At 36.2% G+C, this 72,089-nt stretch overlaps 4 protein-coding genes and 1 long non-coding RNA gene across 9 annotated transcripts; 2 read left to right on the forward strand and 3 right to left on the reverse strand.

The window, feature by feature from the left end:
• Window positions 1-12,918: 12,918 nt before the first annotated feature.
• Window positions 12,919-22,949, reverse strand: LOC107830396 (F-box/FBD/LRR-repeat protein At1g13570-like). 3 transcript variants are annotated; one of them, XM_016657943.2, is made up of 4 exons: window positions 22,805-22,949; window positions 13,857-14,668; window positions 13,592-13,759; window positions 12,919-13,464 (listed from the first exon to the last, which is right to left on the reverse strand). In XM_016657943.2, the coding sequence occupies exons 2-4, from the start codon at window positions 14,643-14,645 to the stop codon at window positions 13,162-13,164; spliced, it is 1,260 nt and encodes a 419-aa protein (XP_016513429.1). In that variant the 5' UTR covers window positions 14,646-14,668; window positions 22,805-22,949; the 3' UTR covers window positions 12,919-13,161. The 3 variants fall into 3 exon arrangements, with proteins under 3 accessions (XP_016513429.1, XP_075097508.1, XP_075097509.1); XM_075241407.1 differs by having other exon boundaries at window positions 22,831-22,945; XM_075241408.1 differs by lacking the exon at window positions 13,592-13,759 and having other exon boundaries at window positions 22,831-22,945.
• Window positions 22,950-38,810: 15,861 nt separating this feature from the next.
• Window positions 38,811-45,914, reverse strand: LOC142174945 (uncharacterized). Its single transcript, XR_012704096.1, has 2 exons — window positions 43,662-45,914; window positions 38,811-39,269 (listed from the first exon to the last, which is right to left on the reverse strand). It is a non-coding gene; the product is annotated as an uncharacterized LOC142174945 (long non-coding RNA).
• Window positions 45,915-46,884: 970 nt separating this feature from the next.
• On the forward strand, window positions 46,885-48,268 carry LOC107809285 (uncharacterized). Its single transcript, XM_075240023.1, has 4 exons — window positions 46,885-47,072; window positions 47,222-47,712; window positions 47,954-48,045; window positions 48,158-48,268. The coding sequence occupies exons 1-4, from the start codon at window positions 46,885-46,887 to the stop codon at window positions 48,266-48,268; spliced, it is 882 nt and encodes a 293-aa protein (XP_075096124.1).
• Window positions 48,269-48,798: 530 nt separating this feature from the next.
• Window positions 48,799-49,131, forward strand: LOC107809286 (uncharacterized). The gene has a single exon (XM_016633890.2). It carries the CDS (start codon window positions 48,799-48,801, stop codon window positions 49,129-49,131), a length of 333 nt encoding a protein of 110 aa, XP_016489376.2.
• An 11,370-nt stretch (window positions 49,132-60,501) lies between these two features.
• Window positions 60,502-63,968, reverse strand: LOC107763098 (F-box/FBD/LRR-repeat protein At1g13570). Of its 3 annotated transcripts, none has more exons than XM_016582468.2 (4): window positions 63,778-63,968; window positions 61,301-62,137; window positions 61,054-61,209; window positions 60,502-60,953 (listed from the first exon to the last, which is right to left on the reverse strand). In XM_016582468.2, exons 2-4 carry the CDS (start codon window positions 62,111-62,113, stop codon window positions 60,642-60,644), a joined length of 1,281 nt encoding a protein of 426 aa, XP_016437954.2. In that variant the 5' UTR covers window positions 62,114-62,137; window positions 63,778-63,968; the 3' UTR covers window positions 60,502-60,641. The 3 variants fall into 3 exon arrangements, with proteins under 3 accessions (XP_016437954.2, XP_075097339.1, XP_016437355.2); XM_075241238.1 differs by having other exon boundaries at window positions 61,301-62,146; window positions 63,672-63,968; XM_016581869.2 differs by having other exon boundaries at window positions 61,301-62,146; window positions 63,778-63,967.
• Window positions 63,969-72,089: the final 8,121 nt, after the last annotated feature.

Here is a 72,089-nt window from a genome sequence, read left to right on the forward strand (position 1 = left end):
ATTTTGGATTTTTCAACCTTTACTAGCGAAATGTTTTATTACAAGGCAAAACATTTTTGAAAGAAAATTGACAGACTTGATACAGACTACAGACTTTATGCCAAAAGAGGAAATACAAACTCCGACGGACAACAGACTCTGAAGACAAGGAAAATACAGACTCAAACTATGAATGTTTCAGAGTTTTGAATTTTGGAGCCCGCGGGGCGTCGTTCGGCCTCGCCGTGGGTTTAGGTGTAAGGTTCCTTTCCAGCTTCTCCAATTCATACATGATTTGCTTCACAAATATCGTCACCGCTGAGAAGAAGGTGGTACGGGTCATGTTTTCACACTTCCGACATTTCCTGGTAATAGCGCGAGCAATAGTTAGAATCTTGTTCCTGGTTCGGTCTTTCCTTAGGAGTAGGCGTCCTATCTGATCCCCTCTAGCCTTCAAAACCTGAGAATTATGCAGATGTTGTTTCCCTAACTGCTGTATTTCATCTTCCATCGAAGCCATTAGATTATAGCAGTGTTTACTCTCGGTTTCAAAAGCCTTGGCTTGTTTAGCCGCCTCTCTCTCTAGGGTGGTCACCTTCCTTTTTAGACTGACAATGGTCTTTTCATGGTCATTCCTTGCCTGCTGTAAGTACCGTGTGCGCTCTTTTGTTCTCTTTGCCCATTGTGCCTGGAGTTGTGCTATGGTATCCTCAGATTTCTTCAAATCATCCCGGCACTCACCGATTTCCCTTTTTAACCCTTTTATTAACCGCTCATCCGACCGACTCCTTTGTTGTTTGTCAGCATCTCTCCTCATCTGTCGGATTTGGGCTTCCAGCGACTCGTTTTCTTGGGCCAATTTGCTCTTTTCTCCCCGGTCGGTATCAACTTGCAGACTATTTTCAAATTCTAGATCTCTAATCTATTGCCTCAGCTTGCCTATTTCCGCCCTGTAACTCTCCTCTTTAGCCAACTAATCCCACTGTTCTTGCGATGCCTGGACGAACTCCTGGAGATGAGGCCTTTTGGCCGGTCTCCCAAACTCGATTTCTTTCCTAAACCAAGCAAGGTATCCCGACGAAACTTCACCCTTGGACCGATCGCGTACACATGTATTGGCTGTTAAGTATTGACACTCGCTCCAAATTTGTCGGACTGCTGCTTCAGGAAACTGTCTGTTGGGCCCAATCTCGACTACTTTGCCACTAAGATCTTCATCTTTCGGAACTATTTGGCATCTCCCCAACTGTCTCAAGACTCAATACGGGGCATAGGGCTGAATACTCCGGAGTCCCATCAAAAGGAAATGGGGTCCAGTGGTTGGCATATATATGATTTCATCCACAGGCAACCATCCTAGTGTCCACTGTATTTGGCTGGCGGTGAGGGTCCGAAAGAATGATGTCAACGCCGTAACTCCCTCGGGTAGACTGACCCTCTTGATTCTTGTGTAGAACTCTTCTATGCAAGTTTTCTTCGAGGAACCATAAGTCTAGAGCTGGGAACGGTGGCAGAGATGCTCCGTCATCCATATTTATAGCAACAAGTTACACCCCTCGAAAAAGTCCCCTCTGGCTTTGCAGGCTGTGAGAGCTCGGAAGATATCAGATACTATCATAGGCGCAAGAGTGCTTTTATCTTGAGTGAGCAAGGTATTGACGACCCCGACTATTTTCAGATCAATGTTTCCGTCTTTCCTTGGAAATACCAAAAGGCCCAAAAAGGTTATCATAAAAGCCACTCGTCTATGCTCGTCCCATTTCTAACGGTTACTTTTGTTGCATAACTTGTTACCCGGGTTGTTGAATCCTCCGACGTGACCGTATCTATCGTATATGAAGCGCGGATTACAAAACCTGCAGCCAAGTCTGGGTTATGGACCGTCCTGGGTATCTTTAACGAATCTAAAAACCGATGCACAGTGACAGCTCTTGGAGCAACCAGGTATTTTTGCCTCAACGGAACTTCAGCATTTCCGATGTACCCGGCTATTTCCTCCAAAGTCGGAGTGAGCTCAAAATCGGAGAAGTGGAAGACATTGTGTGTCGGGTCCCAGGAGGTGACCAAAGCTCTTATGACATCCCCCTGAGGCTGGATTTCCAGTAAACCCGTAAGACCTTTTAGATATTTCTTGACCTCATCTTGCCCTTCACCACCTAAATCATCCCACCATAGTCGCAACTTGAAAGGGATTTTAATCATTATTGAAAAAGGTTCATTTTGCATCGTGCTCATCCTGCACATTTATTAAGGTGATTTGAGCAAAAAATAAAATTTATTTGACTCAACCAATTGGCTATTTTTTTTAAAAAAAAAATTCACAGATTAAAAGAAAGATCCGGCTCCGCACACGGCTTTTCAGCACTTCGGGAACGAAGATTTTAAAGTTGGGTGAGTCAACCGGTCAAAAATCCAAAAATGACTAAAAGTGGCCGTTTATGCAAAGTCAGCCTTCTGGCGTCCCTTTCGGGAACATTCGGCTATTTTGACAAAAAACGGCGTCACCCGACTTATTTATGACGAAACTTAAAATTTTTGACATTTTCTGGGTATTTTGCAAAAAGGGGAAGTTGGACCCGATGAGGGTTGCCTACGTATCTCACATCCGGTGAGAATCAAACCGACGTAGTTCGGGTAGATAAAACAAACTTCTTTTGAAAACAAGACTCTTTTCAATGGCAAATAAAACCATTTTTCATAAACAAAACCCAATTTCTTTTTTTCGACATTATTTTCAAAACAAGTGATTAACCCTCGTGCATATATTTCTCTTTCCTCAAAATATTCACAAGTCAGTCAGCATGCCAGTCCGAAGCAAATAAATGCACAAGTAGAAGCAAGTAAGATGCATCAGGATGGTCATTTTCATTTTTGGTACATCTGTCCTAGACAGACCCAACCCCTGTGTTGAGCCTCCAAAGTCAAATGCACGTGATGCAAACAAACGTTCCTACTAGGGATCCGGCATGAAACTGAGTTATTCTAGGTTCATAACCTGCGTATTTGTTCTAGACTGTGTACCCGAGCGGACAACTCGAGTCGAGGAGGGGGCTACGTACCGGGAACCAAAAGGCCATCCGGCTTAGTAACTTGTCCGGCATCTTTCTTATTTTAGGTATTGACACTAACAGAGTAGGGAGTCTCGACCAGCGAGCTCATCCCTAGAGGTAAAAAGAGAAGGGTTTCGACACAGTTTATATACAGTTCAGATAATATCAAAGCGGTAAAAGCAGCATTTAGCACATTAGGCCCAAACATGTAACAACATCAGATAAAGCCAAATATAACAATTTATCTAAGCTCGAATTCTGAACCCTGAACCAGAGATTCTGGGTTCCCAGTCCCCAGCAGAGTCGCCAGAGCTGTCGCACCTCCTTTTTACCTACACCCCCGAGAAGGAGTGTATAGGAGAGTTTTTTCCATCTTAAAGTGACAATCGAAATGGTATTATTTATTAAAAGATTCAGAGTCGCCACTTGGTATAATTTACAGTGTCCCAAGTCACCGGTTCAAATCCCGAGTCGAGGAAAAGATTGACTCTGTATAAAAGTCCGCGAACCAGAAATCCGAGTAAGGAATTCTGTTAACCCGGGAGAAGGTATTAGGCATTCCCGAGTTCTGTGGTTCTAGCACGGTCGCTCAACTGTCATATTCGGCTTATTTATCTGATTTTAATACATGTTGAAACTGTGTGCAAATTTTAACTGTGTACCGCTTTTATTATTATCATTTTTACCGGGAATTGCAACATCGTGAAAATACATCTCGAGCCACGTCACATCAATGCACCCGTGGTTATTGACACATTTCAACTTTGTTGAGATTTGGATTTGGGTCACATAAATGTGCACCCGAGTTTAAGAAGATAACATTATTAAGTACGCGCCTAAAGTGACTAGCGTGTCATTATTTTGGGTAGGGCTGTAAAATTTTGCTAAACGGTCCATCCCGAAGTCTATGTAATTTTACCAACACGTATGGAGGGCCCCGCAGCTTGTGTATCTTTTGTTTGTCGAGGCTCGTCTCATTCATTATTATTTTTTTAAAGGAATTTGCAACGTCGTGGAAATGCATCTCGAACCACGTCACAATCAATGTACCCGTGGTTAGCGACGCATTTCGACTTCGTTGAGACTTGGATTTGGGTCACATAAATGTGCACCCGAGTTTAAGAGAGTAAATTATTTAAAGCGCGTCGGAAGTGACTTGCGCGTCATTATCTTTTGGGGAAAGCCGTGAAATTCGCTAAACGGCCCGTCCCTAAGTCTAAGTATTTTTAAAACAAATATTTATTGAGGGCCCCTTAATTTTGTATTTTTTTTATTCAGCGAGGCTCATCTCATTCTTATTTTAAAAGGGCAAACCTAAAGCAATCTATAATTTTCTACTTTATTTGTCTCTAAAAAGGGAAAAGTCCTAATTAATTAACATTATTTAGGAGCTATTACTTTGAACCTATGACTTCAAGCTAAGTCAAACTCTCAACGGTTTTGGGGCCTCAGGGCCTGCCCAAGAACGAAATGGCCAACCTGCCTTGACAAATTGTTACGGGTATGAAATCTTGGGTTGTCTGAGAAGGACACTGAAGCCCGAATTGTCCGCTTAGCAGACTGTTATGCCTTTAATTGTTAAATCAGACCCGATTTTAGCTCGAGTCAAATACACATATACTGAGATGCTACAAGTCATTTAACATGCACTCGATGATCATGAAGATTACCCCACTGGCTTATCTATTATGAGTTCCTAATTGTTACTACAAAGGGAAATCCGACGGGGAGCATGATTGGATTTGAGCAACAGTAATTACTAACTCAAATTAACAATATTAAACCAACACTCAATGCTTGAAGGGATCATGAATTTAGAGGTGGACTACTGAAAACTATTAGAATCGCTTATCGCCCTGGCGTCTGTTGATTATTAACTCAATGTCCAATTGCAAAACTACTCCTCATATAGATCCAAATTGCACTACATTGATAACAATAGCTAGACCAAAATAAACTGCTAACTCCGGATTCAGCACACTTTTCTAACTAGTTTAACAATACTTAAGCTAACAATCCTAGATTCACCATTCAAAATAGCCCTACTTTTATTACAATAGGCATTCAATCACTATACAGAGAACTACCTAACATAACAAAAATTATCAAAATAGAACTTTGACAGATATTCAACTTCAGTTTCATTTCATGTTTCCAACAGATGGATCTACATTCGACATAGGCTCGAAATATGTACCTGGGATTGACAATACAAGAGGAAGAAGAAGAGGATCAGCAACAGTGGCAATACAACACAGCAGAACAGCAAACAAACACTGCGAGTACCAAACAGCAGGTACCAACAGCTAGTGACATATGCAACAGACCCAAGTGATAAACCAGAAATCTAGAAGTGTTTAAAACCCAACAGAATTACCAGAACTGACTCAAAACCAGCCTGAATAAACCCAAAATCCCTAGAAAACTAACCAGACAACCTCTGAGATTCTCACGGTCAAAAATCAAGCTAGAAACATGCAACTCATCAACTGGAATTCTAATTTTGACTTCAGGAAACTAATGCAACAGTAGGTTTTCTCAAACTTTTCAAAGTCAGGCAGTGTGTGCTTATCTTTAGACTTTTCTATTTGTTTTTGACTCTCAACCCTTACTGCCCATTCAAAAGTAAGTCCTCTCAATGTCTCTCTTCGGATTTTTTTTAGAATTAATCCCCTGTCCCAAAAAAAACCCCTCAATCTATCCTAAGTGACTCTCTTTATAACCAAGCACTGACCCTGCCCCTCAACTTTCAGAAACACTTTGGGCAGAATTTTTCCACTAATTCTGCCCATCATCTCCTTTTAATTCCACTAGTATATGTTTTGTTCCCCACTACACTTGTCTTTTCTTTATTTAAATCAAAATAGGTATGAGCACCTATTTCTTAATCCATTTTCTTTAAACCTCTCCCTCACCATTATGTCTTGTTCCCCATTAGCACTAAACAATTATATTAGTTTAATGGTATTTTAGTACCCTATTGTCAGCTCACTTAAATTAGCCAATTTCTGAACTTTTCAATCCCCAAACTACCTCCTAAAGTCCCTGAAATTGCAGCTATAACCAATTCTCCTAAGTTCTGAATGCAACTTTATGACTCACTACTATCTAGTTGACATTATCACACCAACACTGAAATCAAACCAATTGTCAGATTCATTTCAGACCCTAAACAGTAGGATTTGATTCATTAATTGCTTAAGCTTGAATCAAATAGCAACAAAATAAAGGCCGAGGCTATTAATGACTCAGAACACCCTTACATGGCATGACACAACAGGTTCAAGTGACAACCAAAATAACAATTGTGACGAAGCAGTTCGACTGACCAAGCAATTCAGAACATTTCAAATGACCAAACAAATCAAAACAGTGTGATAAACTGAATATACCCACAGGCTCAGTTCTAAGTTCAACTATACCAGCAAGCACATTTCAACACAACATTTAGGACAGAAATGAAGCAGGAGGGGAAACAGACTAGAATGAACCGTGAAATCAAAACCAACAGTACACTACTATCATGTTAAACTAACACTCAAACCTACCGGACTAATCGACGACGCTTATACAAATTATAACATATAACAATTGACAACAAACAGAAACAATGATGAAATTGGACCAAATAAAATGTCTGATGAAGAAGGACAGAATCAATCGACAAAAACTAAAAAATCAATAAAGCTACACTTAAACAAAGTAAACTGAACAAACAAACACAAAAATGGAAACAAACAGGAAAAAGGAAAATACCTCAAAGAAACTGGACGACCCTGACTTGGACTCTGACTTGGACCTTTAATTGAGGTCGAACGGACCTTAATCGAGTGTTCTCAACTGAGAACTCTTCGACTAAGGTCCACTAGACACCCAACTTCCTTTAATTGGGACAGATTCCAACCTTTGGGTTTCTAGGGTTCTTGGGGGTTCAATTTGGGGTTCGAACGGTTCTGGTCAGATTCGAACCAAACCAAGTGTGTTTTGGGCATGAGAGAGGTCAGGGGGTACCAGGGTATGAGTTCAGGGCGGATTGGGGTAGGTCCAGGTTTTGCTCGAATCATCAAATGAAGATTCGAGAAGTTTGAGGATGATTCAAAACAAACGGGTACTGGATTTGCAACGAGGGTGGTTAGATGGCTTAGGGGTGTTAATTTGGTAGTCATCGGAGGAGGTGAGGTTTTAGGTTGATTCTTTGATTGAAGATTCGAGATGTAGGGTACTGATTCGAGGGAAACCGATACGGGATTCGGAATAGGGAGGTCGAGGGGAATCAGTGGTGAAAAGATAGGGTTGTTTGGACCACCGGAACTGCCGTGAGGCGATTTCCGGTGGGCGGAGCACGGTGGTTGAAGGCGGAGGGTTTGTTTGATCTCTGAAGCTCAGAGACGAAGAGGTGAGGGGGGGTATGGCTTTGGGGGCATGGGGTAAGGGATTGGACTTATATACGGAGGGGGTGTTTTAATCCTGGTTGTTGGATCAAGGGTGATGGAGGGTTCAGGTCAACTTGGGGAAGGGAAACGGGGTCATTTGGTTTAGTGCCAGGGTTGGATCGGTTATTGGGATAGACGGGTCAGGCTGTGAGGGAGTTGATCTGGACCGTTGATCAAGTGAGATCAACGACCCAGATTGAGAGTGACAAAAACGACGTCGTTTGGACGGTCGTATTGCCAGCCTGACTGGACCGGGTAAAAAGGGTATTTGGACTGGGCTGTAAGGGGTTATTTTGGTTTGGGCCTGGTCTATTTAATTCAAAACTGGCCCAGTCCGATTTTCTCTTTATTTCTTCCTTTTCTTCTATTTTCTTTTTACTCCTAATTACCAACTAAAAATCCTAATTATAAAATTGACAATTAGCTAACACATTAACCCTTAATAATAGCTATCACATGAAATTAAACATCAAATAAAGATAAAATCACACAATTCGGACATTAAATGCAAAGTACATATTTTTGGTGATTTTTTCATTTTTGTAAAAGGGACCTATTTAATTAAATCCTAAATTATAAAATTAAATCCTAATTTACAAAATTAAATCCTAAATGCACATGCAACACATATTTTTGTATTTTTCTTAATTAAAGTAGAAATAAACACGCGCAGACAAAAATATCAATAAATTACAAACAATACAAAACCATTTTATTTTGAATTATTGGGAGTAGTTCTCATAGAGCAAAAATCATGTGCTCACAGCTATGAACAAAGAAAGCGAGAAAAATAGAAGGGCGGAGAAAGAGAAGCACTATTTGTGAGGGGTCGTCCTCAAAATCAAATGAGGACAAAGAAGGGAAGATCCAAGTCAAGATCCAGACCCAACAAAGATGAATGTGCCTTTTGTCGAGAAAAGGGGCACTGGAAGAAAGACTATCCGAAGTTGAAGAATAAGGCCAAACATAACAATGGAAATGCCATTATGGATTCAAATGTAGCTGATTGTGATGATTCAGACTTCTCATTAGTTACAACAGAGTCATCAACATCATCAGACATATGGTTGAATGGACTCGGCTTGTAGCTATCATATGTGTCCCAACAGGGACTGGTTCATGGATTTTCAAGAAGGAAAATATGGAGTCATCCACACAGCGGACAACAACCCTCTTACCTCATATGGAATTGGTTCAATACGATTAAGGAACCATGATGGAATGATCAGAATATTAACAGATGTTCGATATGTACCGGATTTGAAGAAGAATCTCATCTCTGTGGAAGCCCTAGAATCAAAAGGATTCAAAATCATTGCAGAAAATGGAGTAATGAGAGTATGCTCTGGCGCACTAGTGGTAATGAAGGCTAATCGAAAGAACAATAATATGTACCACTATCGTGGCAGTACAGTTATTGGGACAGCGATAGTGACATCCAGTGACGACAAAGAGGCAGAAGCAACCAAGCTATGGCACATGCGCTTGGGACATGCTTGAGGAAAATCCTTGAAAACTCTATCAGATCAAGGATTGTTAAAAGGAGTAAAGGCTTGCAACTTGGAGTTTTGTGAGCATTGCGTCAAAAGAAAATAGACAAGGGTTAAATTTGGTACAGCGATCCATAATACTAAAGGCATTTTGGATTATGTACACTCTGATGTTTGGGGTCCTTCCAAAACACCTTCATTGGGTGGGAAGCACTATTTTGTAACCTTTGTTGATGATTTTTCCTGAAGAGTGTGGGTGTATACAATGAAGAGCAAAGATGAAGTGTTGGGAATTTTTCTCAAATGGAAGACGATGGTGGAAAATCAAACAGGCAAGAGGATCAAGTGTATTCGCACAGGCAATGGAGGTGAATACAAAAATAATCATTTCAATAAAGTCTGTGAAAATGATGGCATCGTCCGACATTTCACTGTCAGACATACACCACAACAGAATGGAGTGGCAGAACGTATGAGCCGGACCTTGCTGGAGAAGGTACGGTGTATGTTGTCCAATGCTGGCTTAGGCAAAGAATTTTGGGCTGAGGCAGTTACATATGCATGCCACCTCATTAATCGCTTACCATCTGCAGCTGTTGATGGCAAGACACCATTTGAAAAATGGTATGGAAAGCCTGTTGTAGATTATGTCTTTTTGCACGTGTTTGGCGCAATTGCATATTATCATGTGATAGAGTCAAAATTGGATCCATGGGCAAAGAAGGCTATTTTTATGGGAATTACTTCTGGAGTCAAAGGATATCGCTTATGGTGTCCTATGACAAAGAAAGTAATATTCAGGAGGGATGTTACCTTTGATGAATCTGCTATGGTAAATAAGGTAACAGAAGATACCAAACAAAATGAAGGTGCTTCTAAGCAGGTGGAGTTTATGGAAAAATTTATTTTTCCTACAGAAGAAGCAGAGGAGGAAACAAATGAAGATTATCCTCTGGAAGGAGAGCCAATAGAGGAGATTCCAACTCAGTAACCTTAACAATAACTTGAATCAATAGCAACCAGCAGGCCAAAAAGGACAATAACGAAACTTGTGCGTCTCATAGAGACGGTTGCTTGTGCAACCTCAATTGTAGCTGATGATGTTTCTACCACTTATAAAGACGCAGTCCAAAGTTCAGAAGAAGATAAGTGGAGGATTGCCATGAATGATGAAATACAGTCCCTTCATCAGAATCATACATGGAGATTGGCCAATCTCCCGAAGGGAAAGAAAGCAATTGGGTGCAAATGGGTATTTGCAAAGAAGGAAGGATTTCCTAACCAAGTAGATGTTCGCTACAAAGCAAGATTGGTGGCCAAAAGATATGCTCAAAAGGAGGGAATTGATTACAATGAAGTATTTTCTCCAGTTGTAAAACATTCCTCCATTAGAATTATGTTGGCTTTGGTAGCACAATTGGATTTGGAACTAGTTCAGATGGATGTAAAAACTGCATTTTTACATGGAAACTTGGAGGAGGAAATCTACATGACTCAGCCAGAAGGATTTAAAGTTGCTGGAAAAGAAAATATGGTGTGTAAACTTGAAAAATCGTTGTACGGATTGAAACAATCTTCTAGACAATGGTACAAGCGATTTGACGAGTTTATGTTGCGGCAAGGGTACAAGAGGAGCAAATACGATCATTGTGTGTATTTGCGCAAGCTTAAAGATGGTTCTTTTGTATATCTTCTCTAATATGTTGATGATATGTTGATAGCTTCCAAGAATTCGGAAGAAATTGATAAGTTGAAGATTCAACTGAAGAAGAAGTTTGAGATGAAGGATCTGGGTGAGGCAAAGAAAATTCTTGGCATGGAGATAATAAGAGATAGACGTTCAAAGAAACTCTGTTTATCTCAGAAAGAATATTTGAAAAGAGTACTACAACGTTTTGGCATAGATGAAAAGACTAAGCCAGTTAGTACTCCACTTGCTCCCCATTTTAAGCTAAGTACTACTATGTCGCCAAAGGATGAAGCTGAACGAGAGTATATGTCAAATGTACCATACGCAAATGATGTTGGTAGCTTGATGTATGCAATGGTCTGTACGAAACCTGACATTTCACAAGTTGTTGGAGTTATTAGCAGATATATGCATAATCTAAGAAAGGAGCATTGGCAAGCTGTGAAGTGGATTCTATGGTATATTCATAATACTGTAGATGTTGGGTTAGTTTTTGAGCAGGAATGCAATCAGTCTGTAGTTGGATATTGTGACTCAGATTTTGCCGGTGACCTGGGCAAACGAAGATCAACTACTGGTTATGTGTTTACTTTTGCAAAAGCACCAGTTAGTTGGAAGCCTACTTTGCAGTCAACAGTTGCTTTGTCTACAACAGAGGCAGAGTACATGGCTATTACAGAGGCTGTGAAAGAGGCAATTTGGCTTCAAGAGTTGCTAAAGGAGCTTGGTGTTGAACAAAAAAATATCACAATCTTTTGTGATAGTCAAAGTGCTATTCAATTGGCGAAGAACCAAGTTTATCATGCAAGGACGAAACACATTGATGTTCGGTATCATTTCGTACGAGAAATCATAGAAGAAGGTGGAATCACAATGAAGAAAATTCATACTACGGAGAATCCTGCTGATATGCTGACAAAAGTGGTGATTGCGGTCAAGTTTCAACATTGTTTGGATTTGATCAACATTGTTGAACACTGAAGATTGAAGATGAAGACACAATCAAAATTTGTTATTGAGAGAGAATTGAAGATGTGGAATTTTGCCAAGGTGGAGATTTGTTGAATATGATAATATCCCACATCGGTTGGGAAGTAAACTTGGTGGGAATTTTTTCCTATAAAAGGAGGCCTAATGTTTAGGATTTAGACACACCTCTCATTTGCCTTCTTATCTTATTAAGGCATTTGTATCTTCTCTCTTTAGTATTATTTCACTTGTATTTTTGGAGTGGAATAAAATATTGGTTGTGTCCGAGGAGTAGGCAAAATTGGCCGAACCTCGTAAATTCTGGTGTTCCTTTTTGTTGTTGCTTTATTGTTTTATTTATTATTTGGTGATTGTCATAATTTTTGGTATAGTAGTTGTGACTTATTCACACTATATACATTTGGCTTCCGCAACAATCCTAAATTGTAGGGTCCGAAAAGGATAATGTGTACACAGACCTTAACCCTACCTTATGAGGATAGAGAGACTACTCTAATTGAAATAACTCATACAAGAAAATGCATGCACACATATATATACCCAAGTAAACAACATTGAGATTTGGTTCATTGTTTGCTCTTGATTCCATCTCGAATTTTCGTTAAACTATTTAAAAGAATGAAAGAACCTTTTACTTTACTAGAAAAGAATGACCCTTGAGATATCCGATATCAATAAATGAAGCCTTAATTACTTTCTAATAGGGAAGCTGAAAAGGCATTTGAATTCTTAACATATTTTTCAACTCTTTTTAGGTTGTTATTTTTACTTTTTATCCACACTTACAATAATTTTTTCACTATATATGACTATTTTATAGCATAATAGATATTTTGAAGTGTGTGTTTTAGAACAATATACTTCATTTTGGCTTGAAAAACAGAAAAAACTCCAAAACACATGACATTAATTAAAAATAAAATACCATATTGAATTAAAGGGCAAGTAGCACACGGTTCAAAACTCAGTCGATAATACGTTGGCCTCTCTGCTCTTCTCTGCTTAATTACCAGGCTTATATCCGTGGTACAGTTTGATTGAGCTTGTGTATAGGATCATATGAGAGCTGCAAAAAGGAATGGGTTATGTTCTGACTATACAGGTATATATTTAAGAGCAACTAAACTTTAGGCTCAGTTTCTTTTTTCTTTTTCTTTTTCTTTTTCTTTTTTAACCTTTTTTTTTCTCTTCATCGTGTTTTGACCACCAAATCAGTCGTTTCATAAAGTGAAACTTTTCATCGTTACGTAACGACGAATTTAATGATACGATACAATAAATTTAAGTAACATTCAAACCAAACATTATATTTAAAGTAACAATACAATACAATACAACATGTCACAACCATCCAAACGATACAATACAACATGTCACAACCATCCAAACAAGTTGTAAGGCAAAGGCAAAACACAACTTCACTACTGTATCAACATTCATTTTACACATTAAACTTCCAAACATTTTAGCCAAACATCATGGTCTGATTAACTGACTAGTGAAGGTCAAGTAGGGATGGGATATGGATACTAATCTACGTTATATACAACTTCTGCTTTAGACGACGCCCGCTGAAATTTTGTTATCTCCGCCAGTACTTTGAGAGATTTTTTATCTTCTCCTACTTCGGGGTCGATTACCATTCTCAGCAGCGCCGGAGACTTGGCCAATAAAACCTTGATAAGCTGCATTTCAGGCCCTATTCCTGTTACATGTCTAAGCTTAACTGTCCTCAGGTAATTAAATGTCATATCTGAGAAGCTTGCAGGAATCTCATCAACAACACCACATGGCACAGGTTCATAATACTTGCCCCCCTCAGTATCACATGTCTAAGAAAGATCGAGAAAAATCCATCAGCCCGAACTTAAAATTGAAGATCTAATGAGCATGCAAAATAAGAAAATAATTACATACGAAAAGCACATAAAAAAGAGAAAAGGAAACATCATTAATAACCTCAATTTCAATCTCTTCTAAATATGGGGAGCTTCTTATCAAGCAAAGAGCAATTGAAAGCTCAAAGAATTCTCTTAGACAAATCCAAGATACATAAAGCCGTTTAAGACAGTTAAAAGCAGAGAGAAGCCTTGTTGGTATAAATTCAACGGGTCCAGCATTCCTGGCCTAGGAAGAAATTGTCAAAAATCAGGATGACTCAAAGCCCAAAAGATGGCACATCTATAAAAAATGCATTATATTCAAGTCATGAAGCAACATTTACCTTGACATACTGGAGATTCCAGCAGAGATGCTCAATAGCAGGAATAGACTCAAAAATCTTGGCGAGATCATGTTCTGCCTCTACAGAAAATGCTCTAGGCTCATATGAAACTTTGGAAAGAAGAGGGACATATTTTAGACGTATAAAATGTATATTACCAATGAAGACAAAAGACCTCAGCTTGGGAGCACTAATTTCCACGGGGTTTGATATATCTGAGTATTGCAGCACCAAGTTCTCAAGCAACGGGCTATGGGAGATTAAACTCCCAAGCAATTCAGAAGAAATTGTGACTCTATTTAGTTTTAAGCTAATTAACCTTTCAAATCCCTTAAAGACTGGTGGAGGACGTATTAGACAATTTTTGAGAGACAAATGCCTCATCTGCGAACATGTGAAAAATGAAGAAGGCAATGTGTATAGATTACCGCCTTGAAGTTCAAGAACAAGATGTTGAATGCCATTCCTAGAGAGGAAATATATTAAGTTGTCAAAATTAGGACAACCTTCCAAATGAGGAATTGAGAGGGTAAACTGGGTAATTGGTCCTTCATGAAGGGTCAAAACGTGGTAGATAATCTTTGTAAAGTTACTTGTAAAGCATGTTAAATCCTTTGTAGTTTTCCAAAGAGTTTGATCAAGTTTTAACTGTGGAAGTGTGCACCAGTTATATCTCCATTTTTTCGATAAGATGCTTGTCCTCACAGCATCTTGTAAAGACAACCGCATTAAAACTTCATCTATTACACTCTTGGGAAGATCGCTAAGTACATCCAGGGGAGGCATCATATTAAATGATTGCCAACAAGAATCTGCAGAAAATAAACAAGTACTACAATAGGTAAGAAAAACTATCAGGATAGAGTACATACTAAAAGACAGCACACAACTGCTATTGACATTGTTAAATCAACAATCTACACCTGTAAGATAAAAGAAAAAGGTGCATTACACTTAAATCACTCATCAATTTCCTCTTAATATCCATGAATTGCATTATTTACAGCAAGAATCCCATCAATACTTCATGCATCCAGAATATTATTAAGATCATTATTCAAAAGGGAAAACCAAACAAACAATAAACAAGGATCACACTGTTGCGGAAGCAAATTGTATATAGTGTGAATGAGTGACAACTACTATACCAAAAATTATGACAGTCACCAAATAATAAATAAGACAATAAAGCAACAATAAAAGGAACACCAGAATTTACTGAGGTTCGGCCAATTTTGCATGCTTCCTCGGACACAACCAATATTTTATTCCACTCCAAAAATACAAGTGAAATAATACTAAAGAGAGAAGATACAAATGCCTTAAGAAGATAAGAAGGCAAATGAGAGGTGTTTTAAATCCTAAACATTAGGCCTCCTTTTATAAGGTGAAGTACCAACCAAAATTGTTACTTCACCGATGTGGGACTTTGGCACAATACACATTATCTTTTGCTGCTATTAAGTTATAAGATTATTAATGTTAGGCTAGAAACCCATGTTTTAGCCGTAGTATTACATGCCAATGACTGTATTCAAATGATCGTGAATTGCACTTACTACGTGTTTTATGCCTTGCAGGAAGTGATCCTGAGCTCAAAAGTTAATTTGGAGCTAAATTGATCAATTTGGAGCTTTGAAGTCTGAGTAAAAGCCCAATACATTAAGTCGGGATCGTGTTCGGAGGTCGTGTACCAAGTCCGGATGTTAAAAGAGGACGAAATAAGTTCACTCTGAGAAAATTACACTGCCGGGCCACATGGGGCACCGCAAGGCGCGGCGCAGCAGTGTAAAATGCTGCCTGATGCGAAAAGTTGAGGCTGCTGATAAAATGCACTAACGCGCCGCATGGTGCGGCGACGCGGCTGTTCAATTTTTACAGAGCTAAGTCCTAGTTCGCACAGGAAAGGGTTTTTTCGTCTCGGCCCGACCCTACTTGGTATAAATACATGTAAAAACGCTATTTTGAGGAGGTTGGACATACTTTTGACACAGATTCGACCTAAGGAGGCAGAGACACAATAGGAGAAAGGCGGGGAATTCTTCTACGAGTTTTTCCTTCCTCTTCCTATTTTTCATTGTTGGTTATGACTTTTAGTATTGTAGTTTTACATACTATTATGAATATCTAATTTGTTATCTAGGGTTTTGATGGAACCTTTTGTAGGATAAATTCTTGTTATGTTTTTATATAATTGAGCCGCAGTATAATCTCTATTTGTTTAACTACGTTCTTGTTGTAGTTAATTGATAAGATCCTCAATTAGCTCTATTTGTTTAACTACGTTCTTGTTGTAATTAATTGATAGGATCCTCAATTAGTTGTGCCTATTTAGTATGCATAACTCGGGAGAGAGTGCATATTTACGTAGTTGTTGAACAACACCACTCCCAGAGTACATGAGGGATCAATAACCGAGGGTTTAAAGGCGGGATTAGGGATAACGAAGCCTTGGGTGCGATCTGAAGTGAGCTGTATTAAAAGTCAGCTAGCGTAGCTCGGGAGAGTGCGTCTAGTAAATTGTCGTGATTACTCGGGAGAGATTTACGGTAATAAGAGTGCTCATGATCGATAGAGAATACTTAGGCGAAATTATAGAAGACATAGCGGAAAGGATTCCGACAATTAAGGAAATCATAACTCTATACCTCCTTAATCTTTTCTCCAACCCGTAGTATCTTTAGTTGTTAATTTACTATTTCAATTTGTTAGTTAATTAGTTAAACACAAAAATCTAAATATTTATAAGTTAGGAACTGTTCAAGCTTGTCTTCTTGGTGATAGTGAACATCTGTAGCTAAACCTTAGTTCTCTTTGGGATTCGACTCCAGACTTGTAAACCGGATTATATTTGCAACGACCGCATTGTCCTTTTTATAAGGCATAGTTGGGCGCGATCAAATTTTGGCGCAGTTGCCGGGGAACTAACGGTGTAGCTATAGGTGTACATATTGCTAGGTTTCAAGTTTGAACTTTTATTTTTATTTTTTGTATTTGATTTTTATTTCTTTTTTTTTGTTTTACTTGTTGATTTAAAAAAAAATATGGCATCATGGAATTATGAAAATTTTGTTGTTGGTAATTCTACTTTTAATCCTTCTTACGCATATTGTGATGAAAACCACCCTTGGCAAAATTATCAAAATATTTCCGAGAGCGAGTTATGTGCACCAACTCAATCTTATGTGTGGAATGTGTGTGATATGTGTGGTGGTCAAGATGGTCACTTTCATGGTTGTGCTTATATTTCTTATCTTCCCCCCAACCCCTTATTATGATGATTCTACGTTTTTTTGTGAGGATAACAGAAACAAAGAACCTAGGGAAGCTGACCTAAAGAAGATCGAAGATATGTTAAAGTGCATTATAGAACAACAAAGTAAAATACAGCTGCAGAAAAAAAGGCAAGATGAAACTATTCGCAACTTAGAGGCTCAAGTGAGTCAACTAGTTGAAGTTTTTAATGCTCAATATGTCAATATTATGGATAGTAGCCAGGAGCAGTTTGCATTAGAGACGGAAATTGAGGTGCCAATGGAGGGGTCCAAAGTAGAACCCAACACTCTAACCATCTAGAATTTGAGGATGCCGATGTTGAAGAAGTAATACTAGAGTCAACCAGGGACATTGAAGATACAACTTTAGTTGACTCTAGTGTTTTGGGTGTTGAGGTCGAAAATCTTGAAGTTCATGTATTGGAGCGTGTTGGACCTCATTCCAAACACTTCTCCACATTATGTTCGGACAGTAAAATGGGAATGGATCTTTACGAGCATAAAAAGGAGTTCAAGGAAGAGGTAGATGGGCCTTATATTTTGAAATTCTCAAGGCCGTCTAGGCAAGGTGACACTCCTCGGTCGAGAGCCAAAAAGTGCATAAGACTCTATCTAATTTTTGGCTCGCAAGAATTTGTACCGCCCCAAGAGTATAATCATAAGCTTGAAGCAAAACTTGGGGTCCAATTCATAAGTTCAAAATGGAGGCAAAAAGTTATTTGCGTCGTGCCGCGACTTTAAATCAAGCGCTTGTTGGGAGGCAACCCAACTTTACTGCTTTGTTTTATTTTTTTTATTTTTTTATTGTATTATTTTTGTTGTCTCGATTTTTGAGTTTCTAGGAGCATGGAGAACAAAGTTATTGAAAAGATGCAACAGCAAACCAGATGGTTGGAACAAAGTGTGAGGTACCCGCATGAAGGACCAAGCCCGAGAGAAGTTTGAGTACCCCATGAGCTTCTAGTGCTTCGGTCTTTGGCCTACCAGGGAGTTTCTTTTACCCTCTTATTAGTATGGTATGCATTGGGGACAATGCACAATTTTAAGCGTGGGGTGAGGAGATTGTCTGGGTGACTTTCTATGCTATTTTAGTTATGTAGTTTAATTAAATAATATTTTTTTTAAAAGATTGGACTTTTCACAATGATGGATCTATTAGACAATTTTCTTGAGGGATTTAAGTCTAATGAAAAAAAGAGATTTTCGTTTATTAGGTAGTGTAACAATTACCCCTTGGTTTTTCTTTAAACCACGGTTCTTTTCCAATGGTTTTGTTTGAGCCGGGTGTAGTTAGTTTTTTTTTAGGAATAGGAGTCATTGTGTTGTGTTTTGAAATGAAGCAATATCTCTTGACTTTGTTATGCCTTGAGAATAGTGAGTACTTTGGTTGTGACGCTTAGGCTCAATTTTTGACTCTTGTATAAGTATCTTAAATTGTATATTCTTAACTTTGCTTAACTGTTTTGACTAGAGTGTCTTGATTCTCCAATCTTGAGTGAGTCAGGCATGTGCCATGTGTGTGAGGGTTGTTGTATTCCGTGCATTGCATTTGATGCCTAGAACTTGCCCTGTGTGTTGCAAAGCGAAATAGTAGATTTGTTCAGTCTTGGAAGTGATATAGGTGTTTCTTTGTTGAGCCAGATATGTATATTTTACCATCCTAATTGTTATGTATCGTAGTTAACCCCTTTGAGCCTTTAATCCTGTTTCTTTGGCAACCACATTACAAGCCTTACCCATTTGTTTGAATTAACCATCTTTTTGAACTTTTTCACCTCTCATGAGCACTTGAATTGTTATGAGTGTGGGGTGGTTGGTTTGGCTTTTGAGTGGAACTAATGAAAAAAGGAGAAATGTGTACTGTTTTAAAAAAAAATAAGAGCCACTTGAATTGAAAAAGAAAGAAAGAAAAAAAAATAGTTGTATTGTTGTGAAGAATATTCTTTGTGGTAGTGGCTTTTGATGTAATTGTGCTTAAAGAAGTATGGAGTTAATATACATTGATGTGAAGGTGGAGTTTTGGTTTGACATAAGTAGGGTTTTAAATGTTAAATGTATGTATTAAAGTGTTTAGGGAGGTGTAGTCACTCTTCTATCTAAATGTATTCTACCCGTCCCGCAGCCTACATTACAACCAAATAAAGTCCGACTTGATCCTAGACTGAATGAGCTCGATTAGTAGATTAATACACTACGGGCAATCCTATGGTGCATCTTTTGTGGCATATGAACGTTATTTCTGAGAGTGAGTGAATTCTTTTTTATCTTGAGTTCCTAAGTGCTCTTAGATTTTATTATGTGGAACTACTCTCTTTTGTTGTGTGAGGGCACTTGATTCATGAATGAAAGGTAATGTCAGTGATCTCTACGTTAAAGTAAGTGGGTGAGTTGTGAATAATGTGTGGTACTTGTGAGTCAAATCTTGAGGTGAAGATGTTACGCTTTTGTGCTTAGTCTATTTTAAATATTCTTGGTGTGATGAGTTAGGAGAATTGTTTAAAAAGGTCGTGTCTATATAAAGTGTAGTTTGATTGCTCGAGGACGAGCAATGGTTTAAGTGTGGGGTGTTGATGTTAGGCTAGAAACCCATGTTTTAGCCGTAGTATTACATGCCAATGACTGTATTTTTTACGTGTATTTGAGTTCAAATGATAGTGAATTGCACTTAGTACGTGTTTTATGCCTTGAAGGAAGTGATCCTCAGCTCAAAATTTAATTTGGAGCTAAATTGATCAATTTGGAGCTTTGAAGTCTGAGTAAAAGCCCAATACATTAAGCCGAGATCGTGTTCGGAGGTCGTGTACCAAGTCCGGATGTTAAAAGAGGACGAAATAAGTTCACTCTGAGAAAATTACACTGTCGCGCCGCATGGGGCACCACAAGGCGCGGCGCAGCAGTGTAAAATGTTGCCTGATGCGAAAAGTTGAGGCTGCTGATAAAATGCACTAACGCGCCGCATGGTGCGGCGCGACTGTTCAATTTTTACAGAGCTAAGTCCTAGTTCGCGCAGGAAAGGGTTTTTTCGTCTCGGCCCGACCCTACTTGGTATAAATACATGTAAAAACGCTATTTTGAGGAGGTTGGACATACTTTTGACACAGATTCGACCTAAGGAGGCAGAGACACAATAGGAGAAAGGCGGGGAATTCTTCTACGAGTTTTTCCTTCCTCTTCCTATTTTTCATTGTTGGTTATGACTTTTAGTATTGTAGTTTTACATACTATTATGAATAGCTAATTTGTTATCTAGGGTTTTGATGGAACCTTTTGTAGGATAAATTCTTGTTATGTTTTTATATAATTGAGCCTCAGTATAATCTCTATTTGTTTAACTACGTTCTTGTTGTAGTTAATTGATAGGATCATCAATTAGTTGTGCCTATTTAGTATGCATAACTCGGGAGAGAGTGCATATTTAGGTAGTTGTTGAACAACACCACTCCCAGAGTATATAAGGGATCAATAACTGAGGGTTTAAAGGTGGGATTAGGGATAACGAAGCCTTGGGTGCAATCTGAAGTGAGTTCTATTAAAAGCCAGCTAGCGTAGCTCGGGAGAGTGCGTCTAGTAAATTGTCGTGATTAATCGGGAGAGATTTACGGTAATAAGAGTGCTCATAATCGTTAGAGAATATTTAGGCGAAATTATAGAAGATATAGCGGGAAGGATTCCGACAATTGGGGAAATCATAACTCTAGACCTCCTTAATCTTTTCTCTAACCCGTAGTATCTTTAGTTGTTAATTTACTATTTTAATTTGTTAATTAATTAGTTAAACACAAAAATCTAAATATTTATAAGTTAGGAACTGTTCAAGCTTGTCTTCTTGGTGATAGTGAACATCTGTAGCTAAACCTTAGTTCTTTGTGGGATTCGACGCCAGACTTGTAAACCGGATTATATTTGCAACGACCGCATTGTCCTTTTTATAAGGCAATTATCAACTGAAATCAATAGCTATAAAACAAGGGGAGAAAAAGTTGTTCAATTCGGCTAGTTTTGACATCAAACTATTGTAACTTTATTACCTTTCTGTTTTATTTTTAAATTTTTTGTACTAATAGCTTTACCGAAAACAACCTCTCTATCCCATAGGGTAGAGGTAAGGTCTGTGTACACACTGCCCTCCCCAGACTCCACTTGTGGGATTATACTGGGTTGTTGTGGTACTAATAGCTTTGCTACTAATTTAAATAGTCTAATTAGTCTTAGTAGTTTATCACCACAATGTACATAATCTTGAGGTGACTCGGTATGTGTAAAGACTCTAAACACAACAAAAGCTGAACAATCCTGTCATACATCAACAGCGGAACAACTTAAGTTATCAAAACATACAAAATAGTTAACCAAGCAGTGACGTACATTGGATTTCTTTAAGTTGTGTCAACCTATTGTAACAATTCGGCTTGTATATAGACTTTGGGTCTAGGGCTGTGTGTTCTTGTTCCAAATTGATGTCTAGTCTGCATTATTTATTAAACGGTGTCAACTTACTGTATGAATACATATTATTTTGAACAAAAATGCTAAGAAAAAAAAAGGTAGTCCGTTGCATTAAGCTCCCACTATGCGCAGGATCCGAAGAAGGGCCCGACCACAAGAGTCTCTATCGTATGCAGTCTTACCCTACATTTATGCAAGACTGCTTCATATGACACTACTTAGTCCTTTGCCACGGCCAAGAAGGGGTGTCATCTAACACTACTTTGTCGAATTTTTGTACTAAATATATGTATACTATTTTTCTATAAAAGAATGTGTATATGTATATAGGAGTGGCAAAATGGTTAAATGAAAACAGTTAACCGCTCATATTATCCGCTAAAAAATGGGTCGGATAATGAAATTTTTAAAAATGGGTCAAATATGGATAACAACCATATTATCCATTTAAAAAATGGATAACCAATGGGTCTAACTTTTACATTTGTAAAACTTCAAATTGGGATTCCTCAAGTTAGGGAGACTAAAAATTCTCCCAAAAGTGATCATATGCAAGAAGTGAATAATATCCGCCGGTTAACCCGTTTTTCATCCGTATTAAATATGGGTCGGGTCGAATAATTTATCCGTTTTCGACCCGAACCATATCCAACCCGACCTGTCCGTTTGCCACTCCTATATGTATATATAGAGTAAGTCAACAGTACACTGCTTAGAAAACTATGCAAAGTACACACCGACGAATATGCTACATCCATGATAACGTTAACCCAGGGGCGGATCCACGTGGAGTCAAGCGGCGCTTCATCGAAAAATAACACGGTATATATAGGTATATTTTTGTTGTTTTCAGACAAGTAAAGGTATAAATATAATTTTGAACCCTCTTGAAAAAAGTAAAATGCCTAGCCTATTAGTAAAGAGGGTTCAAATTTTCCACATGGTCCTGAGTTCGAAACCAGCTATTCACATATGACCTCTAATGTCGGGTTTTGAACCCGCTTGATAAAAATCTTGGGTCTGCCACTGCGTTAACCCCATCAAGTTTTAAGCAAAACCCAATTCAATTTCAGCAGATTTAACTATACCCATAAAATAAAAATACAATCTTGATTTCAAAATTCTATAGAACCCCAGAACCATATTAAAAAGCATGAGTTCTGTGTTAACAATGAAGAAAAAAGTAATAAGTTAAAAGAGGAGAAATAAAGAGAGGAAAATAAGAACCTGAAGATGAATTGTGAACTACTCACTTCTCAAATTGGAAGAAACTGAAAAACGAAGAATATTTCTACTATACATAAAGGAAAGTAAAGCAGTGACTCCTGGAATTAACATTTATTTCGAGAGTACATTTGGAATTTTTTATTCTTTTTCGGTGAGCTGTATGCCTGTATTGCATTGCTGTTTGCTCTATTTACTGAAAAGCCAGGACTATTTCCTCTATTCTCAATTCTCATGTTAGGGGTCGTTTGGTTTGAATAAGGTTTATGCTAGGATAAGTTATGTTGGGATTAGTTATTTTAGTATTATTTTTTATTCACTATTTGATATGTTGTATTAAAAATGACAGTTGCACAATTTCTAAGAAGAAGGTATAAGTTATACCGGCATTAATTACCTCATCCTCTATAAGTTATAGAGAAAATCTCACTTTATACTCATTAATTCCAAATTATTTACCCTTTAATGCCGAGGCCCAAACTATTTACTACTCATACTCATGCGCCCCAAACTATTTACCCGTCTTTATTATGTTCCTCCTCTTCTTCCTCATTTTACCTTCCTCCAATTCTTTGCTCAACTCCCCAACTGTGTCAAAACCCCATTCTGAAAACACTAGTTCAACTTCTCGCCCACTCTCAACCCCCCTCTGTCTCTATCTCTTTTTTCAATAGTATTTACTTTCAATTTATATGTTACAGTAAAGTTTTAAGGAAGAAAATAGTTTTTTTTTGAAGATTTATTGTTTGATTCGATGTGGTGCTATAAAATATTGCTTATAGTATTTTCGAGTAAGCTTCCCATATCTAAATTTTTGTGTGTATTTGAATATCCACCATTGTTGGGCTTGAAGCTCAATTTATTTTGAAGATTTCTTGTTTGATTCAAAGTGGGTGTTGTTAAATATTGCTTATAGTACCTTCTGGAAGTTCATACTGAAATTTGATAGCATTTGGAGCTGATTTGAGGTGATTGAGATTGAAATTTTCAGTTGAAAATCGAAAAAGAATATAGCTACAGTATGCCGCTACGGTATACAATATGTTGTAGGAGTATATAGCTATACTGCAAACGCAGTTACCTAACAATATATCGCATACAATATACTATAGGAGTATATAGTTATACTGCAACAATATACTATTATATTATACAATATATTGTTATAGTATACTGTAATAATATGCAATATACTCTAACAATATGATGTAATAGTATACAATCTACTATAATAGTATACTTATTACCCGTAAATTCACTTACCTTTTTCCTTTTAATTTGCTTTAAGCTTTTACCCAGCGTGAGAGGCAAATTGAAAATGCAAAAAAAATATATTATAGTATGCTATATAATGTAACGATATACTCTTACAATTAGATCCTTTTAGAATTTTTTGAAATTCTTATTGACAACTGATATTATTTCAGTTTAATAATTGGATTAGACTTTTTTTTAACTCTTTGCGTACAATTGTATACCTTGTTGATATAACTATATACTATACTGGTATCATATGTTAGTTAATATTTTTTTGGTTGTATTAGCTACATTTAATTGGTACACAATTTGATTTTCTTTAGTACTAATATAGAAAAAAGAATAATAAAAATAGTGAAAATAGTAAATAAAATTAGATTATGAAGAGAAAAGGAATATAAAAAATAGAAGTTAAATGAAATTATATAGGAAAAAGGAAAAAAAAAAAGAAGAAAACGAGAATAAAGAAAAGGAGAAAAGAAAAAAGAAAAGAAAAGAAAAGAAAAGAAGCATAGAAATAAAAAAAAAATCGGAGAATAAAGAAAAAATTCCTCACAAAACCTACTATGGGTAGGAAATGTAATTAGTTTATGGGTATTAAAATAATGGGTAGACAAGAGTAAATAGTTTTATTTTTGTGGGTAATTGTGTCAAAACTTCTAAGTTATAAGTTATTCCGGTACTAATTTAATTCTGGGATAACTTATACCAAATTTGTTAACCAAATAAAGTATTAAGGTGGTATTAATTTTTTTTATATCATTACTATACCTTCGTATACCTCATACTAAACGACCCCATAATGGAAAGACTTGCGGTCCTTAATTAACACTACGTACATAGAAAAGAATTACAAGTTTATCTTATGTTGATATAAACGATACATTTAGGATAGTGATAATAACTAATACAAACTGAAATGAAGTCACCATATTCTACAAACGTATAGGTCGTCTATTATATAAGTTAGAGTCAAATAACTAAAGGTAAATTTAGATGTAAATCTTCTAAAAATTTCACCTTTTTAGCGAGAATAAGAAAAGAAAGGGGTCAAATATCGTAATAAACAAGAATTACTTTTTATCTAACAATGACATTTTACCTTTCATCCGACAAAATTATGAAATTCTTATCCTATTAATGATTTTAAGTGATTTTTAATAATAAACTAAAATTACACTTCAACCCTTAAGAGAACTTCATAAACTTCGACTTTCTACTCCGATGTTGCATGTGCACCAGTTTAAAAGTAGACAACAATCAGTATTTTGGCACATTTTTTTTTTTGAAAAATCACACAACATAGACGATTGTCGAAGTTGTCTCATACAATTAGGTGCATATAGCTAACTCTAAGGTCCTTTTAAAATATCTAAGGATTTTCTGAATGGTACCAAAATGATGTTAATCATTAACCATCGAGACAGAAATAATTAAATCCAAATATATTTAGATACAAATTGTTCACATAGCTATTGGGCCCGGGCATAGCCTTACTAGTATATATATGCTGGGAGAATGACACAGTTACCCTTAAAAATAAAACTATTTACCCTTATTTACCCATTTGTTTTTCTACTCATAAACTAATTACATTTCCTATCCATAGTAGTTTTTGTGGAAAATTTTTTCTTTATTTTCCAATTCTTTTTTATTTCTATGCTTCTTTTCTTTCTTTTTTTCTTTCTTTTTTCTCGATTTCTTCTTATTTTTTTCTTTTTTCCTTTTCTAATTTCATTTAACTTCTATTTTTTTATATTCTTTTTCTCTTCATAATCTAATTTCATTTACTGTTTTCACTATTTTTTAAATTTTTTTACACTATCACTAAAGAAAAATCAAATTGTGTACCAATTAAATGTAGCTAATACAATCAAAAAATATTAACTAACATATGATACCAATATAGTATATAGCTATATCAATATGGTATACAGTTGTACGCAAAGAGTTAAAAAGAAAAATTGTTTTGAGTTTCAAAATAATCACAAACTCAACAAACCCAATTTATGAGTTTCAAAGCTTCAAGGTCCTCCAATGGTAGATTTTGCAGAAGTCAGAAGTCTTGGAATTCAAGTCATAGAATAAATTAAAACGAAAAAAAGATTTGAATTTTCACTTTACCCCTCACGCTGGGTAAAAACTTAAAGCAAATTAAAAGAGAAAAGGTAAGTGAACTTACGGGTAAAAAGTATACTATTATGGTATATTATATATTATTACAGCATACTGTTACAGTATATTGCATATTATTATAGTATACTATGACAATATATTGTATACTATAATAGTATTAACTATATATTCCTATAGTATATTGTATATTGTAGCGGTATACTGTTATTCAATTATTATAATATACCGTTGCAATACATTATAAACTATAATAGTATACTGTTGCAGTATAGTTATATACTCCTGCAACATATTGTATAACGTAACAGTATACTATTGGGTAGCTGTGTTCTTCTTCGATTTTCAGCTGAAAATTTCGATCTCAATCGCCTCAAATCAGCTCCAAATGCTATCAAATTTCAGTATGAACTTCCAGAAGGTATTATAAACAATATTTAACAGCACCCACTTTGAATCAAACAAGAAATCTTCAAAATAAAAATTTTAAATTCAAGAGCTTCGAAACAAATCTCAATACATGTTCTCCTTCCATTTATTAACTCCCCAACAATTAAATACAGTAAATTTTATTTTATTCAATTCTCAGGTGCACATAAATAAAAACAAACAATTTTCCCACAAACTTCCATAGATCTCTCTAGAGATACATTGATATTTGTTGCCCCCACTCGTATGTGCTGTCCAAATTCATTCCCCTCTATTTCAAAGATCAGATTTCCCCTTCTTTTTCTGCTTTTACTTTTACTACTACTTGCCAAATATAAACTCATTGAATTCCCTTTTCACTTGGGATTTGGGATTTTTGCATTTTTTTCCTTTCCTTTTCACAATGCAATTCTGTAAACAGGTAAAGAGATGACCGGAGGCGGTGGAGACATACACAAAACAGTTACAGTGAAAATATCGGTAATAATTATAGGAGCTACTGTATGGCTTAAAGACTGTTTACAGTGAAAATAGCAAGGGTGTTTGTTGTTGAGTTGTTTTGGATAGAGGACGGTCAGGTTGTTAGTGTGAATAGAATAAAGGCCGGGTAAATAGTTTGGGCCGTATGGGTAGGAGAAGTAAATAATTCAGGCTTGGGCATTTAAGGGTAAAAGTTTGGAATTAATGGGTATAAAGTGAGATTTTTCCTATATAATAGTTGGCCAACTACCAGTTATGTCCTTTTAGAAGTAGTTTATAAGAAAAATTGGCAAATTCATTAAATATTACTAATATTAGCTAAATGTTACCAATATTAGCCAATTAGCTATTTGTAGCCAAAAAAAAGGATCAAATCTTTGTTTTTTTTTCTTGAGGGGGTGTTATTAGAATAGATTGGGTACATTTTAAGGAGTTTGAATTTCGGTTTTGGAATGATTGGTGGAGTTTTGAGGTGGTTTGAATTGAAAATTCGAAGTAAAGATGAAATATGCAAAAAAACTATGATATGTATATCACTATGTATCAAATATATATCACATATGTATCATGTTTGTATCAAATATGTATCACATGTATATCCATGTATATATGCATGCGTGATACATGTGTCGTAGAAGAATTTTTTGAACTCGATATTAACTACTAATTTTGATACTAAATCATCTTCAATCTTCCACAAATTTGTATATTGACTCATCTATATATTTTAACCATACCCATTGAAAAATGACCTTTTTGCTTAGATTTTTGAAATCTTGGATAGATATGTTTTTATATTTCATTACCTTGTTTGTTATCTCATTCATGAAATTTTCTTTCCGTCTTGCATTTAATATGCTAATCACGCTTAAAAATATGAAAGGAGGTCTTTGCATGTGATTCTTGGAGAGAAAGAACCTTATTTATTTGAATTTTAATTTTAATATGTGTTTGACTAGTTTTGATAAGTTTATGATTAATGGCTAGAGGTTGGTAAGTTGAAACTTATTTGGGATATTTATGTAAGATTCCCTATATAGTTCACACTTAAATGGTGAAATCCAAAAGGCGAACCATACTGAAAAATGGCTAAATTGCAATAATGCCCTTATTATTGTGTTCAATTTGTCTTAAAAATACCCTCTATTAACCTATTGCCTTATAAAAATGGAAAAATTTCATATTAAAACAACTGGGCTGCCTCCTTTTCAACTTTATAGCCCATATTTCAATTTACAATTGAATAGCCCAAAAATTAGAGGCCCATATCCGAAAAAGGGGCGTTATTTCCGTTTTTGGGGAGTAAGAAGCGAGATTTTCTTTATTTCAGCTGGATTTTCTCTGATTCTTTCCAATCTTCTTCCCCAAATACTACAAAAACGAGATCTTGCGATCAATGCAACTCCAAACACCCTAGAATTTCTTTTTTCATCTCGAATTTCTTCAATTGTTTTGCTACAAATCAGCGCAATTCTCATTTTGTTCCTGCCATTTTGATTTCAATTTTTTGTTCGATGGAGCTTTTTCCAATTTACGCTCTTCATAGTGATGAATGAGAAGAAAACAAGTTTATCAATTTCGTCAGCGATTGTGTAATGATCGATGTCACACCTCCTTTTTCCGCCCCCGCGAGGGTGCAAGGGAGTTTTCTCCAATTAAAGGATAGTCGAAACGGGATTTGTTTGTTTGTTTCAGAGTCGCCACTTGGGAATTTTAAGGCGTCCCAAGTCACCAATTTTAATCCCTGAATCGAGGAGAATATGACTCTGTTTATTATTCTGCGAACCAGAAATCCTGAGTAAGGAATTCTGTTAATCCGGAAGAAGGTGTTAGGCATTTCCGAATTCTGTGGTTCTAGCACGGTCGCTTAACTGTTTTTATTCTTGGCTTAGTTATCTCGATTTTACATTTTTATTGCATGATTTTGTTATCGCTTATGTTTAGATTGTTTATAATTAAAGACCCTTCTTCGAATCGAATCACGCATACGTGTATTCGTTTTATATATTATATATTTTTAAAACATGCGAAGTTGTGTCACGCGCACGTGTACACAATAATATAGATAATATTTTTATTAAAATAATTATTTTCGAAATTATGCTTTAAATAAAATCAAGAACATTCGCCCTTTTGGTATAATTAAGTAGTGAACCTCACATCTCGGGTTTTTATGAAATTAATAATGATATTCTCCGAGAAATCTCTTTTATTAAATATTCGATCGAAGTCACGCGAACGCATAATCCGAATTGCTTGTAGAAATATAATTAGGTTACGCGAACGTATCCCTAATCACAAAAATATTCTTGATGGTAGTATAAATTTGTTTACCAATTGTTTATTATATCCACGTATTTTTATGTGATCATCATGAGAAATAAATATTCTTCTAGTCTCTAAATTCCTTAAAAAGAATTTACAATTTATTGGACGTTGATCGCAATTTATATTTTTTCGCGTATGAATTATATTCCTCAAACCATTCGAATTTGAGGAGTAAAAATAAACAATGTGTGATTAATACTACCATTTAGTGAATACAATATTTGCCTACCCAAATAAACAACGTGCAAATTACGTATAAAAATTGGGAAAGAATGAATGTAAGAAAGGAAGTGATATTTTTGAAGAATTTTCATTGTTCTATTTGAAGCGAATGCTAAAAAAATGTTATAATCTATAAACCTAATCACCTTCTACATTACTTGTTTTTAATCCAAATTTATAATCGTTTGGTTAATTTATTTATGATGGTAGATAGGCATCAAGTTGATAAGAAAAAGAATTATTATACAAATCGATTGAATAAAATTGCCTTACATGCAACACAATTGTACGTCTGAAACATTCATAACATTCTAACATCGTAACGAGCTATATCAAATCACCTTCCACTTATAGTTCTATATATACCTGTTATCATGCCATATATGAACGTACAACTTACATCGTTCAATCCACAACTAAATCAGATATTAGAATAAACTATCAATATGGTTTTTGATATTTTCATGCTATTCTTTATTCAACTAACAATGCCACAAGGCTTAGTTAATGGCCAATCTTTATGCCATATTTTCTATCTTGGCAATCCAATCATAACTATGCTTTTAATGAGATTCCGAAATAGGCAACATTATTACTACGCTCATACGAATTTCAAAAGAGAAATGATCAACTAATAGTTATTCTATCAAGCATATTACTATGTTAATCAGTATGAAGCAAAACTGAAATTTAAAATAATGAACTTAGACGAATGAAAAACAGAATTGTATTTCCCAAACTTCATTTATTTGTCATGTTGAAGCTCTTCACAACATGAGTTTAAAAGATATGTACCTGATATTGGAAGCAAAAGAAAATGAAGATGAAAATCAGCAACAGTAATAACAGTGCAACAGCAACAACTACCCAGCAACAGTAACAACCCAGTAACAGACCGGTGGAGTAGTAATCCCAAAAACAAAAGCTTTAAGCTTTGAATGAAACAACAACCATTAATACTAATTTCAAACAAAGAAAGAAAGCAGAAGATTTTTTAGTTTTTATTTTTATTTTTTAAGCTTAAATATTTTTTGGAATTTTTCTCTCTTAAAAATGTTCAGCCCTTTTTTTTTTCTCTTCTATTCTCTATCCGTTTTTTCTCTCTATCTGTCTGTGTATTTTTTTCCCCGTATCTCTCTTGTTGATTTCAAGACTTCTTATAACCCATCCCATAAATCTTTCCATTAATTAAAATCAATACTTTTTCTCTACCCAACCCATTATCTTCTCACTCATCCCCATTACATTAAATAAACATATCACACCACCCCATTATATTTTGTCCCCCATGCCTAACATAAAATAATGCAAGATTCCCCCCACTAAATTTTGTCTTGTCCCCCCTTTATATTAAATAACCATATCACAACCCACCCCATTTCATTTTGTCCCCCATGCTTCATATAAACAATTACAAAATGTACAATTCCTAAACTACCCCTCCGACCCTATTACAAATTACTATTTTACCCCCGAAAGTACTATAAATTACCAAACTACCCATCAGCTATAACACATCAATTAATCAAACTTAACCAAAATATAGACAATGTGATTAATTTCTAACAATGTTCAAACAACAAATTTCATGAACATGATTTCTTCAACATTTCAACAACAAATCACATGAACATGATTTCTTCAACATTTCAACAACAAATCACATGAACACAAATTGAACAACAAAGAACAACTAAAATTTGATTGAACAATATTCTAGCAACAAACAATCCTATTTTCGGATTCAACAACAACAACAAACAAGTATATTTAGATTTCTAAATTCAATAATATTGAACTTAAAATCAACTACTCTAACAACATTACAACAAACAATTCCTATATTAAACTTAAACAAGATTATGAGACAAATTCAAGAAATAATCATAAATGATAAACAAGAAATCAAACTATACAAAATTTGGATTCAAGATCATCCAAACAAAGTATGAACATGAATTAAATCTATTTTAAACAACAATCATGATGGATTTAAACGATTAAACCAACATATTTCCGTAACACAACTAAATTCTTTTAGACAAATAACAAGATCGACGAAGAAACAATTATGAACTTAAACTTGAACTTAACAATATTAACAATTTCTAACAATACATAAACACATGAAACAAATTGAAGAAACAATTAATTAAACTTCAATTTGTATCTCACCAACATTAAACTAACAAAATCTTACCTAAACAATAAAACAAACATGAAAAACAAATTAATTAATTTACCATTTGAATCTGAAAATTAAAATCAACAAAACACATGAACAAACTAGAAAATTATCTCAACGATGAACAACGAACAAAACAAGAATCAAATATTTAACGATTTTAACTTCGAGAAATATAAAAACGAAATATGGACAAAATAAAACTCAAAAACAACTAACCGGAGATGAATCAACGAAGAACTTTGATTGTAAACAAATCTGTCCGAAAGCGATTATCGCACCAAAATCGACTCGAATCTGCCCGGAAACTTAAACAGTAGACGAAGCTCGACGGAGGGGTGTTTGGCAATGTGGGGTTCTAAAGCAGCAGCAGCACGTTGCTGCCATGCTGCTGAAGCAGTAGCAGCACGAGCAGCAACATGGAGAAGAAGAACGCAGCAGCAACCCGCGAAGGAGCTGCCATGGCAGCGATGGGGGAGCATCCGCGACACGACGAAGAAAACATAGCCATGACAGTCGTGATGCAGTGGTGACACTGCTGGTGGAGCTCGACGGAGCAGCAGCAGCAATATGAAGGATGAAAAACACAGCAGCAGCAGTGTCGGAGAAGAAGAAAACGCAACAGCAGGAGGAGAGGCAACTATGGGCAACAATGGTGGCGTAAAAGTTGCTCGACGAACTTGAAAAACGCAGCCATGGCAGCGAGGGGATGTCGTGGGGGTGAGAGTGGTTGTGTTGTGTGTGTGTTGACGTGAGGGGGCAGGGGTGTGAGGGGGAAGGGCTGCCATGGGAGGAGCTTGGGGTAGGAGAAGAAAGAGAGGAAGAAGAAGAAGATAGGAGGGGTGGGGGCTGATGACTTAGTCTAGGGTTTTCTTCTTTTATTTTTTTTTGTTTTGTTTTTGTTTTGTAAAAAATGAAAGACAAAGGGGGTTTGGGTCTTTTGGGTTATGGACTGGGTCGACCCAGTTCGAAATGGACTGGGTCGTAGGGAAGATTGGGCCATTTTTTGGGCCTGTGGCTTGAAATCGAAGAAGAGGCCCAATTCCGACTTTCCTTATATTTTTGCTCTCTTTTCTTCTTTTATTTCTCTAAAACTAAATTATAAAAATACTTAACTTATTATTAAGAACTAAATTAAGTTATAAAAGCGCAAATTAACTCCCAATAACAATTAACGCACAATTAAGTAATAATTAAGCATAAAATTGTATATTTGGATATTAAATGCTAAAAATGAAAACGATGCCTATTTTTGTAATTTTTAATTTTTGCAAAACAAATTTAATTACTAACAATTGTAGAATTAAATCCTACATGCAAAATGCGACATATTTTTGTATTTTTTATTAATTTAGCAAATAAACACGCACAGAAAAATACAAATAATTATTCAAAATATCACAAAATTGCACACCAAAGAAAAATCATTTTATTTTTGGATTTTTTGGGAGTAATTCTCATATTGGGCAAAAATCACGTGCTTACAGCTGCCCCTCTTTGCCCGAAGACACGAAGGGTTTTCGTGCAAAGATAAAGCGAGCGATTTTTGCCCATCCGAGTACTCCGTGTGAAGCATTTTTTTGAAAATGATTTAACCGAACCTTTGCCTCAAAGGTTTCCTACATATCCTGGGCTAAACAGGAATCAAGTCAATGTAGTTCGGGAAGTTTTGGTAGCTGGGACTACCGTGGGACTGCAATGTTACTGTTGTTGCATGTTATTACCACTGCTTACCGATCTCCTTGTTACACCGTGCATAAAAGAAAACAAGAAGCTAAACTATACTGCAATTTTTCTAGTTGCCTTGCTTTCTTGTCTGCTTGCATTTTTTCCGGTGTTTTTCTTCTTTTTGACACATGCACTTGAGTTTGTGCTGGGATTTCTTGTTGCAACCTTCTGCTTCCCAGTGCTGGGGATTTTTATTGGTTCCTGTTGGGGATTCCTATTATAACCCTTTGTTTTATTGTCCTCTGACTTGATCTTGAAATGTATGCCTCTGTTCTATGGGCGGGCTCCCAACTTCAATGCTTGAAATGTAAAGACTGAAATGTATGCCTCTGTTATCAGGGCGGGCTCCCAACTTCAACACTTGAAAATTAAAGACTGAAATGTATGCCTCTGTTATATGGGCGGGCTCCCAACTTCAATGCTTGAAATGTAAAGACTGAATGTATGCCTCTGTTCTATGGGCGGGCTCCCAACTTCAACAACTGAAATGTAAAGACTGAAATGTATGCCTCTGTTATCTGGGCGGGCTCCCAACATCAACAACAACTTTTAAAAATAAGCGTCATTCCTCTCTTCAGGCGGGCTCCTGACTTCAAATACACAACTTTTAAAATAAACGCCTTTCCTCTCTTCAGGCGGGCTCCTGACTTCAACAACAACTTTGAAAATAAATCGCCATTCCTCTCTTCAGGCGGGCTCCTGACTTCAACCAATACATCGCCATTCCTTTCTTTAGGTTGGCAAGATTTCAACAACTTTTAAAAACGCCTTTCCTCTCTTCAGGCGGGCTCCTGACTTCAACAACAACTTTGAAAATAATCGCCATTCCTCTCTTCAGGCGGGCTCCTGACTTCAAACCATACATCGCCATTCCTTTCTTTAGGTTGGCAAGATTTCAACAACTTTTTAAAACGCCTTTCCTCTCTTCAGGCAGGCAACTGACTTCAACAACAACTTTGAAAATAATCGCCATTCCTCTCTTCAGGTGGGCTCCTGACTTCAAACCATACATCGCCATTCCTTTCTTTAGGTTGGCAAGATTTCAACAACTTTTTAAAACGCCTTTCCTCTCTTCAGGCGGGCTCCTGACTTCAACAACAACTTTGAAAATAATCGCCATTCCTCTCTTCAGGCGGGCTCCTGACTTCAACCAATACATCGCCATTCCTTTCTTTAGGTTGGCAAGATTTCAACAACTTTTAAAAACGCCTTTCCTCTCTTCAGGCGGGCTCCTGACTTCAACAACAACTTTGAAAATAATCGTCATTCCTCTCTTCAGGCGGGCTCCTGACTTCAACCAATACATCGCCATTCCTTTCTTTAGGTTGGCAAGATTTCAACAACTTTTAAAAACGCCTTTCCTCTCTTCAGGCGGGCTCCTGACTTCAACAACAACTTTGAAAATAATCGTCATTCCTCTCTTCAGGCGGGCTCCTGACTTCAACCATACATCGCCATTCCTTTCTTTAGGTTGGCAAGATTTCAACAACTTTTTAAAACGCCTTTCCTCTCTTCAGGCGGGCTCCTGACTTCAACAACAACTTTGAAAATAATCGTCATTCCTCTCTTCAGGCGGGCTCCTGACTTCAACCATACATCGTCATTCCTTTCCTTAGGTTGGCAAGATTTCAACAACTTTTTAAAACGCCTTTCCTCTCTTCAGGCGGGCTCCTGACTTCAACAACAACTTTGAAAATAATCGTCATTCCTCTCTTCAGGCGGGCTCCTGACTTCAAACCATACATCGCCATTCCTTTCTTTAGGTTGGCAAGATTTCAACAACTTTTTAAAACGCCTTTCCTCTCTTCAGGCGGGCTCCTGACTTCAACAACAACTTTGAAAATAATCGTCATTCCTCTCTTCAGGCGGGCTCCTGACTTCAACCAATATATCGTCATTCTGTTCTTTAGGTTGGAAATATTTCAACAACTTTTAAAAAAAAACGCCTTTCCTCTCTTCAGGCGGGCTCCTGACTTCAACAACAACTTTGAAAATAATCGTCATTCCTCTCTTCAGGCGGGCTCCTGACTTCAAACCATACATCGCCATTCCTTTCTTTAGGTTGGCAAGATTTCAACAACTTTTTAAAACGTCTTTCCTCTCTTCAGGCGGGCTCCTGACTTCAACAACAACTTTGAAAATAATCGTCATTCCTCTCTTCAGGCGGGCTCCTGACTTCAACCAATACATCGCCATTCCTTTCTTTAGGTTGGCAAGATTTCAACAACCTTTAAAAAAACGTCTTTCCTCTCTTCAGGCGGGCTCCTGACAACAACTTTGAAAATAATCGTCATTCCTCTCTTCAGGCGGGCTCCTGACCTCAACCAATATATCGCCATTCTGTTCTTCAGAGGGGCTCCTGACTTCTTCTTAAATTCTTCATCCTCGTTCTCCAGGTGGACGCCTGACTTCTTCTTAAATTCTTCATCCTCATTCTCCAGGTGGAAGCCTGACTTCTTCTTAAATTCTTCATCCTCGTTCTCCAGGTGGACGCCTGACTTCTTCTTCAATTTTTCATCCTCATTCTCCAAGTGTACGCCTGATTTCTTCTTCAATTTTTCATCCTCATTCTCCAGGTGGACGCCTGATTTCTTCTTCAATTTTTCATCCTCATTCTCCAGGTGGATGCCTGATTTCTTCTTCAATTTTTCATCCTCATTCTCCAGGTGGACGCCTGATTTCTTCTTCAATTTTTCATCCTCATTCTCCAGGTGGACGCCTGACTTCTTCTTCAATTTTTCATCCTCATTCTCCAGGTGGACGCCTGATTTCTTCTTCAATTTTTCATCCTCATTCTCCAGGTGGACGCCTGATTTCTTCTTCAATTTTTCATCCTCATTCTCCAGGTGGACGCCTGACTTCTTCTTAAATTCTTTTCTTTTTCCTTCGCTCTGCTTTGTTCTTGCTTGCTGGGGATAATACCACTGTGGGAGTCTCCTTTCTTCTCCTTCAAATTCAAATTTTTTTTTCTCTCAACACTGCCGGGGATAAAAGTGTTATCTTCTTGGGATAACGTTGTTGAGGATAACGCTGCTGGGGAGTTTTATCCTTTCAAATCGATGCTTCATTCTTCTGGAAGCTGCTGGGGATGATAATGGTTTTTGCTTTTCTGAGCACACATGTCATCCCTTTGTTATGTCTGCTGAGGAACAACTTCTCCATTGAAACTTATTATATTGGGGCAACACTGGTTCAAAGACCACTTCCCTTGAGATTGGTGTTATTTTTATTCTTCCTCGAATGGGTACCTGACTTCCCAGAAAATTTTCTAAATGAAAGGAAAATTTTCTGCCCCAGTTTTACAATCTTTCTTGTGGCATGCATTTCCGACATTAATGCCATTTCCTTTACCTGCTTCAAATCAAACAAAATTTGTTAGTTTAAAACAAGGTGGTTGGTTGTGATACTCCTACTGGGGATGACTTTCCCTTTCTCCTTCCTTGCTCTGCATTCCACAACTTGTTGGGGATGATATTATTTGCTGGGAATGATCCCTTTTGCTGGGGATATCCCTCTTCTTTTGTGGCACGGCTTGGTAACTGGCATTTCCCTGACCTTTTAGTCTCATATGAATTTCCAAATCATGCCCATTGCTCTCCTTGATTTTTCCACGGGCTTTGGCCTTGAGGTTTAATAACCTTTGATTTCGGCAAGGATATCCCTCTTGACACTCGTCAATCCTTTTGTCAATTCCCTTTTGCTGGGGATATCTTTCTTGACACTGGCCTTGTGCTCGTTCCTTGCTGACTATACCACTTGGATGTACTAGCCAGATCTCATCTTGCATAATTGGAAAGCTGATGGCCTATTTTGAAGTCATTTCCCATTGGTTCTGACCAAACAGACTCTACTGGGGAATTTTCTATAAAAGGAGAAAAATAAAAAGGAACAGAATAAAAGACAAAGGAAAAAGATGACTCTTTAACAAAAGAAATTATAAATAAAAACCTATCAAACGCAGACACTGACTCTAATGGTCATGACATGCATATGTGGCCTATCCTCCGTCGTCAATCGTCTTTCAAGATCTTCCCTTGACTATCCTCCATCCGATTCCCAATCTTATTCGACTTGTAGTGCCCAAAAGGTTTTCACCATCAAGTCTCTCTCATTTTGGTTTTTCTCAGCTTTCATCGCCTTATGGTGTCCGTGAAGATTTTCACCGATAAGACTCTCTCATTTATATCACTTTCCAGCTGGGGATTTGGAGTGTTGCCGGTATGACTCTCTCTGCTGGAGATTAGAGTTCTTTCTGCTGTGGAACAGAATGTTATGTTCGCCGGTAAGACTCTCATTTGTCTGACTTGGCATCTTTTGCAGACTGATCAGAAGGTCTTTCTTTGGACCGTAATATGGGTTTTTTGGATAGGCTTAGAAAGAAAGGGTATTAAAGGCTCAAAACAAAATAAATTGGAGGTTTAAAATTACAACATTTGGAACCAATTTTGCTTACCACAAGCGCAACCCTTGACCCAGTTTCTTGCTTGGGGATTATTTATTTATAATTTTTTTTTTTAAATTTTTATTACACCATGCACACTGTAACCATTGTGGCCATTATGCACCCTATGACCAAGCCGTGAAGCGCCTACGTATCCTCTTTGAGGAATCAGGTCAAACGTAGTTCCCAATTCCTCTGTTTTCATTTGACTTTCTTTTGTTTTTTTTTGTTATCATTTTTCTCTCATTTTTCGTTTTTTTTGTTGATTTTTTTTTCTTTACCTTCCAGGCTCGTATTTCCTAGTCGTTGCTATTGATTCCGAACGAGGGGTATGAAAGAAAATAAATAAGGCTCAAAAGGGGTAACGAAGGATAAAGTGTTTAGGTAGAAGAACAAAATGCCTTCGTCATTCCAGTCTTCAAAACATGCCAAGTGCAAACAACACAATTGAACATAGATTTATAGTCTCTTCCGACGGTGCTGGTCTTGACAATTATGTTAAACACTTGCTTTTTCAATTGTCATTTCTAAAGCACTGCTGGGGGACACTCTCATTCTCATGGACGACCCTCATGCCAATTTGGTGAATCTTGCATCTAATGGTTTTCTTTAAGTTTTACTTGCCCCAGTTCCACATGACTCGGGCTTCAAATAATCTCAAACTGTTCTTATTTCCCTTAAATGCTTTGATCACCTTCCCAGGGTTTTATGATTAACTTTAAAGACTAGGCCCAAACTATGTGCGCATGTCATGTCACTGGAATCGGCGCTGAACAAAATGATACAAGGACTAAACAAAAGATGACTGGAAACAATAAAAGACCAGCTTTTGTATTAGACTACCGGTGAAATGGTTTGAATAATAAAACAAACAAAACAACCAGAATAAAATCCTAACACAACCTCGACAAAACTTAAACAAACTGATATGACAAACTGGAAGATAAGAAGGTTTGACACAAGACAATATTCGGATTACAACCCTAAGAATAATCCGGACAACAGAAATGACAACAAAATAAGCCACCACAAGCTTCTCTTTTGCTAACCAAGGAACGGAGCGTCCTCCCACTTTATCGAAATTGGCATCTTTAGCCACTGAGCTTTGCATCAGTATTGTCCAGACCATTTCCAACTTCGATATCATCAACCTTAGTCAACAAGTCCCAATAGGATTCGAGTGCTTCTGTTATCATGTCTGATCCCCGCAAAGTGTGCTTCTGGGTCTTGTATTTCCGGCTTACCACAAACCAACCACGTTCTTTCTTTGCGATTCAAAACAAAACAGGTTAGAATGGACTCAGTTGGTCCCCATTATTAACAAAAAAAAAAAAAAATCTTCATTTTTTCTTTTCTTTATTTTTTCGATTTTTTCATTTTTTTTCTTTTTTTTCGGTTTTTCTTTTTCATTTTTTCCATTTTTTTTCTTTCTTTTTTGTTGTGGTCGAATCTTATGGAGATTGCCTACGTATCATGACCCCGCATGAATCAGACCTTGCATAGTTCGGACCAATAGACTGGGTAAGAACAATGAAACTTTTTTTTTTTTTGGAATTATCAATTTTCATAATAAAACAACTGGATTTCAAAGGTTTAAAGATGACTTACAAACTTGAAAATCAAACGACTCACGTATTCTAATCAAAAGATTTATAACCTCAAAACAAAAAGGCCAGCTTCCTTTCCCCGTTTGACAAATGCAACCAAACGGCTATTTTTGCAAATGTGGCCCCTTCCAAATCTTACATGAATTTTGAGGCCGGGGAGGATTATTTTGACACTTTACAAACTTGTCCATTCTTTTACGAAAATAGCCTTTCGACAACTGAAAGATACTCTAAGGCTATTTTGGCAAGAACGGTTTAAGACGCGGCCGAAGCTGGCTCGGCTTATTTTTGACAAAAAAAAAAATCCAAACGGTATTCACCTGACCGTTGACTCTTTTCTTTTTCTTTTTTTTTTTCAAATTACAATAAAAACCTGGTGTTACAAACACGGCCCTTTAGCGCCTCGGGGGCGAAGATTTTAAGGCTGTGTGGGTCAACTAGACCAAAAATCCTAAACATGACCCAAAAGGTGCTGTTTATGCAAAGTCAGCCTTCCGGCGTCCCTCTCGGGAACATTCGGCTATTTATGACAAAACAACATCACTTGACTTATTTATGACAAAAATTAAAGTTTGACATATTTTGTTGCTATTTTAGCAAAAGGTGAGGCTGGACACCGTCCGACTTATTTATGACAAAATTAAAATTTTGACACGTTTTTTATTTATTTATTGGTTTTTGGCTATTTTAGCAAAAAAGGGGGTTGGACCCGATGAGAGTTGCCTACGTATCTCACATCCGGTGAGAATCAAACCCGCGTAGTTCGGGCAGGTCATGAATAAAGTAAATAAACTAATTTTAAATTATTATTATTTTTTTTGAATTTGTAAAAGAATTGCTTTAAAAGAAGAAAGGAAGTATATATATTTATTTTTTTTGGATTTTTGATTGATTTTCTTTTTGAAAGAAAGACTTCTAAGAATTCCTTTTCTTTTGATTTGAACTTTGAGAATTTCAAAAGTAAAAGGAAGATATTTTTTTTTTGTTTGAATTTTTATTTGTTTTCTCTTATTCTAAAGAAGAAAGAAAATATTTTTTGGAATTTTACCTCTAATAAAAGAAATGCTTTCTAAATTTTTTTTTTTTTTGAATTTTCTTTTCAATTTTTAAAGAAGAAGGAAAATATTTTCGGATTTGTTTTATTTTATTATATATATATTTTTTTAATAATTAAAAAGACTTTCTAAAGAAGTCAATAATGGAAAATATTTTTGGATTTTTTTTTGAAAATTGGGAGTCTAAAAAAAACTTTTCTAGACTTTTTGGCAGGACAAATATTTTTGCAACAAATAAAGATATATATACATTTTTTGGAAATAAAGAAAAACTTTTTGGATTTTTAAAACCACTTTCAACGCCCGACTCTTTTTATTTTATTATTTTTATTTCTATTTTGGCATCTAAACAAATAAATAAATAAAAACCCATTTTAAAAACAAGACTCTTTTTCATTTTCATTTTTATGGCAAGACAAACTATTTTTTTTTCTAATTTGTTTTTTTTAAAAAAAAACAAGGCAGAACAACAACACTTTTTTTTTCTATTTTTCCTTTGCTTTTAATAAAACAAACTAATAAGACACATTTTTTTTTCAAAATTTCGGCAGAGTTTTGACAGTATTTGGGCATTGGTTTTTTACAAAAATAAACAATCAATTCCCTAACCGATATTTTTTTTTTCAAATTTAAAATATCATTCCTGATATTCAAAAGTGAGTCAACACACAAACCCGGATCAAATAAATGTACAAGTAGCAGCAAGTAAGATGCATCAGGATGGTCATTTTCATTTTTGGTACACCTGTCCTAGACAGACCCAACCCCTGTGTTGAGCCTCCAAAATCAAATGCACGTGATGCAAACAAACGTTCCTATTAGGGATCCGGCATGAAGCTGAGTTATTCTAAGTGAAAAAACCTGAGGCATATTGTTCTATCCTTGGCTTACCCAAGTGGACAGCTTGAGCCGAAATGAGGGCAACGTACCGGGAGAACGAAAGTCTGTCCGGCCTAGTTACTTGTCCCAACTTCGTCTTATTTGGTATGACTTCTAACAGAAAGGTGGGCCACGCGCACGTGTACACCATAAATTCAGAAGACTCAGAAAGAAGAAGGGTTTCGTAGCAGTTTTATATACACAATTCAGATAATATTAAAGCGGTAAAAGCATCATTTAGCACATTAAGCATATATCATGTAAAAATCAGATAATAAATAAAGCCAACTATAACAGTTATTTTAAGCTCGAATTCTTGAACCCTGAACCAGTGGTTCTGGACTCTAATTATCCCCAGCGGAGTCGCCAGAGCTGTCACACCTCCTTTTTCCGCCCCCGCGAGGGTGCAAGGGAGTTTTCTCCAATTAAAGGATAGTCGAAACGAGATTTGTTTGTTTGTTTCAGAGTCGCCACTTGGGAATTTTAAGGCGTCCCAAGTCACCAATTTTAATCCCTGAATCGAGGAGAATATGACTCTGTTTATTATTCTGCGAACCAGAAATCCTGAGTAAGGAATTCTGTTAATCCGGAAGAAGGTGTTAGGCATTTCCGAATTCCGTGGTTCTAGCACGGTCGCTTAACTGTTTTTATTCTTGGCTTAATTATCTCGATTTTACATTTTTATTGCATGATTTTGTTATCGCTTCTGTTTAGATTGTTTATAATTAAAGACCCTTCTTCGAATCGAATCACGCATACGTGTATTCGTTTTATATATTATATATTTTTAAAACATGCGGAGTTGTGTCACGCGCACGTGTACACAATAATATAGATAATATTTTTATTAAAATAATTATTTTCGAAATTATGCTTTAAATAAAATCAAGAACATTCGCCCTTTTGGTATAATTAAGTAGTGAACCTCACATCTCGGGTTTTTATGAAATTAATAATGATATTCTCCGAGAAATCCCTTTTATTAAATATTCGATCGAAGTCACGCGAACGCATAATCCGAATTGCTTGTAGAAATATAATTAGGTTACGCGAACGTATCCCTAATCACAAAAATATTCTTGATGGTAGTATAAATTTGTTTACCAATTGTTTATTATATCCACGTATTTTTATGTGATCATCATGAGAAATAAATATTCTTCTAGTCTCTAAATTCCTTAAAAAGAATTTACAATTTATTGGACGTTGATCGCAATTTATATTTTTTCGCGTATGAATTATATTCCTCAAACCATTCGAATTTGAGGAGTAAAAATAAACAATGTGTGATTAATACTACCATTTAGTGAATACAATATTTGCCTACCCAAATAAACAACGTGCAAATTACGTATAAAAATTGGGAAAGAATGGATGTAAGAAAGGAAGTGATATTTTTGAAGAATTTTCATTGTTCTATTTGAAGCGAATGCTAAAAAAAATGTTATAATCTATAAACCTAATCACCTTCTACATTACTTGTTTTTAATCCAAATTTATAATCGTTTGGTTAATTTATTTATGATGGTAGATAGGCATCAAGTTGATAAGAAAAGGAATTATTATACAAATCGATTGAATAAAATTGCCTTACATGCAACACAATTGTACGTCTGAAACATTCATAACACTCTAACATCGTAACGAGCTATATCAAATCACCTTCCACTTATAGTTCTATATATACCTGTTATCATGCCATATATGAACGTACAACTTACATCGTTCAATCCACAACTAAATCAGATATTAGAATAAACTATCAATATGGTTTTTGATATTTTCATACTATTCTTTATTCAACTAACAATGCCACAAGGCTTAGTTAATGGCCAATCTTTATGCCATATTTTCTATCTTGGCAATCCAATCATAACTATGCTTTTAATGAGATTCCGAAATATGCAACATTATTACTACGCTCATACGAATTTCAAAAGAGAAATGATCAACTAATAGTTATTCTATCAAGCATATTACTATGTTAATCCGTATGAAGCAAAACTGAAATTTAAAATAATGAACTTAGACGAATGAAAAACAGAATTGTATTTCCCAAACTTCATTTATTTGTTATGTTGAAGCTCTTCACAACATGAGTTTAAAAGATATGTACCTGATATTGGAAGCAAAAGAAAATGAAGATGAAAATCAGCAACAGTAATAACAGTGCAACAGCAACAACTGCCAAGCAACAGTAACAACCCAGTAACAGACCGGTGGAGTAGTAATCCCAAAAACAAAAGCTTTAAGCTTTGAATGAAACAACAACTATTAATACTAATTTCAAACAAAGAAAGAAAGCAAAAGATTTTTTAGTTTTTATTTTTATTTTTTAAGCTTAAATATTTTTCGGAATTTTTCTCTCTTAAAAATGTTCAGCCCTTTTTTTTTTCTCTTCTATTCTCTATCCGTTTTCTCTCTCTATCTGTCTGTGTATTTTTTTTCCCGTATCTCTCTTGTTGATTTCAAGACTTCTTATAACTCATCCCATAAATCTTTCCATTAATTAAAATCAATATTTTTTCTCTACCCAACCCATTATCTTCCCACTCATCCCCATTACATTAAATAAACATATCACACCACCCCATTATATTTTGTCCCCCATGCCTAACATAAAATAATGCAAGATTCCCCCCACTAAATTTTGTCTTGTCCCCCCTTTATATTAAATAACCATATCACAACCCACCCCATTTCATTTTGTCCCCCATGCTTCAAATAAACAATTACAAAATGTACAATTCCTAAACTACCCCTCCGACCCTATTACAAATTACTATTTTACCCCCGAAAGTACTATAAATTACCAAACTACCCATCAGCTATAACACATCAATTAATCAAACTTAACCAAAATATAGACAATGTGATTAATTTCTAACAATGTTCAAACAACAAATTTCATGAACATGATTTCTTCAACATTTCAACAACAAATCACATGAACATGATTTCTTCAACATTTCAACAACAAATCACATGAACACAAATTGAACAACAAAGAACAACTAAAATTTGATTGAACAATATTCTAGCAACAAACAATCCTATTTTCGGATTCAACAACAACAACAAACAAGTATATTTAGATTTCTAAATTCAATAATATTGAACTTAAAATCAACTACTCTAACAACATTACAACAAACAATTCCTATATTAAACTTAAACAAGATTATGAGACAAATTCAAGAAATAATCATAAATGATAAACAAGAAATCAAACTATACAAAATTTGGATTCAAGATCATCCAAACAAAGTATGAACATGAATTAAATCTATTTTAAACAACAATCATGATGGATTTAAACGATTAAACCAACATATTTCCGTAACACAACTAAATTCTTTTAGACAAATAACAAGATCGACGAAGAAACAATTATGAACTTAAACTTGAACTTAACAATATTAACAATTTCTAACAATACATAAACACATGAAACAAATTGAAGAAACAATTAATTAAACTTCAATTTGTATCTCACCAACATTAAACTAACAAAATCTTACCTAAACAATAAAACAAACATGAAAAACAAATTAATTAATTTACCATTTGAATCTGAAAATTAAAATCAACAAAACACATGAACAAACTAGAAAATTATCTCAACGATGAACAACGAACAAAACAAGAATCAAATATTTAACGATTTTAACTTCGAGAAATATAAAAACGAAATATGGACAAAATAAAACTCAAAAACAACTAACCGGAGATGAATCAACGAAGAACTTTGATTGTAAACAAATCTGTCCGAAAGCGATTATCGCACCAAAATCGACTCGAATCTGCCCGGAAACTTAAACAGTAGACGAAGCTCGACGGAGGGGTGTTTGGCAATGTTGGGTTCTAAAGCAGCAGCAGCACGTTGCTGCCATGCTGCTGAAGCAGTAGCAGCACAAGCAGCAATATGGAGAAGAAGAACGCAGCAGCAACCTGCGAAGGAGCTGCCATGGCAGCGATGGGGGAGCATCCGCGACACGACGAAGAAAACATAGCCATGACAGTCGTGATGCAGTGGTGACACTGCTGGTGGAGCTCGACGGAGCAGCAACAACAACATGAAGGATAAAAAACGCAGCAGCAGCAGTGTCGGAGAAGAAGAAAACGCAACAGCAGGAGGAGAGGCAACTATGGGCAACAATGGTGGCGTAAAAGTTGCTCGACGAACTTGAAAAACGCAGCCATGGCAACGAGGGGATGTCGTGGGGGTGAGAGTGGTTGTGTTGTGTGTGTGTTGACGTGAGGGGGGCAGGGGTGTGAGGGGGAAGGGCTGCCATGGGAGGAGCTTGGGGTAGGAGAAGAAAGAGAGGAAGAAGAAGAAGATAGGAGGGGTGGGGGCGGATGACTTAGTCTAGGGTTTTCTTCTTTTATTTTTTTTTTGTTTTGTTTTTGTTTTGTAAAAAATGAAAGACAAAGGGGGTTTGGGTCTTTTGGGTTATGGACTGGGTCGACCCAGTTCGAAATGGACTGGGTCGTAGGGAAGATTGGGCCATTTTTTGGGCCTGTGGCTTGAAATCGAAGAAGAGGCCCAATTCCGACTTTCCTTATATTTTTGCTCTCTTTTCTTCTTTTATTTCTCTAAAACTAAATTATAAAAATACTTAACTTATTATTAAGAACTAAATTAAGTTATAAAAGCGCAAATTAACTCCCAATAATAATTAACGCACAATTAAGTAATAATTAAGCATAAAATTGTATATTTGGATATTAAATGCTAAAAATGCAAACGATGCCTATTTTTGTAATTTTTAATTTTTGCAAAACAAATTTAATTACTAACAATTGTAGAATTAAATCCTACATGCAAAATGCGACATATTTTGTATTTTTTATTAATTTAGCAAATAAATACGCACAGACAAATACAAATAATTATTCAAAATATCACAAAATATCACAAAATTGCACACCAAAGAAAAATCATTTTATTTTTGGATTTTTTGGGAGTAATTCTCATATTGGGCAAAAATCACGTGCTTACAATCGAGTCGACATTTAGCTACAACAATTTAGTTGCAGCTATTTCGGAACAGATTAGGATCGATAGTGAGTTAAATACAATAGAGATTAACTTTCTCCCAAATAATGGTTTGCAACCGATTCTGATATACAATGATACAGGTGTAAAAGTGTATATCGAATTAAAGAAGAAAAGCTTGAATTTCACTGAACATCCCTTGTTTGTGATAGTGAAAGAGATTTATGATAATCGTTTGGTTGCTACAACTTCCAGTTGTTTGGTTGCTACAAGTTCAAGTTGTTTGGTTGTTACAAGTTCCAATTCTATAGATGTATCCACAATTGATAGCACTGAGATTATGCCTGATATCGAATTGATTGAAAAGACGAAACTTAGTGAAAACACTGGTATAATAGATAATATGTTGAACGAATTTGTTGAGGAGGATCAAGTTTATAAAGATAAAGAGACAGTTATAAATGTGATGAAGAACTTGGTTGTACGCGAGAGGTTCCAATTTAAAGTGAAGAGATCTAGTGCAACAAGGTATGTCATTAATTGTATATTTCTGTTATATATATGTATACATATGTATAAATTAGTATATATTTGTATATAGGTATTAAAATTAGTATATATGTAGTTATGTTTTTGTATACAAGTATATTTAGAAGTTGAATGATCTTTAATCCTAGGTATCACCTTATGTGTGTGGATGACAATTGTGCTTGGAGTTTCAAATCTTCTGCCGTTTTCAAGGCAAACATATTCAAAGTGAGAAGTTACAATAATAATCACACATGCGGCTATGGTGAAAGATACTTAACACAACGCCAAGCTACTTCGGGTGCAATTGCTAGTATAGTCAAGGATAAGCATGTTAATCCAAAATACGTTTACACCGCAAATGATATAATAGAGGACATACAAAAGCAACACGGGATTGAAGTGAGCTACATGAAAGCATGGAGAGCTAAAGAGATAGCAATGGCAATGATAAGAGGGAGTCCGAGTGATTCATATAAGGAGTTGTCGAAGAATTTTTATATGTTGGAGCAAACAAATCCAGGAACGGTGACAAAGTTGCACAAATCAGAAGATGGATGCTTTCTTTATGCATATGTTTCGCTATACGCATCTATCAAGGGCTGGGAGCATTGCAGACCGATAATGGTTGTTGACAGAAGTTTCCTTAAAGCCAGCATATAAGGGTACCATCTTGACTGCTTGCACACAGGATGGAGCTGGTGAGTTGACTGCATCTACCTTGTTTCTGTAGTTTGTATAATATTGTAGTTTCATGTATAAAAGTGTATAGGATTTCACAGCTATTGTTTTTATAAAATTTGCAGTTGGTATAAAGTTGTATAATTGTGTATAAGATTTGTATAATTTTCTGAATCCTAATATCTATTTTATATAAACAGGAAAAATCCTTCCACTTGCATATGCAATTGTAGATTCAGAGAATAACAAATCTTGGGAATGGTTCTTTGTCCAGATAAAGGGTACTTCTGGAGTTAGGGGAAGGGATGTGTATAGTTTCAGATAGAAATGAAAGCATTTTCAATGCCATAAAAGCTGTGTACCCAGAAGTACCACATTATATTTGCATGTTTCACTTGTGGCAGAATGTAATGCGCACATTCAAGAAACATCACAAACAATTGAAGGATATCTTCTTTGCTTTGGATAGAGCTTACACGATAGAGAAGTTTGAGTACCATATGACAGAGATGTGAAAAATTGATCTGAGGGTGCGGCCTTACTTGTTCGAAGTTGGCTACGAAAGGTAGTCTAGGGCATATTCCAAAGTGAAAAGGTCGATGGTAATGACTTCCAATATTGCAGAGTCAATTAATGCAGCTAACAAGGATGCTAGATAGTTACCAGTAATGCGATTGCTGGAGTACATGACAAATTTGCTACAACAGTGGAACAACAAAAACATAAAAAGTGCAATGGAGACATCTACAGAGCTTGGTAAAAAGTATGACAAACTCCTTCGGGAAAATCTGATTGCATCGGAGCAAATGACGGTAAAATCAATCAAATATAATGATGCTTGGCACTGCTGACTTGCATTTTACTGCTTGTATAAGTATGTATAACTCTGTATATTAATGTGTAATGTTCTTTAACTTTTTTTTAAAAAAAAAAAAAACCTTTGCAGGTGAGCCCTGCTACGGAGCAGTTATATACTGTGTTTGAAAGGGTAAGGTGAAACATAGTGTGCCTTGAAGAGGGAACATGCAGTTGCAGAAAATTTCAAATGGATGAACTTCCATGTCCGCATGCTTGGGCGGTTTTGAAGAACCAGCAGCCGAAACCTGGACAATATTGCTCTTTTTACTACAAGAAGGATAAACTCCTTAGAACTTATGAATTTCCAGTGAATCTGATGCCAGATGAGAGCTTATGGGTAATCCCAATAGAAATGATGGAAGATGTGGTCCTACCACCTAAAGGGAGAAGGAATGCAGGAAGGCCAAGAAAGGAAAGACTCAGACCTGCTTCAAAAAAAGAGTCTAAGAGGGCGTTTTCATGTTCTGTGTGTGGAGAAGGTGGTCACAATAGAAAAACATGTAGAAATCGACCAAAATAAATAGTTGGAAACATAACACTTCCTATTACAGTTGTTGTCATATCGAGTAGTTAAGTTTCACAAACAATAGAGTTATAAATGCTGAGTAGTTAAGTTTCACAAGTAATTAAGTATTGAAGGGTGAAGGGGTAGATTCACTATTCGTTAAGCTTTTGAACTGGAAACATCATATTTGTCCATTATTTAAAGCCAAAAAATTTCAAAATTTCCTGAAATTATTCCATAAGTGCAGATAATTTTTGCTATTCCTCATCAAGTGCGTGTGTATTTATAAGTTTGTCATGCCATATGTTTAATTGTCCATCGCTGGTAACTGAGAAATGGGAGATTTGGTCTCCTTATATGATCTTGAATAATTATAGCTAGCTTTTGAGATTGCTTTAAGCCAAGGCACATTCTCTTATGAAAATATTCATTAAAATGTAATTCATTCACAGCCACAACGTGTAATGACTACCATAAATTACACAAAAATAAAAATATCTATAATATCATTTAAGGTTATCTCACAATTAGCAGAATAGTACTTAGACAAAACTATGCAACAACTCCTGATACATAGAAACACTACAGTAAAATGGAAAAAACAGAACTACTTTCTCGGTCGTCCCCTCTTCCTGAAAAGTCTCCCTGTGATTTCATCACCACTAATTGCACCGGAATGCTATTTTTTCCTTCCATAATCCCACAACAGAGATTCCCACCTGGTGCGAAGTGTCTCAATGTCAAAATTATCTTTTCGAATTTCCTTACCAAGGATGAAATACTTAGCAAAGCCAGCAACAAAAGCACCACAATCACTGTAATTAAAAAGAAACAAATCAGATTCAAATAGGTACACTAATAGTAAAATAGTAAAACAATTGAGATTAACCTACCATTTGATCTGGTGGGGCACATTATTAACCAGATTAATCTGCAAAGCATCAGAATGGGATTTATCGGTATATGCACTATTATTCCAATCAATGCCCTTCTTCTCGACATAAAAATCAGAACTCTTCAAGAAGTAAGGTATCAGAATTGCATAAGGTAATGCAGCATCCAAAGCAAGTCTATCATTAATAGCTCCACGGTTAGAGTCATAGATGTGGATGCACCTATCTATGAACGTAAACAACCCCAAAACCCAATGGCCCAATTTTGCTCTTCCGCGCTTCACATAGATAGGGAATAAAGCGTGGTCAACAGTGTGCCACAGTACATTTGCATCACAATAATATCCTCTAATGTACTCTACTATCTCATGCCCTTCAGGAATCACTGAAGGATCTTCATTTACTTTGAAATCTTTATACAGGGAGTTGATTTTGTTACCAAAGGCAAAGTCTGTTGTAGTAAACCGCATGGTAACACTCGGCCCATATTTTCCCCTCTTCCTCAAATAATAAAAGAGGACATCCAAGTGTTGAGACAAGAAATAAAACAGAACAACTATCACTACCAGATTTTTTAAATATAAAAATTTATACACTATTATACAGAGATATACATATTTATACAAGGTTATACAATCTTATACTTTGATTATACAAAGCTATGTATACACTATGGGGGTCTCAAACAATAAAGATATGCAACAAATAAAAAAAGGCATTAAAACAGAAATTGATTAAATACCATGTCAATCAAAGGTCGACCACAATATGCAAGTGAGTGAAACCAATCCTTCGTGGTCACATGACACGAGCCAAAAGTAAAAGCTTCTGCAAGCTTATTTACTTCATCGGGATATATATTTTTGGCACTTCAAATCACAAAAAATAAAAAGTAATCAGAACTACATTCATTGACAAGTATAAAATCAGAACATGAAAGATTAAAGAAAGTGAAGATACCTTCGCCTCGTATCCATCCCATTATCAACAAACGCACAAAACTCTTTAGCCAATGGCGACAATGGATCAAAACCATCAATTTTGATCGTGAAAGGATGCTTGATATCAAAAATGAGCTTGTGCGCCGATCCTGATGCCCCCGAATAAAAAACTGGCAAATATGGAGATTTGGCATATTTTCTTGGTATTTTCTGTCGAACTGACTGTTCAGGAGAAATGTAATCATCTTCTACGTCTATAATGGATTGTTTGTGAAGCACAATTTGGGACATCTGTAGCGCAGCTAAATCTTCATCGCCAATGTCATCCCAAAATGTGCCGCCCTTGACATCACCTGTTGCCCCTTAGACAGAGAAAACAAATAATAAAAAACTTTAAAAATGAAGAAAAGAAAAATCAGACAAAAAAAGATAAAATGCAGAACAAATACCATGATCAACACCATAAGTAACTCCCTCGTCAGGTAGCACGTTATCTTGATTCACTTGATTGACAAAGTCAGCAACAACATCATATTGATAGCCATCAAATTCGCCGAGATCAGATGTATTGTCATCAAACATGCGCTGAGGAATCTAATAAAAACAATAGAAAGAGAAGGCATGTTGAGTGATGATTCAAAGAATGCATAACTGTTGAGTGATTTGGTTTTATCAGTAAACAATTACCTTAGAATCAGTAACATCCTCCCTCGTTTGCTTGTTTTCCTTCATATTCAGAAAACTGAACACTTTTTCAAAGGAAGAAACTACATAATTGCTGAGTGTCATTACTGTATCAGTCAACTACAAAAAAAAAAGCAAATCAACAACCATGTTTATAACCAAAAAACCATGTATATACAAAAAGCACTGATAAACTATAGAAAAGCTAAAGGTCCAGTACCTTTCCAATAGCACTCCTCAACTTCTCAACTTCAGCATTCAACAGATCAATGCGCACCAAAGGATCATAACTCGGGTTAGGCTGTCGATCCATATTCTAAGGAAAAGGTCATTTAGACTATTGTTCTGTATTCTGAGGATAAGGTCGTTTAGACTGTTGCTCCATATTCTGTGGACAAGGTGGAGATGTAGTGACAAAATCATTAGTGTGAAAGGCAGGCACCACAGGCACCTCCCCTGATGCAACATCATCGGCATTAACTTCAAAAAGCGTGTCGATGTTCAGAGTTGACATCTCTTTATGAGTAGGGGAAATGTTCCTATAGTTCAACTACAAGAAAAAAAACTGGATTACAATAGTAGAAAAAGGAAATTGTGACATATTCATAAATATACATACAAAAAAACTGAAATCATATATGAAAAAGTATTATGGTACAAAATGTTTACCTTGTCGATACTACACATGATCACCCCGCCAATCAAATCTGTATATGTTGGAGTTTCAGTCACTTTCCAATTAAGAATGCGTGGCACATTTGTGCCAACGCGAACAGCTAGATGCTTGTCAACCATAGAGCAACACTCAAAAAAACATATTTGTAATGCAAATGGCAAACCTCCAAGCCTATACATTGTCAAATAGTCACATTATCTGTCCCTCATTGTCCTTAAAATATCTTCAAATGACTTTTTTCCCCAAGCATACGTTTGATATTGACCACTTTCAATGATATCAAAATCATCTTTGTTGATACCATGATTATTGGCATCTGAGAATATGAAATGATGGACAAACACCATCAAGGCCATCTTGAACGCATCTTCGTCCGACTTCCAGTCCTTTTTCTTGAAGCGATCAAGAAGCTGCCCCCTCGTTATAGCCTTTTTTCCATCTCCAGGAAAGTACTCTTTTAGCAACCTATTAACATCTGGTTTGTCATAGAAAGTGGTGTCGTCTTCTACACACTTTAAACCAGTGATAACAACAAACTCTCCAATGCCAAAATGCAGCAAACAACCATTAATTTTCACCCGCAACTCCCTTTCCCATCCTGGGATGACTTCCCTCAATAATATACAATGAATAAGTTGATTTTGAATCTTAAATTGAGGGAGGTCCAAGAAGTATCCAAAACAACTAGCACGGAACATTTGAAGTTGCGTGTCAGTCAAACAGTGCTTCAAAATGCTCACAATATCAGTTTCAGTATAGGAACTAATCCTGTTGTGGAAATGATCAACTGGTTGTATGTAGAAGTCCCCAACCTTGCATATGGAAAAAATAACAAGAAATAGATCAGGAACAAAAACTATACTAATTTTTTTTATAAAAATGTATAAATCAGTGTAGTAGTACTTGTATAAAGATGTATAAACACCAGTATAACTTTGTATAAAATTGTATAAGCATGTATAATTTAATAGTAACACAGGGAATACCTTCAACTTAGCTTTTCTCTCATTCAATTTGCAGCGAATAGCAAACCTTTGTTCTTTCGATATGCAATCAAGACCACTCTCACCATCGTCCTTGATCTTTCTCCTTTTCGGTTTAACATTGAGGCCTACATCATCTTCATTAACCAAATCAACTTTCAGCTTTTCTTTTGATTTTTCATGTCTCCCACATTTCTTACTCCTTATTCTAACGATGTTAACCGGAGTAGGAGTATTACTTGTTTGCGAACGAGTCATTCGACTGCTCTCTTGTTGCAACTTTTTTGTATGAGCAGGAGACTCAAAATCATCATCATCGGGAGCCTGGACATGCATATTCGCTTCAGAAGCAGGGGTTGAGGGCAAGTCCCTCGATGATTTAACTGGAGTGGAGAATTCCTCGTTTGCGAACGAGTCATTCGACTGCTCTCTTGTTGCGAGTTTTTAGGAGGAGCAAGAGACTCAAAATCATTATCATCTGGCGCCTGGACATTTACATTAGCTTCAGAATCAGGGCTTGAGGGCAAGTCCCTCAATCGTTTCGCATAATCGAACTTAACGCCTTTTCCAGCAACCTTCATTTTGCTTTTAGAAGCAGGAATTTTTTAACGCATTGTCTACAATAAACCAAACAAACAAAGCTTTAACAAAAGTGAAGACAACTAAAGGAAAACACAAAAATCAAAAGTTAACCAAATATAAAGGCCATGAACACAAAGCAGAGGCCAATTTTCCCAAATTGTAACAAAACTCAAAAAATAAAAAATTCTACCCTAAAATTCGAAATAACAAAGCATGCAAACTGAAAACATAAAGTTTAAGCCTAGAACTAAGATAGAAGGAACACAAAATCAAAGGAAAAACACAACAACATTGTAAGAAAATAGGCATAACCAGAAAAGCAAAAAAAAAACTAAAAAAAAAACAAAATTCAAATCCAAAACTATGGTAAAAGCATAAAATGAAACGAAAATTACCTGAAAATAAGATTGAAAGCTCGAAAAAGTACTTGAACCCAACAATGGAAGTCGGTTATCGTTGGCTCTGAGAAAGCGTGAGGAAGAGAAACAGAGAAATTGAAATTTAAAATATTAAAACCGTTGTTTTAAATTGTGGGCTACCGGGTGAAAACTAAATTTCATAACATATACAATCTAGGCTAAGCCAGGTAAGGGCTTCAAATATGGGCTATTTTCGAATGGGCTGTATGGCCCAAGTGATATATGATGTAATTTCTTCTATAAAAATCCCTTGCCTTTAATTTACGTTCTAATTTACTTACGCCTCTAGGCTCTAATGGTGGCTTGAGTAGCTTTTCAATTAAAAAGGTTTAAATTTGCCACTGGACTATACTAGCGTTTGGATATAGATTTGATTGAAAATTTAAAAAAGAGTTTTTGAAATTGTGTTAAAAAATATTTTTTTAAATTTGAAGTTGTGTTTGGAAATGCATTTTATTTGAAGAAAAATTAAAGTTTTGTGAGTGGATGAAAAGTTTTCATCAAAAAGTTGCCCTAAACCAGTTGTTGAGAACTTGAAATTTTTTGAAACTTTTTATCCCAAAACATGATCATATTTCATAAACAAACAATGTTTTCAAAAAAATTGAAAAAATTAAACCAAAATCTATGGCCAAACGGGAGCTATGTAAAATGATAAAACTTTGACAAAACGTTTAAATTTTCCTTGGACTATGCAAAATAGTAAAAATTTGTCATTCCTTAATGGCTCGTTTGGTACGAGGAATAAAGAATAATTCATCCAAGAATTATATTTGAGATGAGTTTATCTCATATTTGATAGGATAAAATCGTGATATAACTAAGTTATCCCGGGATTGTAGTATTTTTTTATCCTTATAAAAGAATGGAATAACTAATCCCGAGATAATTAATCATGGGATAACGGCTCCTCAGCTAGTTTCAAATGAACCTATGCCATTAGCAAAAGAGTTCAAAAATGCCCCTATTTAAAAATTAGCATCAGTTTTGTTTTCTTTTAGAGAGGAAGGGGATGACCTGGAATATCCAAGTTCTTCACCAAAAAAAAAAAAAAATCAGCTTCATTGTCAACTCTTAGAATTCCTTTATATCATATGAATATTATTTAAAATAGTTAAAATTTTAAAGGCATTTAGTTGTTAATTTAGAAAAAGCAATTCCTTCTGTTTTTCTATATTGCAATAATCAATCTCTTTCCTAACTAAAAATCTAGCTAATAGGATCAATATGTTAATATAGATGAGAAAAGGGATTAAAACTATAGAAGAGATTAAATTAATAGCACATATATTAAATAAAACAATAACAAAATAAGTTGTATAGCAGTGCTTGCAATTAGAAAATTAATATTTGATACTAGTCTCCAAGCTTTAACTTTTTCAAGGACGAAAACAACCTCTTTGCATGCACAAGATAAGGGTAAAGTCTGCGTAGATACTACTCCCAGACCCCACTTGCAAAATTACTCTAAATTTTTTGTTATTGGTGTTGTAGTACAATTTCATGTTTCATTTAGTAGATCAATAACATGCATGAAATATAAAACCCTTAAGCATTGGCATAATAAGCAGACTAGTAAAAACATCTATTCAAAGGCACTAGTGCTCCCAAACTGAAATCCAACTTTATTTTATTTTATCGTTAAATCCATCCTTACGTAACAATAAAAAGTTCCACTTTATGGAACAACCTTTTTGGTCTTATCGCATCATTACCTTATTTTCTCCTCTCGTCTTGCCCTTCCTTATTACTAAATAATCTTATTTTATCCTTTACCCTACCTTTTTATATAATAATTCTACCTCATGCGTTACTTTCTTCATAATATTGCAAGTTTATCTTTCATATTGTTGCTGCATGACATCATGAAACAATGACAAACAATACAATCTATCCAAATATTGTATACATCCAAACAATACAGTACAATACAATACAATATCATACGATACATGCATTATAAAACAATACTTAACAATCATTCAAACAAGTTGTTAGACAAGGCAAAACACAGCCTTTTCTTTTGGTTTGATAGAATATAAGGCTGCTCGGTGGGCCGGGCCTGAACCGGACCGGACCGGGCTCGCGGTCCTAACGGGCCTGGTGGGCCTGGTAGGCCGGTCCTGGGTGGGCTGGTCTTCAAGGTTGAGCCCACGAGCCCGGGACCGGCAGGCGGGCCTGGGCCGGTCCTGGCGGGTCCAACGACTATTTTTTTTTTTTTTTTTAAAAAAAATTAAAATTCTCCAACGGCCATATTTAAAATCTAGCCGTTTAGGCTGAAAATATGACCGTTTTTAATTTTAAAAAATGGCCATTTGGCCCCCAAACTTTATATAATTACACTTTTCCCCATTTCTCAACTATAAATACCCCCTCATTCTTTCATTTTTATTCACCAATTCATCAATATCTCTCAATCTCTCTCAATCTCTCTACTACAATTACTTAATTTATTGTTGAAATTTCGGGAAAAATTGTGAAGTTGTTGAATTGAAGTTTTCAAGTGTTCAACGATTTTCAATTTTCAAGAAGTTGTTCGGCAATCCGGTAAACTCGTTTCAACTCTTACGTTTTTAGAATATATTTTTGTGTGGTTTAGTTTGCATAATTATAATTAATATGTCATTTACTTTGAAAAAAATGTTTGGTAAAGGAAAAGATAAAACCGGTGAAAGTAGTGGCCAACCAACTACCCTTCCCCCGGCTTCCCGACCTAGAAAAGATAAGCAAGTTGAAAGTAGTCGCCAACCTAGACGTCCTCCTCCTTCCGTAATTCTTGATAGTGATCACCCTTGTTTTCAATTTACCGATAGTGAATTTTATCATAATGTTGCACCAGGTGATAGATTAGATGATGAAATTATGAATGCTCTTTATCCTAATGAAACCATCTTAGAAAATAATGAGGAAAATGAGGATGATGATGAAACCCAAGCACCGGATTTAGATGATACACCTACTAGTCCTCTTAATAACCCAAGTGATGCACCGGTCGACCCACCTGTAGAAACTCCTACTTTTAATAGAGAACCTGCTAAACGCCTAGAAACATCATTAGTTTGGAATTTTTTTACTCAAGTAAGAGAAAAAAATAAGGCTAAGTGTAAAACTTGTGGGAAATTAATGTCGCATAAATATACTGGAGACCGTAGCGGCACAGGTAGTTTGACTAGGCACATAAAAACACACCCTAGAGATAAGGCTAGATTTTTTCAAATGAAAGCGCAGCTAGAGGGGACAAGTGTAGATTCTGCGGTTAACCCTAGTACAGGTTCAAATCTAGTTCAACCAGGAATTAACACTGTCACCGGAGGTATTTTATATTACGATCCAAATAGAGATCGTGAAGAATTAGCAAAGATGATTACTGTTATGTGCTTACCTTATACTTTTGCTTCTAATCCTAATTGGGTTCATTATATTAGAAGAGTGTTTAATCCTACTTATAAAGGTTGGCCTCGCGCAACAGTTAAGAGTGATATTTATAAATTCAAACATGAATATGAACAATATTTGCGGTATTTATTTACTCATATACCTAATCGGATTTCTATTACTACTGATATTGGTAGAAGTGGTAATGATTGTGATTACCTAACTGTTACAAGTCATTGGATAGATGAGGAATGGATAATGCAAAAACGCATAATTGCATATAGAATAATTAATTCGCGTCACACAAGTAAGTTTATAGCTAACATTGTTGCAGATATTTGTAGATATTTTTGCTTTAGCGATAAAATAATGGCAATTTCAATGGATAATGCTTCTAGTAACACCAGTGCTATAGGCATGCTTACAACAACACTAAATCCTGCATTTACTAATATTTTCCATGTTAGATGTATTTGTCATATTTATCATTTAATTGTCGGTGATGGTATGCGAATATTAAACATAGAAATTGAAAAGGTTAGAATGACTCTTAATTGGCTTTTTTACAAACCGTAGAAGTAGACTTAGAGAGTATTTTAAAAAATGTGATGAATATGGCCTTAGAGAAAGAAAGGTTCCTAAACCTTGCCCGACTAGATGGAATTGTATGTACGAAAGTTTAGTAGTAGCATATGAATATAGAAACCCAATTAATGCAACGTTTAATTCTCGGGTAGGTGGTGAGGATGATGATGAAATGCTTACCACTCAAGATTGGACTAATGTTAAAATTCTTTTAGATTTTTTAGAACACTTTCAAATTGCTACAAATGCATTTTCTGGGCAATATTATCCTACTATTTCAAACTGTTTAGTTTATATTGCAGCACTATCTGATTTGTTTGTTGAATTTAGTGAGGGTGGGGATATTTATGAACTTGCTATAAATGAAATGAAACAAAAGTTTAAAAAATATTTTTTTCCTATCCCTCCTATTTATGGTCTTGCTGCAATGCTAAATCCTACAATGAAATTGGGAGGTCCTCATTTTTGGTATTCAAATATTTATAAGGCTTTAGATCTTTCAAATGAGGAAATTGCGACACTTGCAGATGCAAAAACTTTAATTAAGATTAACGCTCAAACAATTTATAATGCTTATCAACTTGCCTTAGAGCATGCTAGGCCAACTATTCCAACCCCTACTTCGTCTAGCTCACAATCCTCTAAAAGAGTTGCGGGCTTAAAAGCTCTTAAATCTTGGACGGAGTTCAGGGGTCTCAAGGTGAAAATTATGATGAAACTTCACATCTAAATGAGCTTCAAGTTTATTTGTCTCAGGGACTTGAAAAGGAGAATCCAGACGGCTCTTTTGATCTTTTGGAATGGTGGAAGGCAAGGGAAAAACATTTTCCTGTTCTTGCAAGGATGGCTCGGGATATTTTATCAATTCAAGCTTCAACTGTTGCATCAGAGAGCGCTTTCAGTCAAGCAAGACTGCAAATAGGTGATCATAGAGCGTCTATGAGGGATAGCTTGGAAAAATCAGTATTGTTTAGAGATTGGATCCGCTCGGAAAGAAGAAACTTTGGAATTGCAGAAGCACAACCGGCGATAGATGAAGCTTATGAAGAAATGATAGCGGAACTTGCGGAAGATTCGGCTTCGCCCGGAAGTGGTGATGAACAAGCTTCTTTTCCACCACCACCAATGCAACCTCCTCCGAACCTTCAAGGATTTATGAGATTTGTTAGAGATAATACATAGAATAATATGTAACTTGTATTTTGGCACATCTTCCTTAGTTTTTTTCCTTCTAATGGTGGTATTAGTACCTTGTTGTGCTCATTCCATTGGGGGAAGGATGACTAAGAAAGATATGCCATTTTTTGGTAATAAAATTTATTGCTTCTACCCATGAGCTTCTTTTCGCAATATTTCTTTGTCTATACTTAGAATTGTTTATAAGCTACAATATATACATAATATACAATATATATACTACAAGAAAATATATAAGAGAATATATATACATAAGATACAATATATATACTACAAGACAATATATTATGCTACAATATATACATAATATACAATATATATACTACAAGAAAATATATAAGAGAATATATATACATAAGATACAATATATATACTACAAGACAATATATTATGCTACAATATATACATAATATACAATATATATACTACAAGAAAATATATAAGAGAATATATATACATAAGATACAATATAATATACTACAAGAAAATATATTATGCGAATATATATACATAATATACAATATATATACTACAAGAAAATATATTATGCGAACATATATACATAAGATACAATATATATACTACAAGAAAATATATTATGCGAATATATATACATAAGATACAATACATATACTAAAAGAAAATATATAAGAGAATATATATACATAAGATACAATATAATATACTACAAGAAAATATATTATGCATGACAATTTAGTGTTTTACTATTGTTTTGTTATTTTCTTTTTCGTCAAGCACTTTAATAATTAGATATACATATATACTACATATATATTTTTAATATATCCATGATACTACAAGAAATTGCCTTTAAAAAAAACCGCTAGGCCCGCGAAGCCCACGAGCCCGGCCCGTTAAGCACAAGACCATGTGGGCTTAGGCCCGTCACGGGCCGGTTCCACCCATTGAGCCCACGAAGACCGGGACCGCCAGGCCCGAGACCGCCAGAGCCCAGGACCACGAAGCCCGGGACCGCGAGGCCCGGCCCGTTAGGCCCACTAAGGCCCGGGCCCGGGACAAAATACAGCATTAGATAGAAACACAGCACAGCCATATAACTGCATTCAATTCTGTCTGTCCACCTTAATCTTCCAAAATCCTTTAGCCAAAGATCATAGTCTTGCAAAAAGACAAGTGGAGATAAACAGGATCCTAATCTGGATAGAAATCTATGCAACTTTATAAACAACTTCTGCTTTAGATGATGCCCGACGAAACTTTGTTATCTCTGCGAGTACCTTGAGTCTTGTTTCAGGAGAATTATCTCCTACCCCGGGCTCGATTAGCATTCTGATGAGCATTGGAGACTTGGCTAAGAGAAGCTGGATAAGTTCCATTTCAGGAACTAAGCCTATTATACCTGTAAGCTTAACAGCTCTCAGGTGATTCAATGTCACATCTGAGAAGCTTTCAACTTCACGAGATTCTAGAGCAGCAAGCTCCTCCATAACATCATCATCCCCAGAATCTGAATCATACAACTATAAAATAACAAATGTTCATCCTTTTGAGCTAAAATTGAGGATTAATGATTATGACATAAGTGTATAAGAGAATAGAGGAGAAAGAAAAAAGTTGAACCTGAATTTCAATGTCCTGTAAATATGGGGAGCTTCTTATCAAGCAAAGAACACATGAAGCCTCATCTACGGCATCTAGACATATGTCAGATAGGTAAAGACGTTTAAGACAGTTAAGAGGAGAGAGGAGCTGTTTTGGTACTTTGCCTGCTAAGAACTAAAAACACAACGCCAAAAATCAAAATGTCTCAAGCCCAAAAAATAGCGCCATGAAAATAAACTACAATGAGTCATGACACAACAATTACCTGGACACTATAACAATTCAAGTGGAGATGCTCGAGAGCAGGAAAAGACTCAAGAAACTTGGCAATATCACAGCTTCCTCCCTCATCTATATCTACAAGTGAAAGTTTTGCAAGAAGAGGGACATCCATTAAGGAAATTAATTTTAAACTGCCTGTGAAGTCAAAGGATATCAACTTGGGAGCTTTAATTTGAATGTGATCGGAGATACTTGATTGCAGCACAAGCTGCTCGAGCAACGGGCTGTAAGAGATTAAACTTACAAGAAATTTGGAAGAAATTGTGACTTCACAAAGTTCGAGGGCAACTAACTTATCAAATCCTTTGAAAGCAGGTGGAGGATTTATTAAACATTTATGGAGACTCAGATGTCTTATTTGAAAACATGTGAAAAATGAAGAAGGCAATTTGTATAGGTTATCCTTCGGAAATTGAAGAACAAGATGCTGAATGCCATTCCTAGAGAGAAAACATATCAAGTTATCAATTTTAGGACAGTTTCTCAGATCACCAATGGAGAGGGTAAACTTAGTAAGTGGTCCTACATGGAGGGTCAAAAGGTGGTACATGATGTCTGTAAATCTAATTGTAGGGGATATTAAGTTATTCGTCGTTTTCCAAAATGCTTGATCAAGTGTCAACTTTTGAAGTCTGCACCAAGTATACCTCCATTTCTTCGATAAGATGCTTGTCCTAACAGCATCTCGTAAAGGCAAATGTATTACAATGGCATCTATTACATTCTCTGGAAGATAGCTAAGTATATCGGGAGGTACAATTCGACAACTATGATTCTTGCCCTTCTTATGCATCATATAACACTAATTGCCAGTAAGAACCTGCAGAAACTAAACAATAATACGAAGGTAAGAAATTGCATAACTATCTGGACAGAGTAAAAATACATGACATAACAGCTATTCACATTGTTAACCAACATGCTAAAACAGTAAGATGAAAAGAATGGCTGCATTCAAATTGAAACCACTTATCTCTCTCCTATAACATCTTTGAATCTACAGCAAGAATCCCTTTTATCGACTGACATCTACAGCTACAAGATAATGAGAAAAACTATTATCCAACATTCGGCAACATTCACTCACAAAATCAGCTTAGTTGTTATTTCACAGCTTTGGCTAGATTGGACATCAAACTAATACCTCCATTACTAAAATTTGCATAGCCTAGTTGAGCTTAGTAGTTTTATACTCACAATTTGCATCAGCTAAGCTTGCTTGGCAAGTAAATCCTGCCCCACCTTATACTACTAAGTTATCACAACATGATTGTAGAAGGCAAAGTTTCTTAAGTTATCATACTCACTAACGATTTGATTTAAATAGTAACTGATGGCAGAACACCAATTGTAGAACAAGCTTCCTCTAACCAAAGAGTCCCTTTTTAACTAGCAAAATTGATTTTTCTTGTGGTCACTCGACACCACCAGTAGCAGATGTAGCTTATTAGCTCCAAGTTCAACCGAACCCGGTAATTTTTACATGAAAAATGAATACATATGTGAAAACCCCTAAAATGGTATATTCTGAATCCATAATTTCAAAAGTACGATAAGTTCAGTGCTAAGAACTTTAAGGGCTGAACCTACCAAGTTCCATCTTTTATAGGATGCATGTAAGTTGCCGATTGAACCCTTATCATAATCAGGGGCGTATCTAGTATAGAAGCTATGATTCATGTCTCAGACCTTGTATATTTACCTAAAAGTTCATTAAATATGTACAAATATTATATTTTGAACCCATTAAATTAGGTGCGATGGAGTAGAATTTCAAATCTAAACCCACAAAGTTCAAATCCTTGATCCGCCTCTGCTCATAATAAGAAAATACATTAACCTATTGCAAAAGTGATATGATGGAGATTAATGAAAATTATACTAAGTAGCAAATACTTTGATTTAGTTTACATGTTCAGCACAAGTAATACGGGACTGAAAAAGATCACAAACTGAGTTATTTGCTTCCATTTATACATAGGAAACATTTCAAATAATTTACATCAAGGACCAATTTCAAACCAATCCAAAATGTTTACGTCAACTCAATTAAGAGAAAAATCAATCTAGCTGTCATTTCTTCTTCTTCTTTATTTTTTTAAAATAATAAAGATTCTTTTTTTCCCAGTCCCCTCATTGTACTAAAGCCAAAAGTGTCGCCACCCAAAATCCCACTAAGTCGTGATGACACCTAACTCAACCCGCTAGGTAAGCTAAACATATATAAATTACAACTAAACTGAGAATCAACAATGTATATAATAGAAACTAACAACCGAATTCAATACAGAAACATCAATTGCTTCTAAAACTTAAGAAAATATTCCAAAAGAAAGCTACTTTTCTTGACTTACTGAAATGATGCTCATACCCAAGAAAACCAACAATACCAACATCAATCAAAATAGAAAGATATGATTTTTAGAAAACAAAAGACGAGGTAGCAGATTTTCAGCTTACCAAGACTTGAGATTATGAATTTGGAAAATCCAAAAAGGAGTATCAAATAGCCTTATGCGTACTTTGGGTCCTTTTTGTACTTTTTTGGGTTCATTCGGAAAGAGGTTTCTTCAAATGAAGGGGAAAGAGAAACCCTAAAATTATGGAGTAATTAGGGCTGTCCATTTGGGGGGAAATGCCAAATTTAATTAACCCAAATTAATGTTGTGTTATAGTGCCGGGTCTATTTACTTGTTATTGCTATTGTTTACATCTATTTTCTGGCTTTTATGTTGATGTTATTATTGCTTTGGTTTGTGTTGATAATACTGATATATTTGCTTTCTCAGGGGTAAGATTTGCGTATGCACTAACTTTCTCAGGCCCCACTTAAACTAAAAATAACCGACGGATGTGTAATAAATATATAATTTATGTATAACTATGTATACTTTATATATACCGACTAGAAAAAGTTAACAGTGAATCTAGCCAGCTATTTGTGTAACAATCACATTTGTTCTTAAATTTTATGAAATTAGTCATTCACACACCCATTTTTCATATGAATTTTTTCATTCATATACAATATTTGAAACCTTATTATGAAAAATGTTCAGATTTTTGTATTTACCCGACCTAAACATGTTTTAGCTACAAAATATATACATATACCTTAAAAGGCTCCCATACATTATTAGTGCATTCAGTCAAGGGATTTAATTATACATTTTTTCCTTTTATCTCTCATCTTTCCCCTTTTCTCTCCGGATCTTCCACCCTTGCAGCAGTCTAAGCCAACTACTGTATCCCTTGATTTTAGTTTTCAATTTTGGTAAAATAAAAATATCCCTCACAAACTTCGTAATTTTCCCTCCATCCAATTCATCTATCTTTGCACACAAAGCACTCAGTTGACCATCATTAAATGAAATTCGAAAATCTAAGTGATTTTATTAGATATTCTCTACTGGCAAGCCAAATTTGAGAAAAAAGATATGGTTCCACCATTGTCAAGTTGAAGCTTCATCTGATTTCAATTAAACTCAAATGTTTGTGTTGAAAATCAATTAAATGTTGCTCAATCTTGTTGGAAATAGCTTGGAGTCGTCAACTTTGACGTAAAATTCGAAGCCAAGATTTTGAAGAATACAGCTATGTATGTGTTCGCAACAAATTTTTGTATTATAAAAAATAAACTGCAACAAAAATAATATGAAGAAAAAGAGATTTTATTGATGAATATTTGTGAGTACAATTCTTTATATCCCTTGATTCTCCTCTATGAAATTCTCCGTAATTTGAGGGCTTGAGAAGCGTATTTCTCGAATGTAGGACGATGTAGACCTCCTACTAATGTATTTAATCGCCAAGAACGTCAAGCAGTACTTTGTTGTTTCGGGTTGATCTCCCGGAAGAACTCCGTGGACCACTCCTTTGTAGAAGAACTACGCACTTGATGATTGATCTTTCTGTTTGTGGATGCTTCTCTTCTCCAACTCTGAATCTCCCCAGAGAGTTATGTAACCCCTCTATTTATAGTTATTGAGGATGAGACAGTACAGTTACATATGAACTCTCTTGCTTGATTCTGATTGGCTCATGTTAGTCATCAAACTTATCACATAAGCTATGTGATAAGCTTGCTTGTGATTGGCCAAGACATGTCATTTTAGACACTTGGCAACTCTTGATTGGTCACTGTTTTAGACTGGGATTGCCACATCATTTCACACGTGGCATAATCTTATTGACTTTGAGTTTGACTGGATATGCCATGTCACTTGACACATGGCATGAGTCTGGGCCTTAAGATGAAATGGACCTTAGGTATAAAAATAATAAAATGGACTAATTTAATTTGTAAAGTCCACATTAATTATTTAACGCAATTGAATTTAATCAAAATTTTGTATGAATTAGATTCGATAATTTTATACTCTACTTCAAAGCTCGTTGAAGTGTAAGCTTAATCAACGACCAAAAAAAAAACGAGATTTGAAGTACTGATAGAGCCATTGACTCCATTTCTCACTGGAATCAAATTGCACATGTCGTAAAAATACTTGGCCTTTAGGTTGCGGACCAATGTAATTCTTTAATTGTAATTGATCCTTTGTGCAAGTTTGTACAATCGACATGGTATTGCCAGCAATCTAGTTACGAGCCCATTTCATTTAATCCACTAACTTTCTTTGCTCCAGCATACAATCCTCGGTATTGGACAATGAGACCATTCCTTACAATTGAATAGAAATTTCATAGGAACTTAACCAGGCTAACTCCGTCTGGGTCTCTGAATGGTTAACCTAATCACCCCCCTATAAAAGCAGCTCAAGTTATGATAAATTATGCAAGACTTTTCAACGTCTCAAGAGGGTACGAAACATGAGTCATGCCTTTAACAATTGACGTCAACTCTCCTTTGATGAAAGCATAATTATATCAGCAGTAGCAAAGAATTAGTATTGCCTTGGATTTACTTCTACCTGATATCAAATTCTATTGGGGTGCTGGCTTCTCTTACACGGTGGATAGCTCTTTGCTGCAGCGGCGTTGACATACTCAACTCCCAGGCCTTGTCCAGTTTCTGCTACACATAGATGAATCTGACGAGCCATGAGGGAAGACATGACGAACCGCGAATTAGGTGACTTTGAAGATTATGGAAGCATTCCAAAAAATACCAGCGCTGATGCTTCATGATATTGTGGATTCTATGTTCCATTGAATTCTTTGCAAGCTCAATAAAAATCTACCGATGTAGGGAAATCGACATGCCATTGACACCGAAACTTGCGGTTGAATCGGGAGCTTCGTGCAATTGGCACCGATCCTTGTAGCATCAAGAAGCTTCGTGCAATTGGCACCGATCCCTGTAGAATCAAGAAGCTGCGTGAAATTAGCACCGTGAGCTACGTTCTCTATCACCTTTTTTTTTTTTGCAGCCTTGGCAAGAGAGCTTTATGGAGAACATCAACTTCTTGCTGTTTGACGAGCAAACACATGGACCATCTTCTTCTTATACTTGATGAGCGAGCATGTGGCACATCTCATCCTTGTGGATTGGCGCAGAGGAGGCATATGAAGTGTCCTTTCAACCTTGGATACAAAATCTCTACTCTTGGAGGCTTGGAGAGACAATATTTCATTATGATGATGTCCATCTCATTGAAGAAGTATTAGGCATGTGCCTAATAAGAGTTTTCTTTGGTTTGGTAGCCAACCTTTTTGAATTTCTTTGGTTTGGTAGCCAACTTTGTTGAATTGTGAAAAGTGTGTGTAAATTGTCAAATATGGTAGGCTTTAGAGAGTGAAACTTTGGCTATAAAAGGAGAGCTTCAACTCTCATTTCCACACACCAACAAAGAGAGAAAGAAAGAGTGAGGTTTCACAGACAAGGTATAAGAAAATAGTCTGTGAAGAAAATAGAGAGTGAGCGATATTGTAGTGAGGTGGGAATATCAAAAGAGGGTTATTTCTTTTGAGTGTTGTAGTGGTCTTTGGAGTATTTATCTCCGACCTACAAAGTGTAAAATTCCTTACTATAGTGATATCAGTTGCTCCTCTCGGGGTCGTGGTTTTTTCCCTTATTCAGAAGGGTTTTCCACGTAAAAATCTTGGTGTCATTATTACTCTTTTATTATTGTTAATTACCGTATCTCGGTGCTACATTATTATTCTGCTTTATTACCGTGAATATTATTTTGGTAAGGGGTTTATTCCCAACAACTGGTATCAGAACACAGGTTTTGCTCGTTCACTGAAATACTATTCACTGTCGGTAGTACTATACTTGGTGAAAAATAAAAATGTCCGGAGTAAAGCTCGAGGTAGCAAAATTCAACGGAGATAACGGTTTCTCAACATGGCAAAGAAGGATGAGAGATCTGCTCATCCAACAAGGATTACACAAGGTTCTAGATGTTGATTCCAAAAAGCATGATACCATGAAAACTGAGGATTGGGCTGACTTAGATGAAACAGCTGCTAGTGCAATTAGGTTGCACTTATCAGATGATGTGGTAAATAACATCATTGATGAAGACACTGCACGTGGAATTTGGACAAGGTTGGAAAGCCTATACATGTCCAAAACGCTGACAAATAAATTGTACCTGAAGAAGCAGTTATACGCCCTACACATGAGTGAAGGTACGAATTTTTTTGTCACATTTAAATGTGTTTAACGAACTAATCACACAGCTTGCCAACCTCGGAGTGAAAATCGAGGAAGAAGATAAAGCCATCTTGCTATTGAACTCGTTGCCATCTTCGTACGATAATTTGGCAACAACCATCCTGCACGGTAAGACTACTATTGAGTTGAAAGATGTCACATCGGCTCTTCTACTCAATGAGAAGATGAGAAAGAAGCCTGAAAATCAAGGACAGGCTCTCATCACAGAAGGTAGAGGCAGGAGTTATCAAAGGAGTTCGAACAACTATGGTAGATCCGGAGCTCGTGGGAAGTCAAAGAACCGATCCAAATCAAGAGTCAGAAATTGCTACAACTGTAATCAACCAGGTCACTTCAAAAGAGATTGCCCAAATCCAAGGAAGGGCAAAGGTGAAACCAGTGGCCAGAAGAATGACGACAACACAGCCGCCATGGTGCAAAATAATGATAATATTGTCCTCTTTATAAATGAGGAAGAGGAATGCATGCACCTGTCAGGTCCAGAGTCGGAATGGGTGGTTGACACAGCGGCATCTCACCATGCCACACCGGTAAGAGATCTTTTTTGCAGATATGTAGCAGGTGATTTCGGCACAGTGAAAATGGGTAACACAAGTTACTCAAAGATTGCGGGGATTGGTGACATTTGTATCAAGACAAATGTCGGATGCACATTGGTTCTAAAGGATGTGCGGCATGTACCTGATTTGCGGATGAACTTGATCTCGGGAATTGCTTTAGACCGAGATGGATACGAGAGTTATTTTGCAAATCAAAAGTGGAGACTCACTAAGGGATCATTGGTGATTGCAAAGGGAGTTGCTCGTGGCACGTTGTACAGGACAAATGCAGAAATATGCCAAGGTGAATTGAACGCGGCACAAGATGAGATTTCTGTAGATTTGTGGCACAAAAGAATGGGTCATATGAGCGAGAAGGGATTGCAGATTCTTGCCAAGAAATCACTCATTTCTTATGCCAAAGGTACAACGGTAAAACCTTGTGACTACTGTTTATTTGGTAAGCAGCATAGAGTCTCATTTCAGACATCGTCTGAAAGAAAATTGAATATACTTGATTTAGTATATTCTGATGTTTGCGGCCCAATGGAAATTGAATCAATGGGCGGTAACAAATATTTTGTTACTTTTATTGATGATGCTTCACGAAAATTATGGGTTTATATTTTGAAAACCAAAGATTAGGTGTTTCAATTTTTCCAGAAGTTTCATGCTCTAGTAGAAAGGGAGACAGGTCGAAAGCTAAAGTGCCTCCGGAGTGACAATGGAGGTGAGTACATTTCAAGGGAATTTGAAGAGTATTGTTCAAGTCATGGGATCAGACATGAAAAGACAGTTCCTGGAACCCCACAGCACAATGGCGTAGCCGAGAGGATGAACCGCACCATTGTGGAGAAGGTGAGAAGCATGCTCAGAATGGCTAAACTGCCTAAGTCATTCTGGGGTGAAGCAGTTCAGATAGCCTATTACCTGATCAATAGGAGTCCATCAGTTCCGTTGGCGTTTGAAATCCCAGAGAGAGTTTGGACCAACAAGGAGGTGTCCTACTCGCATCTGAAGGTGTTCGGTTGCAGAGCTTTTGCACATGTACCAAAAGAGCAGAGAACAAAGCTGGATGATAAATCTGTTCCCTGCATATTTATCGGATATGGAGATGAAGAGTTCGGGTACAGACTGTGGGATCCTGTAAAGAAGAAGGTCATCAGAAGCAGAGATGTAGTCTTCCGAGAAAGTGAAGTTGGAACTGCTGCTGATATGTTAGAAAAGGCGAAGAATGGTATAATTCCTAACTTTGTTACTATTCCTTCTACTTCTAACAATCCCACAAGTGCAGAAAGTACAACCGACGAGGTCGCCGAGCAGGTGGAGCAACCTGGTGAGGTTATTGAGCAGGGGGAGCAACTTGATGAAGGTGTCGAGGAAGTGGAGCACCCCATTCAGGGAGAAGAACAACCTCAACCTCTGAGGAGATCAGAGAGGCCAAGGGTAGAGTCATGCAGGTACCCTTCCACAGAGTATGTCCTCATCAGTGATGAGGGGGAGCCAGAAAGTCTTAAGGAGGTGCTGTCCCATCCAGAAAAGAACCAGTGGATGAAAGCTATGCAAGAAGAGATGGAATCTCTACAGAAAAATGGCACATACAAGCTGGTTGAACTTCCAAAGGGTAAAAGACCACTCAAATGCAAATGGGTCTTTAAACTCAAGAAAGATGGAAATGGCAAGCTGGTCAGATACAAAGCTCGATTGGTGGTTAAAGGCTTCGAACAAAATAAAGGTATTGATTTTGATGAAATTTTCTCACCTGTTGTCAAAATGACTTCTATTCGAACAATTTTGAGCTTAGCAGCTAGCCTAGATCTTGAAGTGGAGCAGTTGGATGTGAAAACTGCATTTCTTCATGGAGATTTGGAAGAGGAGATTTATATGGAGCAGCCAGAAGGATTTGAAGTAGCTGGAAAGAAACACATGGTGTGCAAATTGAATAAGAGTCTTTATGGATTGAAGCAGGCACCAAGGCATTGGTACATGAAGTTTGACTCATTCATGAAAAGTCAAACATACCTAAAGACCTATTCTGATCCATGTGTATACTTCAAAAGATTTTCTGAGAATAACTTTATTATATTGTTGTTGTATGTGGATGACATGTTAATTGTAGGAAAAGACAAAGGGTTGATAGCAAAGTTGAAAGGAGATCTGTCCAAGTCATTTGATATGAAGGACTTGGGCCCAGCACAACAAATTCTAGGGATGAAGATAGTTCGAGAGAGAACAAGTAGAAAGTTGTGGCTATCTCAGGAGAAGTACATTGAACGTGTACTAGAACGCTTCAACATGAAGAATGCTAAGCCAGTCGGCACACCTCTTGTTGGTCATCTAAAGTTGAGTAAGAAGATGTGTCCTACAACAGTGGAGGAGAAAGGGAACATGGCTAAAGTTCCTTATTCTTCAGCAGTCGGAAGCTTGATGTATGCAATGGTATGTACTAGACCTGATATTGCTCACGCAGTTGGTGTTGTCAGCAGGTTTCTTGAAAATCCTGGAAAGGAACATTGGGAAGCAGTCAAGTGGATACTCAGGTACCTGAGAGGTACCACGGGAGATTGTTTGTGCTTTGGAGGATCTGATCCAATCCTGAAGGGCTATACAGATGCTGATATGGCGGGTGACATTGACAACAGAAAATCCACTACTGGATATTTGTTTACATTTTCAGGGGGAGCTATATCATGGCAGTCTAAGTTGCAGAAGTGCGTTGCACTTTCAACAACTGAAGCAGAGTACATTGCCGCTACAGAAACTGGCAAGGAGATGATATGGCTCAAGCGATTCCTTCAAGAGCTTGGATTGCATCAGAAGGAGTATGTCATCTATTGTGACAGTCAAAGTGCAATAGACCTTAGCAAGAACTCTATGTACCATGCAAGGACCAAACACATTGATGTGAGATATCATTGGATTCGAGAAATGGTAGATGATGAATCTCTAAAAGTCTTGAAGATTTCTACAAATGAGAATCCCGCAGATATGCTGACCAAGGTGGTACCAAGGAACAAGTTCGAGCTATGCAAAGAACTTGTCGGCATGCACTCAAACTAGAAGACAGTGCTACCTCCTCTGGATGAATGAGACTGGAGGGGGAGATTGATGATGTCCATCTCATTGAAGAAGTATTAGGCATGTGCCTAATAAGAGTTTTCTTTGGTTTGGTAGCCAACCTTGTTGACTTGGTTTGGTTGGTAGCCAACCTTGTTGAATTTCTTTGGTTTGGTAGCCAACTTTGTTGAATTGTGAAAAGTGTGTGTAAATTGTCAAATATGGTAGGCTTTAGAGAGTGAAACTTTGGCTATAAAAGGAGAGCTTCAACTCTCATTTCCACACACCAACAAAGAGATAAAGAAAGAGTGAGGTTTCACAGACAAGGTATAAGAAAATAGTCTGTGAGAAAAATAGAGAGTGAGCGATATTGTAGTGAGGTGGAAATATCAAAAGAGGGTTATTTCTTTTGAGTGTTGTAGTGGTCTTTGGGGTATTTATCTCCGACCTACAAAGTGTAAAATTCCTTACTATAGTGATATCAGTTGCTCCTCTCGGGGTCGTGGTTTTTTCCCTTATTCAGAAGGGTTTTCCAC

This window comes from Nicotiana tabacum, chromosome 20, assembly GCF_000715075.1.
Source record: "Nicotiana tabacum cultivar K326 chromosome 20, ASM71507v2, whole genome shotgun sequence".
Lineage (NCBI taxonomy): Eukaryota > Viridiplantae > Streptophyta > Magnoliopsida > Solanales > Solanaceae > Nicotiana > Nicotiana tabacum.

Bases quoted from the DNA above. Each gene is read 5' to 3' on its own strand.
- LOC107763098 (XM_016582468.2), bottom strand. From the start codon at position 62,113: ATGATGCATAAGAAGGGCAAGAATCATAGTTGTCGAATTGTACCTCCC. The intron at 61,210-61,300 runs GTAATTGTTGTG...TTGTGTTTTTAG, and splicing joins TGAATTGTTATAGTGTCCAG to TTCTTAGCAGGCAAAGTACC. The intron at 60,954-61,053 runs GTTCAACTTTTT...GTTATTTTATAG, and splicing joins TACAGGACATTGAAATTCAG to TTGTATGATTCAGATTCTGG.
- LOC107830396 (XM_075241407.1), bottom strand. From the start codon at position 22,915: ATGTTAATTCCAGGAGTCACTGCTTTACTTTCCTTTATGTATAGTAGA. The intron at 13,760-13,856 runs GTAAATGTTGCT...ATTTCTTCCTAG, and splicing joins GGAATCTCCAGTATGTCAAG to GCCAGGAATGCTGGACCCGT. The intron at 13,465-13,591 runs GTTATTAATGAT...GATCTTTCTTAG, and splicing joins TAGAAGAGATTGAAATTGAG to ACATGTGATACTGAGGGGGG.
- LOC107809286 (XM_016633890.2), top strand. From the start codon at position 48,799: ATGGATGAACTTCCATGTCCGCATGCTTGGGCGGTTTTGAAGAACCAG.
- LOC107809285 (XM_075240023.1), top strand. From the start codon at position 46,885: ATGCCTGATATCGAATTGATTGAAAAGACGAAACTTAGTGAAAACACT. The intron at 47,073-47,221 runs GTATGTCATTAA...CTTTAATCCTAG, and splicing joins AAGAGATCTAGTGCAACAAG to GTATCACCTTATGTGTGTGG. The intron at 48,046-48,157 runs GTTAGGGGAAGG...CACTTGTGGCAG, and splicing joins AGATAAAGGGTACTTCTGGA to AATGTAATGCGCACATTCAA.